The sequence below is a fragment of the Drosophila tropicalis genome, unplaced genomic scaffold (assembly GCF_018151085.1).
Source record: "Drosophila tropicalis isolate 14030-0801.00 unplaced genomic scaffold, ASM1815108v1 contig_206, whole genome shotgun sequence".
Lineage (NCBI taxonomy): Eukaryota > Metazoa > Arthropoda > Insecta > Diptera > Drosophilidae > Drosophila > Drosophila tropicalis.
Window position 1 is genome coordinate 1,265 of NW_027172655.1, and position 72,089 is coordinate 73,353.

Genomic DNA, 72,089 nt, shown 5'->3' on the forward strand with positions numbered 1-72,089 from the left:
TTTACCAATATCCAGTTGCCGAATGTGACAGCTGATTGGGTAAAAGCACCAATCATGAAGAATAGCGCAGATGGAAAGTACTGGCGCTGTTACAATTGCAATGCACGAGGACACATTGCCAAGGATTGCAGTAAGCCGTTGATGCCCAATGTCCAAAGAGAAAAAATGCGCCGAGGAGAGGATGATGACTATGTAAGATATGTTAAGATTTACTTAGAGGGTTATACTAATTTACATATACTCGCAGAATGTCTCCTAGATTTAGGAATTCAATAATTTAAAAATCAAGGGTGCCAGCTGAAATTTGCCTACATCCTGTTTTGAAGTCATATTTTGGAGTAAATAAAAGTCCATTGAAAATACATGGCAAGATTTTCTGTTTCATAATTAAAAATAAAGAAAAATTAATTTTGTGTTAATTGTGGTTGCTGAAGAGTCCATGAGTCAAGATGCAATATTGGGGCGAAATTTGTGAAAGCCTGTGACTTGCGTATAGATCTAAGTGCCTTGGGCGGGATTGTGAAATTGAGCCTGGTAAACAAAGAAATTTCAAACGACAATTGTTATGTTATGTCCTGTTGAAGATAGCGCTAAAGAGCGAAAGTTATGTAAAGAAATTGTTATGAATCAATCGTTAAGTACTGATGAAAAGATTGTTAAAGACCAAAAATTATGTGAAGAAAGTGTTACGAATCAATTGTTATGTACTTATCTTGACGATAAGTTGATAGCTGAGAATCGTAACTTATGTGAGGAGATTATTATGTTAGCTGATAGTAAAGAAAATGTAAAGAAGTCAATTATGTTAGAAATTCACGATGATAACTTTGAGAGTGACATGTTGAATATAGAGTAGAGGTCTGCATGAGTCCACTCACAGCATACGTAAAATTGAATGTATTTGAATGAAGCACACAATGAATTAAATGTGTATGAGTGACACACCACACTGTACACACACACATAACTAACGGCATTCAACGAAATGAGCGGGAATAAATAAGTGCGTAAAACGGAATAAAAACTTTGGCGAAGCTGAAAACATTCGCATGTATTCGAGTTGTGGCATAGATTTTGTGTGTATTCATTTCTTTAGCATCGCCCAAAGAAAACACACGCGAAATGAACATTAACAAAATAATGTTTTTGCACTCAAATATGTAAACTAAATACATGTATAAATATAGGCTTACATATGTAAAATACATTTTCTTTTATTTTTCTTTTTTTCTGTACGCTTTGTGTTCTACACATTAATAAAAAATCTGTCTTGCATTCGAATAAATTCAAAACCAACCCTCCAATTTTTACGCGTTCTCACTCATTCAATTCATTGCTTTTGGTTTGAGTTGAATGAGACATTGTACGACGCTAGCGTACTCAATCACTCGAAAAATTGCGCGTCGCATTCGGATTCACTCAACTCAATTTGCGCATTGTTCATTCGAACGTCGATTTTCTGCCATTCATGCAGATGTCTAATATAGACGTAGGAGGCGTAGAGTACGAAAAGTCGGCTTTTGAAAATATTTAGAGAGAATTATGTTAATGCTAAGAGCCCACAAGTCCCAATGGTTAGAAGCGAATTAAAGATTTGTCTAGAGAAGTCCAAACCGTTCAATTGTTTACCTCGGAGACTGTCATACGAGGAGAAAGAATACCTTCAGAAAATGTTGGACGAATACTTGAAAGAAGGAAGAATTCGAGCTAGTGAGTCAAAATGTGCCTCTCCAATTGTTTTAGTGAAGAAAAAAAACTGGAGATTATGCATCGACTTTAGGAAACTGAATAAAATTACATTGATAATTACCCGTTGCTCTTAATCGATTATTTGCTAGATAAGCTCGTCAATAAAACAGTTTTTACGAAGTTAGATTTGAAATATGGGTATTTTCATGTCGTTATGAACGAGGATTCAGTGAAATATACGTAATTTTTCAGTTCGAATTTTTACGAATGCCGAAAACTGTACCAGCTGTTTTCCAACGATTTGTAAATAAAATTTTTGCAGATTTGATAAAAGAAAATAAGGTTATTGTCTATATGGACGATATTATGATAGCAAGTCTAAATATGGAGGAGCATCTAAAAGTTAAAAAAAAAAAAAAATTTGCAAGATTGGAACAAAATAAGTTACAGTTACAGTTAGACAAGTGTGAATTTTTACAATCGAAAGTCAAATATTTAGGATTCAATATCTCAAGTGAAGGTATTAAAGCTGACGATACACAGTGGGCGAAACGGCTGACTTAGCCCCGATTAATTCAAATTTAAAGTAAAACTTAGCGCCAAAATTGTTTTTGCAATCGATTACTAACTTCAATAGTCCAAAAACATTAATCGATTCGATTTTCTACCAATATTTTAACAGCAGTGAAGCTTTGAAGTCAGCATATGTTAAGTGTAATCTTACGAACACTATCATCCGGATGTGAAATTGATACACAAGCCTTTAAACATTATGCATTTCAAACTGCAATATTATTTGTAGACAAGTACCCAATGTTCTATATGCCTTCATCTGCCCATAAAATTTTGATTCATGGTGCAGAAATTATAGAAAGGGTTCTAGGCCCTTCCGATAGGTATGATGTCAGAAGAAGCTCTTGAGGCCAGAAATACAGACCAGAGAAAGTTTCGATTAAACCACACACGAAAAAATTCTCGCAGTAACACAATGGAAGACTTGGCTCACACACTTTTTATTTCATCGGACCCATTTATTACAATGTTAGCAAAAAAGATCAGTTTTTAGATAAAGACATTATTTGTCTTATTTTAAGTAAAGACGCACAAGAAGCGTTATCAGATTGCACAACATCAGATACCGATTAGGAGTAAAATTTAAAAATTAAAAAAAAATATATATAAAATATTTTTGAAGTTTATTATATTTACTCTATATTGAATGATTAAATAAATGTATGTGTTAAGAAAGAAACATGTTTTTTTTTTAAAGATACAAGCATATATTTTCTCGGTTAAACATAACTCTAGCTGAAAATGAGTACACATGCAAGAGAATATTAAATTTCCGATGAGCTTTTTTAATGATATATGTAGCTGTCCAATTTATTTGAATTTTTTTATATGTGTATATATCCTTTATAAGTAACTTTAAAAAAATAAAATTTAAAAAATGTGTAACGAAATTTCCTAAAATTGAACGAAAACGACCAGATATCGAATAAAACAGGTTTACACTAACTTGGAACAAACAATAAAAACAAATATTTTCACTGAATGAAACAAATTTTGTTCATTAATTTTGATGTGTAATAAATTTATCTACAAAAAAATATCCGTACAAAAATAGCATCATTTTTTCAGAAGTTATTAATTAATCGCCTTTAAATCAGCCGTTTCGCCCACTGTGCGATAGTGGAATAGAAGCAGTTAAGAATTTCCCAACACCAGAAAAAGTGCAGACAGTGCAAAGTTTTCTAGGGTTATGTTCATACTTCCGAAGATTTTTTAAGGATTTTTCGATAATAGCTAAGCCATTGTACGACCTTCTTAGGAAGGATACTCCTTTTAAGTTTGGAAAGGCAGAGCTAGAGTGTTTTTTAACTCTCAAAGAGAAGTTAGTGCAAGCGCCAGTATTAGCAATTTTTGATTATAAGCATGAGACAGGGTTGCATTGTGATGCAAGTGCACTTGGTTTCGGGGCTGCTCTAATCCAAAAAAAAATTGGTATTTTATTTTTCTAAGCGATCAACGGAAACAGAATCAAAATACCACAGTTTCGAATTAGAAACTTTAGCAATTATTTATGCACCTCGCAAATTTAGAATTTATTTGCAAGGCCAACGGTTTAAGATTTTAACAGACTGTAATTCGCTGAGTCTCACATTAAAGAGAGTTGAGCTAAATCCTAGAATTGCTAGATGGGCGTTAGAGTTGCAGAATTACGAATATGAATTAAGTCATAGAGAGGGAAAGAAAATGCAGCATGTGGATGCATTAAGTATATGTATGGGAGTTATGGTTGTAGAATCTAATAGTTTCGAGGAAAACCTAATTATATGTCAAGCCAAAGATTCGGAAATTGAAAAAAAAGAAATCGTTTGGAGAAAACGGAAGATAAAATGTTCAAATTCGAAACGGAGTGGTATTTAGAAAATCAAGAGATGGCATGTTATTGTTTTATGTTCCTGAAGATATGGAGAATCAGGTTTTGCACAAATATTTTAATGAACTTGGGCATATCGGCAGGGATAAGATCATAGATACGAATTAAAAAAGTTATTGGTTCAAAAACATTAAGGTTAAATGCATTAGTCACATCGAAAATCGTTTAAATGTGTAGCTTTTTCCCCCAAATCAGGAAAAATGGAAGGACTATTGCATAGCATACCAAAAGGAGATAAGCCATTCGAGCTAATACATATAGATCATTACGGACCAGTATCAGCAGGGGGAGCAAACAAGCACATATTCGTTGTAGTGGACGGATTCTTTTAAGTTCGTTAGATTGTATACAACAAAGTTTACAAGCACGAAAGAAGTAATGAAAGCGTTAAGAGATTATTTTAGGGCGTATAGCCGACCCTAACTGTTTTGTGTCAGATAGAGGGTGCTGTTTTACGTCTAGTGAGTTTGAACAATTTATGACAGAATGTAACATAAAACACTTGAAGATAGCTACAGGCTCTCCTCAAGGAAACATCCAAATTGAACGATTGAATAGAAGCATAGGTGAAACTTGTAGAACCAGAGAGAAATTTGCATTGGGACTTTGTAATTGAAACAGTTCAATTTTCTTTTAATAACACATTGGATAGAAATAATAAGCAACAGCCAAGTAAAGTGCTTTTTGGAGTAGAACAGAAAGGTGAGGTTATTGCTCAGTTAAGAGAAAAGTTAAAAGAAATCCAATGTCCTGAGAAACCGGAAAGTTTAAAAAAGATTCGTAAAGAAACAATAGAAAAACAGAAAAAAGCGCGGTCGTACAATGCACATTGGGCCAGATTCACTTTTTTTTTGGCATAAACTACATTTCAAATGCTAGAGAGCTAAAATTTGGCACGCACATAAGTCAGATCAAAATAGAATTTTTTTTTTTTTTTTTGAATATTCCACGTTTTTACCGTTATCCGCCCAAAATTGTAAAAACTACCCCATTTGCATACTTTTAGGCTTTATTTTAAAAAAATTTTAAGCCTTTTTTAGTAAACAGCATGTATAAAATAATTAAAGGATGTCTACACAATTTATTTTTTTTCAAGCAACGCTTCAAATCTTCAGACGTAAAGCTGAAAATGCACCAATAAAAAATAACTGCGCATTTTAGAATGGAAAATTTCTTATTATATTTAAGTATAAAAACACAAAATAGTATATAATATACTTAATCCAATTGCAGAAGAGACAATATTCTTTAATACAGAAGCAGTATTGCTCCCTTTGGCTTTTTTAGCTGAGATTAAAGCTGCATGCAAAAGAAGGTTTGTATTATTTCCTTCCTTGTCGACAAGTTCTACCGCCCTTTTTCTTTTCAGCCGTGATCCTGCATCATTAAACGGCAGTCGTGGTCGTCCCATTCGGTTGGATAAGTCTTGCTCTTGGTCGACACTCATAATTTTGGCAAGCCAACTTATTTTTAAAAGTACCAATTGTACGATGACATTTTTTAAAATTTTTCGTTACATATAGAAGAAAACTCCTTATTTACTGTCATACGAGGAGAAAGAATACTTTCAGAAAATGTTGGACGAATACTTGAGAGAAGGAAGAATTCGAGCTAGTGAGTCAAAATGTGCCTCTCCAATTGTTTTAGTGAAGAAAAAAAACTGGAGGTTTGAGATTATGCATCGACTTTAGGAAACTGAATAAAATTACATTGATAATTTTATTCAGCTCAATAAGCTCGTCAATAAAACAGTTTTTACGAAGTTAGATTTGAAATATGGGTATTTTCATGTCTTTATGAACGAGGATTCAGTGAAATATATGTAATTTTTCAGTTCGAATTTTAACGAATGCCGAAAACTGTACCAGCTGTTTTCCAACGATTTGTAAATAAAATTTTTGCAGATTTGATAAAAGAAAATAAGGTTATTGTCTATATGGACGATATTATGAAAAGTTAAAAAAAAAAAAAATTTGCAAGATTGGAACAAAATAAGTTACAGTTACAGTTAGACAAGTGTGAATTTTTACAATCCAAAGTCAAATATTTAGGATTCAATATCTCAAGTGAAGGTATTAAAACTGACGATACACAGTGGGCGAAACGGCTGACTTAGCCCCGATTAATTCAAATTTAAAGTAAAACTTAGCGCCAAAATTGTTTTTGCAATCGATTACTAACTTCAATAGATCAAAAACATTAATCGATTCGATTTTCTACCAATATTTTAACAGCAGTGAAGCTTTGAAGTCAGCATATGTTTAGTGTAATCTTACGAACACTATCATCCGGATGTGAAATTGATACACAAGCCTTTAAACATTATGCATTTCAAACTGCAATATTATTTGTAGACAAGTACCCAATGTTCTATATGCCTTCATCTGCCCATAAAATTTTGATTCATGGTGCAGAAATTATAGAAAGGGTTCTAGGCCCTTCCGATAGGTATGATGTCAGAAGAAGCTCTTGAGGCCAGAAATACAGACCAGAGAAAGTTTCGATTAAACCACACACGAAAAAATTTTCGCAGTAACACAATGGAAGACTTGGCTAACACACTTTTTATTTCATCGGACCCATTTATTACAATGTTAGCAAAAAAGATCAGTTTTTAGATAAATACATTATTAGTCTTATTTTAAGTAAAGACGCACAAGAAGCGTTATCAGATTGCACAACATCAGATACCAATTAGGAGTAAAATTTAAAAATTAGAAAAAAAAATATATAAAATATTTTTGAAGTTTATTATATTTACTCTATATTGAATGATTAAATAAATGTATGTGTTAAGAAAGAAACATGTTTTTTTTTTAAAGATACAGGCATATATTTTCTCGATTAAACATAACTCTAGCTGAAAATGAGTACACATGCAAGAAAATATTAAATTTCCGATGAGCTTTTTTAATGATATATGTAGCTGTCCAATTTATTTGAATTTTTTTATATGTGTATATATCCTTTATAAGTAACTTTAAAAAAATAAAATTTGGAAAATGTGTAACGAAATTTCTTAAAATTAAACGAAATAAAACAGGTTTACACTAACTTAAAACAAACAATAAAAACAAATATTTTCACTGAATGAAACAAATTTTGTTCATTAATTTTGATGTGTAATAAATTTATCTACAAAAAAAAATATCCGTACAAAAATACCATCATTTTTGCAGAAGTTATTAATTAATCGCCTTTAAATCAGCCGTTTCGCCCACTGTGCGATAGTGGAATAGAAGCAGTTAAGAATTTCCCAACACCAGAAAAAGTGCAGACAGTGCAAAGTTTTCTAGGGTTATGTTCATACTTCCGAAGATTTTTTAAGGATTTTTCGATAATAGCTAAGCCATTGTACGACCTTCTTAGGAAGGATACTCCTTTTAAGTTTGGAAAGGCAGAGCTAGAGTGTTTTTTAACTCTCAAAGAGAAGTTAGTGCAAGCGCCAGTATTAGCAATTTTTGATTATAAGCATGAGACAGGGTTGCATTGTGATGCAAGTGCACTTGGTTTCGGGGGCTGCTCTAATCCAAAAAAAAAATTGGTATTTTATTTTTCTAAGCGATCAACGGAAACAGAATCAAAATACCACAGTTTCGAATTAGAAACTTTAGCAATTATTTATGCACCTCGCAAATTTAGAATTTATTTGCAAGGCCAACGGTTTAAGATTTTAACAGACTGTAATTCGCTGAGTCTCACATTAAAGAGAGTTGAGCTAAATCCTAGAATTGCTAGATGGGCGTTAGAGTTGCAGAATTACGAATATGAATTAAGTCATAGAGAGGGAAAGAAAATGCATTATATGTCAAGCCAAAGATTCGGAAATTGAAAAAAAAAGAAATCGTTTGGAGAAAACGGAAGATAAAATGTTCAAATTCGAAACGGAGTGGTATTTAGAAAAATCAAGAGATGTCATGTTATTGTTTTATGTTTTTTTTTTTTTTTTTTTTTGCACAAACTATGTATAATTTAATTGTTTAAGACATCAAAATTTGTTGAATTTATAAATTATTTATAGATGAGAAGGGGATCTTAGGGGGAGAAGGATTATAATATATATATATATGCATTTTGTAAAATTATTTGTTTCAATTTCGAGAGACAACGCCGATATGTTCAGCCAGCAAAATAAGCTCGTTGTTTCTCAGGGGGTCCGTGTCGTCCGCCATTCGTAGCATAAAATCAAAAAGGATACAGAGCAAGAGAAGATGACTCCGATTGGCGACTTTTACCCAAAGTTGCTGGAGTCTAATTGTTTAAGACATCAAAATTTGTTGAATTTATAAATTATTTATAGATGAGAAGGGGATCTTAGGGGGGAGAAGGATTATAATATATATATATATGCATTTTGTAAAATTATTTGTTTCAATTTCGAGAGACAACGCCGATATGTTCAGCCAGCAAAATAAGCTCGTTGTTTCTCAGGGGGTCCGTGTCGTCCGCCATTCGTAGCATAAAATCAAAAAGGATACAGAGCAAGAGAAGATGACTCCGATTGGCGACTTTTACCCAAAGTTGCTGGAGTCTAATTATTTTTTGCAAAATATATATATATATTTATATTTAGGTAGTGCCTTGTACTCTTGTTTTTGCAGACAAGGTGAATAGGGATTCCGGAGGAGAAGAATAACCCAATCTTCATTCGTTGAATTCAAAATATGAACTGATTTTATTAACAAAAAGTATGGAGTTTATATAGGGAATCTTAGGCTCTAGGAGGTAACAATTGTTCTTAAAATATCTTATTCTAATGAGACTCAAACCCAAGATTTCGGGGGTTGAAAATTATTATTATTTTTGGGCACGGCTTCGGCCACTTGACATCCTGCCGTTGTGATATTTTGGGTTAGTTTAGAATTACAAGTGTTTTTCCACAATGTGTGTGGCTGATTGTAATTCTAGTCATATGCTAGATTACTTGTTTGTGACAAAAGTACAGTTGTATTATGTTTTCTTTAGTGCATCTGATTTGGTGAAGCCGCTTCAGATGAACACGATGTTTATTCTTAAACATTCTGCAAAGGGCCGCCAAATGTGACGTTTTGGATTTTATTTTTATTTAGTTGCCCTAAACAAATTATTATTATTAATATTATTTTTAGTAAGATTACTGTTGTTAAAGAAGCATGACGAGCTACATGAGAGAAGTTAACCCTAGCAAATCAATGTTATCCTTCTTATAAACTGACTTCCTATTATTTTGTATGATTTACCGAATTTGTTTACTAATATCGCCCGATGCTTAACAATTTTTGTTTCGGGATATCTACCCACTCCTGATGTGTATTACTGTGCTGACTTCTAGCCTTTTTATACGGTGGAGACTTTGGAGACCAACAACTTCTACCTCTCGGCTTTTGCTCCACCGTTTTGACATTTCGCTGATAGCTGACCTTTGAGCGTTTATTCTGTTTAAATGTTGCCCCTTTTTGAACATTTTGCAATATCTGCCTTTTTTGTACTATAGACTCGGACAATTTGTTACCTGAATTTATTATAACACTATTTTTTAAATGATCATTATTTAATTTACCGTTTGCCATCTGAAGATTTTCATTTTGTACTGGCTCTGGGATATATACTTTTTCTTCCCCACATTTTACTTTACCTCCAAAGTGAGGTCCTGCCGGGGGACATAAACTTATTTCTTTTTACTTTCAAAAATTATTTCTTTTACCTCAGCTTTTATGTTACCTCTAAGGTGAGGTCCTGCCGGGGGAGTCAAGTGCGGATCTTGAGTTTTGTGGTTGAGTTTGTTTTGAAATGTCTTGTATTTATCCTCACTATTACCATTCTTCTTCTTTTCCCAACGCTTTTTTAAACCTGTGACATCTATTGTTGTTGCGACTACAGATTTATTACTTTTTGATTTGTTGCATCCCGAGACGATCCAACCAAATTGAGTATTTTGACCTAGTAGGCCATCAATCTTTGTAACTCCTTCTTTTATGATTTGGGTGTATACGTTTACCCCCATTATTATATCAACCTTACCAGGTTTATTAAAGGTAGGATCAGGCAGTACGTAGGATTGCCATTTTGACATATCCACGCTTACCCTTTTTAATGGAAGAGCTTTTATTAACTTTGGCAATACAATTGCCTCAACCTTAAGAAGTTTATCCCGTGGATTCCGCGTCCTCACGTCTATTTTTACCTTATATTTTGATTTTCTGGATTTTATTGATGACACGCCACTTATTTCTGTATATTGTTTAATTTTATGTAAATTTAGTATTTGAGCCGCCTTTTCAGACAAAATGGTACTCTGTGAACCACTATCAATAAGGGCTCTTAGAGTCTTATATCCTCCATTTACATTTTTTACTTGTATTAGAGCTGTAGCCAACAGTGTTGATTGTGCCGTTACACAAGTATTAACTCTCTCCTGTTTTTCTTCAAAATGGAGTAAGGTATGGTGTCCCTTACTACACAATGAACAGACCATTTCATTTGTGCATACGTTATTGCTTGAATGGTTCAAGCATCTTCTGCAAATCTGTACTTTTTGGCCATTTCATACCTTTCCATAGGTGTCAAACCTTTAAATTTATAGCACTTATACGCCTTATGCCCTGCAACTTTGCAAATCGGACAATTGTCTTGGAACACCGAACCCGACGTTTTCTGTAATGGTTTTTTCTCTTCTTTGCTCATGGCACTTAGCGAACAATATCTTTGCTCCAAGTATTCCATGACATCAGATAGCAATTGTATCTGCATTGTTTTTCTAATTTGACTCTCATATAATTGTAGAGTATCTCTGTCAAATTTCCTAAGTAGTATTTGTGCAAATATTATGTCCACTTCATCGGACAAATTTGTTTTAATTTTAATTAAGTGCACTGACTCATTAACTATGTCAATCACTCCCTTTATACTTTTTGCGGACTCATTGTCGATCATCGGTAAATCAACGATCCGATTTAACTGTTCGGAAAATACCCTCCGATTATTTTCATACCGCTTGGTTAACAGTTCCCAAGCGGCACTATAATTGTCAGCTGAACCTGACAATAGATGAGCTACCATGCTCTTAGCTTCGCCTTTTAACGCGGATTTCAAATAATTAAACTTAAGAGCAAGACTTAAATCTTCTCTTTTTTCAATTAACTCCGTAAATAATTCTACAAACAGGTCCCACTCTCTAGGTTCTCCAGAAAATGTGGGTACCTGAATCTTTGGCAACACCGGTAGTTCGCCTCTCACGGTAACATTCTCAACTTTCAAACTTTTCTGATCGTTTATTTTTTTCTTCTAATGCTACCAAGGTATTCTGAAGATCGAACTCTAATTCTTCTATGACCTCTTTAAACGTATCATTACCTATAAACTCAACTGTATAAGCCTGACACATCTGTACCTTCCTGAACAAGAATTTTATTTTTTTAATATACATTTCGACTGTTCTATTATCTATCGTACGCAAATCTTTGCTCACCATGTCTAAATATTCCTGCAGCTGACGAACCTTTTCTTGCAATTTCTCCTGGCTAACCTTAGCATTCTCATTACTGGAGGTCGCGTTTCCCCGCGACTCTCCGCTGCTGTCTTCAAAATTCTCTAACATCGTTGCATCTGCTTCAATGTTCTCCGAATCAACAGTGCCCTGCCTGATTGCTTCTCCTTTGGCTATTAATCTATTAATCATATTTAAGCCTTCCTCATATTTTCCATCTGTAAAATAGATATGTTCGGTTGCTCCACTCTCTAGCATTTGGTTATTGTAACTAATCCATTGCTTCTGAAGGTCTCTTACTTCATTAAGAATCTTGCTAGTAAACTTACTAGCGTCTATTTCTTCTATCTTCTTCACCCTTTTATGCAACTCGCTAACAATTTTTCAATTTTGGTAGGGAACATTTTTTATATGGTGTCTGTATATGTATGCGACAATATATCTATTTATTTTTGTTAATATGTATTTACTTTAGTATATGGAAAATTTTCACTTTTTTTTTTTTTTTGTATATTTACTTTTTGGTCTTGACTTTTTAACGGGCAACTTTCTTAAAAATGTTGTTATATATATTTTTTTATCACCAATTTTGGGTATTATTTTTTAACTTCCCTACTTTGTCTCTTAGAATATATGAATGTATATTACTTTTTTTTTTTTACATATATCCCTGCCTAGTTTTGCGTGTGGTTTTCAGGCTTAATGCCGCACAATTGTACATAGTTTGTTTTATAATTTATATAAAAAAATATGCATCGCAGTGCATTAAAAAAATTATGCGACGCAGCGCACAGTTTTATTATAAATTTTTGTTGGGCGCTCTTTGTAGCGCTATCGGTTCACTTCAATCTCGGTTGCTGCAACTGCTTTTTTTTTGTTTTTCCCGCATCAGCTGGTCGTCGCCGTTTGGCACGCTGATGCTCCCTCGAAGGCGTAAAAGACGGCCTGCCTTTCACGCTCGTTGTCAACTGCTGATGTCCAGGGCCTATGGGCTCAGGCGGTACCGGTGCCGGTCAGTGCACCAGATTTCCTTGTTCTTCAGTAGCCTCTTCTTTGCAACTATCCTGTTGCCTTGCAAATGCGTCGTTCATCTGCTTCTTGTTGCCGACTTGCAACTGCCTCGTTAATCTGCTTCTTGTTGCCAGTCGACTTGTAACCGCCTATAGTGTATATATAGGCGAGGATGCTTTTTTTCGATATTAGGGCTTCGAATACGCCACACACGAACTTTATATTGTTTTTTTTTTTTTTTTTTTTTTTTTTTTTTTAACGCCGCCGAAATTATTGCAGTTGCTCGACTAGCCAAAACTGCCTTTATATATTCGGTCGCACGCACTTTTTTTTTTATTGTGCTTCGATTACGCCACACACAAAAAAAAAACTCCGCCGTCGAAATTACTACAGTTGCTCCGCTAGCCAAACTGCCTTTAAATTCGAACGCACGCACTTTTAATTTATTAAGCAATAATATTTTGCTTTTATTTTATACTCTGTCTCTTACCACTGGTGGGGGAAAACAAGAGTTTTTTATTTTGCTACCTTTAGCTGGTCTTAGCATTTACACTTGCATAAGATCTCAAACTCTTAAGGAGCTGATTCACTCTCTGAGTCTCTTACCACTGGTGGGGGAAAACTACAGAGTTCCTTTTTTCTCGAAGGACCAAAATGAATAGGGATTCCGGAGGACAAGAATAACCCAATCTTCATTCGTTGAATTCAAAATATGAACTGATTTTATTAACAAAAGTATGGAGTTTATATAGGGAATCTTAGGCTCTAGGAGGTAACAATTGTTCTTAAAATATCTTATTCTAATGAGACTCAAACCCAAGATTTCGGGGGTTGAAAATTATTATTATTTTTGGGCACGGCTTCGGCCACTTGACATCCTGCCGTTGTGATATTTTGGGTTAGTTTAGAATTACAAGTGTTTTTCCACAATGTGTGTGGCTGATTGTAATTCTAGTCATATGCTAGATTACTTGTTTGTGACAAAAGTACAGTTGTATTATGTTTTTCTTTAGTGCATCTGATTTGGTGAAGCCGCTTCAGATGAACACGATGTTTATTCTTAAACACAAGGCATACAAAATAAAACAAAATGAATACAAAGATTTGGCAAGTTAGAAAGAAAAAAATTGAACACGCGACAGAAAAATTATAACACGATAACGAACGAACATAAGATAAACAAAATGAATAAACTAAACTTAAAAGGAGTGACAGACATTGTTGCGTTGACAGTGCGGAGCTATCTACTTTTTTGAGCTACTATAGAGTCCATCAGAGGACCACTCAATTCGGGTCTCTGGGCTATTTTCTGAAATTTGTTCTCTTGATATTTCTGATAAATGGAACGGAGTTTGGCCTGCGGAGCAGAACGTGCCAATTTGGCAATCAGTCGAGCAATTGGCCGCAAATATGCGGCCGTGTAGCGTGAATAATGGACCAATGTGGGGGTCCAGTGTTTGTCATTTAGCCCCACTCTGGAATGATAATTGCCATTCAACAAGTTGAGCGACAAGAACAAAGATCCAGCGGCAATCTCAGAGGGCTTATAGCTATCCAATTCGTAATCGACCATGGACAATTCCACGAAATATTTCGACATGGCATGATGTTCATCTTCTGCCCCAGCGGCCTTCGAGTAACGTCTCAGGAAATGTATGGGCAAAGGACGCGATAAATTGCAATCGATTGCCTTTAGGATTTGCAGCTCCATTACGCGAATTTGCCTGGCAGTATAGGTATCATATGATATACACAAAATCAGCAATGGTCGGTGGGAATAGCTCCTCATATTTGGTGGCTATAAAGAGGGCGGTCACGCCCACCAATTGCAAATAGCTGCGCTTGGTATTCTTAACCACTTGCAAATAGCGGTCAATAATGGCCACAGCCAGTTGGAAAGTCTCTGCGGCCATGTGGAATTGCAAATGCACCTCATTTATCCAATCAATCAGTACTGAACGCATTCTCTGCGATACCTCCAGCTGGCCATCCAAATGGTCTGGATGTATTGGTTGCTCATCCTCCAACTGATACAGATAATCATAGATATCATTGACGTATTCAGAGACCAGTACCAAGTTCTCTTTGTCATTAGCATCAATGTCCTCAACGTTGGCCAAACGCTTGCTGGACAAGGATAGAGCGGTGGAGCTGCTGCTGCTGCTGACTGTGGCCTGAGCTGAGGATAGCTGCGTCTTTGGCAAACGGTTAAGTGTCAATGCTGAGGCAGCAGCGGAAGTTGTTTCCTTCTTAGCCACCTCTTTTTTAACAACCTCCTTTTTAGCCAATGCTGCTGTAGTCGACTCCTTCTTAATAGCTGCCACACCCATGGCAGGCTTACCCAATGCTGCGCGCAATTTGCAATGTTCCTGAAGATATGGAGAATCAGGTTTTGCACAAATATTTTAATGAACTTGGGCATATCGGCAGGGATAAGATCATAGATACGATTTCAAAAAGTTATTGGTTCAAAAACATTAAGGTTAAATGCATTAGTCACATCGAAAATCGTTTAAATGTGTAGCTTTTTCCCCCAAATCAGGAAAAATGGAAGGACTATTGCATAGCATACCAAAAGGAGATAAGCCATTGGAGCTAATACATATAGACCAGTAGCAGCAGGTAGAGCAAACAAGCACATATTCGTTGTAGTGGACGGATTCTTTTAAGTTCGTTAGATTGTATACAACAAAGTCTAAAAGCACGAAAGAAGTAGTGAAAGCGTTAAGAGATTATTTTAGGGCGTATAGCCGACCCTAACTGTTTTGTGTCAGTTAGAGGGTGCTGTTTTACGTCTAGTGAGTTTGAACAATTTATGACAGAATGTAACATAAAACACTTGAAGATAGCTACAGGCTCTCCTCAAGGAAACATCCAAGTTGAACGATTGAATAGAAGCATAGGTCCAATGATAGTGAAACTTGTAGAACCAGAGAGAAATTTGCATTGGGACTCTGTAATTGAAACAGTTCAATTTTCTTTTAATAACACATTGGATAGAAATAATAAGCAATAGCCAAGTAAAGTGCCTTTTGGAGTAGAACAGAAAGGTGAGGTTATTGTTCAGTTAAGAGAAAAGTTAAAAGAAATCCAATGTCCTGAGAAACCGGAAAGTTTAAAAAAGATTCGTAAAGAAACAATAGAAAAACAGAAAAAAGCGCGGTCGTACAATGGACATTGGGCCAGATTCACTTTTTTTTTTGGCATAAACTACATTTCAAATGCTAGAGAGCTAAAATTTGGCACGCACATAAGTCAGATCAAAATAGAATTTTGAATTTTTTTTTTTTTTGAATATACCACGTTTTTACCGTTATCCGCCCAAAATTGTAAAAACTACCCCATTTGCATACTTTTAGGCTTTATTTTAAAAAAATTTTAAGCCTTTTTTAGTAAACAGCATGTATAAAATAATTAAAGGATGTCTACACAATTTATTTTTTTTTCAAGCAACGCTTCAAATCTTCAGACGTAAAGCTGAAAATGCACCAATAAAAAATAACTGCGCATTTTAGAATGGAAAATTTCTTATTATATTTAAGTATAAAAACACAAACTAGTATATAATATACTTAATCCAATTGCAGAAGAGACAATATTCTTTAATACAGAAGCAGTATTGCTCCCTTTGGCTTTTTTAGCTGAGATTAAAGCTGCATGCAAAAGAAGGTTTGTATTATTTCCTTCCTTGTCGGCAGCCGTGATCCTGCATCATTAAACGGCAGTCGTGGTCGTCCCATTCGGTTGGATAAGTCTTGCTCTTGGTCGACACTCATAATTTTGGCAAGCCAACTTATTTTTAAAAATACCAATTGTACGATGACATTTTTTAAAATTTTTCGTTACATATAGGTGAAAACTCCTTATTTTCCTTGATATTTCGGCTTTCATTTCATTTGCTACATTATTTCGTCGTAATTGGGCAATAATCCAGTCAATAACTACTTTTTCATTTCGCTTTTTTTCAATCCATACTTCAAAAAGTGCAGCACGGCTAACCTTAAAATTGGCTTTAAATGCAAAATATCGAGAAAATGGGCAAAATGGGCAAAAACAGTTAATCACACGTTCAAGGTTGAACCTTAGAGTAAACATCTGCATAATTACTTTTTGGCACAAATTGGCAGAAATTATTTTTTTACTCCCAAATAGACGAAGACTTTCACTAGATTTATTCTAAAATAAGACCTTACAAACACAGCTCACAACTACAACATTGATAGCATAATTTAAAAACATTTATAAATAATAATTTTTGCATATAAATAATTATTTTGAAGGGCTGCCAATAATGCAGGGTTGCTTTGTTGTTGATGTACCCAATGTATGCTCTTTTCAAATATCAAGTCAAATTTTTTATTTGGCATTACAAAATTTTCCTACTTTATGAAAAAAAAAGGGAAATCTGGCCCAATGTGCAATGAAACGTACTACAACAAGTCTAAGATAATGCCAACACAATATATAAAGGAGATTTCGTGATGGTAAAGAATTTTGATACTACAGCTGGAGTTGTGAGGAAATTGATACCTAAACATAAAGAACCTTACGTATTTGAAAAGGTATTAACAAATTATAGATTTTTGCTTAAAGACGTCGACGGTTTCCAGGTTTCACGCTATCCCTATCAAGTTGTGTGATGTGCGCAGAGCATGAGACTCTGGGTGGGGAAAAAGAGGCCAAATAGTAAAGAATAAAAACTATTGTATTACACAAAATCTTCTTTAATATATAAAATTCAAATGTATCATATCAATTGTATATATATAGTCTAAGTTTCACAAATTTTATAGTGTAAATAGCAAAAATAGGATCAGGAGATCCAACTGTCAGGATGGCCGAGTTGTAGTAGGATAAGTAGTTTAAACTATAACGAACACCGATAAGTATGCTGCAATTTCCAACACTGTTGTGGCAGAGCAGTATGGATGTTGATTAACAGTGAACAATGAGAAGAGAGACAGGCGAACGGAGAGGGTCATTCGATAGGCTACGATCAAAGAAGACAGACGTAAAAATAAAATAAAGAATAAGCCTGTGATATAAAAGATTAATAAATAAAGATTAAACCTTGTTTCTAAAATATGTTGATGAAAAAGTTTGCTTGATGCAAAAGATACGCTTAAGCTCTATTATTCCTTTTATTGTTAGAACATTAAAATTTTCTGTTTCTGGAAAATTGAAATAATTTTCGTTGATAATATTTATTGAAAAGCCTGTATCTATAACGCATTTTAAAGGGACGTTATAGGGGTTTGATCTGTTTGATCCGAGGCTGATTGATGATAATTTTCGGACCATTCCATTTTACTCTGATCACTGGTACTTTCTCTTTGCCTTTTAGTAGGTCGCTACCACCAGTAATACCTCTTCTCCAGTGATGGGCCAATCTACTGGCAAAGCAGTATGCTGCATCTCTTTCGGGCTTTTTGATGATGTGGCCGGGAACAGACTATCCACAATCATAGCCATGCGCTCTTCAGCTAGAGCCGCCGGCTTAACTGCCGTACTTATGGTTACTTTATAGGCCAAGCTTCAGGGGTCATTTTCTACTGAATCATAAAGCTCGAGAAAACAGGTTTTTGATCGTGACTTAATACGCTCTTTAAGATCCCTTCTTCTGGCTGCAAATTCTGCTTACAGCAACAAGAACTCCGATTTTCAACGCGATCTTTGGTAGAACCTTCTACCACGAAGACACTCTCGCCTCCGCAATGTTCTCATCTTACCAGTAGACGGGGGCCTGCATGCTAGCGTTGAGTGCCTCACTGCATCCATAATGTTAACGGAATTCTGAGGGCCGTGTCCACGCGAAATAATTGGCCTCCTTGATCTGTTCGCGGGTGGTTGGGCATTTGGACTGCGCTGCTACTGATGCAGCATATAATGGCCAGGTTATCGCTACCAGAATGAATCTTCAATAAACTTACGAAGGTTTCCTCCAAAGGAAGTATGGTATAGCCGTAGTCGTAGTAATTCTTCATTCATTTGCACCTTATATTCGCCAATTGTTGTCATGCGCTAGTTTTGATTTCCGCTGTGCTTCTCCAGTGAGCTGCATCTCTATAGTGCAGTACATCAAACTATGTTGGCGGACGTCCTTTGTCGGGGAGTTCATTAATAGTAAGACATGGTTTACCGAATCGAAAGCCTTATTGAAATCAGTATATATAACATCAGTTTACTTTTGTTTCTTAAAACCTTGGATTAAAAAAGATGTAAACTGTAAAAGGGTAGTTGTGGTAGACCTATTCTTGACAAACCCATGCTGGTACGGCGAAAAAAGATTTACATAAATGCTGTATTTGAGACGTTATTAGGTATCGCTGACAATTTAGAAATTCCTCTGATTTATTGCCATATTTAGAAATCGAATTCAGCTGGGCCAACGAAAGCTTAAGCAGACCATCAATAAAATCGTGACACCCAAACACACTTCTGACCAAAATTAATATACCCTTTTTACAAGGGTATAAAAAACACATATATAAAATTCAAAACTGTGGTTCAGGGCAGCGTCAAGTCAATAAATCTTAATCATTTTTAAGATTTAAAATCATAGGCAGCACAAAAAGTTGAGGAGGTTGTCTGTAAAGCTATTTCAAGAACCACCAAGTTCTATCATCAGCAGACTTCACTAAACAATCCACAGTTGTAATGGCCATACCATATCTGCAACGCTAAAACTAGTGTAGCATGTTCTAGGATAACATAGTAATAACGTTATTGGGCCGCTCTGGCCCAATATGCAATATGATACATCCTCACTCTCCCGCTGCGGCAGCATATACACATACATATTCTTATGTAAACATTTATACATTTATACATAAATATATTTATACATAAGCATACCGCTCCTCTGCCAGCATTGCCAGCAACGCAGGTCTTAGCTATAGTTAACAATTGTATCAGAATTAAGAATCACTGAATAAAGTAAACTCAAACTGAACACAACGTTTATTCTACATGGCGACAGTGACAAAAGTGACATATATATATATATGTGCGGTGATATTTAAAAAATAAAAAAAACTGCAACAGCCGCTGTAGGTGTCCTGTTTGCAAGGGTACCCTTTTTGCAAGGGTATAAAAACAACGCCACAAGCTGAAAAAGAAGTACCAAAGATAAAAATAGCCTGCACACAACGACAGCGAGGGACCACTATATTCTCCGTATTACAAGTATACCTGTAGCCATTGCTACGGGATCAAACAATAGAAGCCTGTGCAGCCAGCACCGGCAACTTGAACGCGCCTCAACAGTGAACCAGCAGCGCTACAAGGAGCGCAAAATACAGAGGACAACATATGATCTTCCCAGCCTGTGCGAAGACCGGCACCGGCAACTTGAAAGCGTCTCAAGGTCTGGACTGACAGCTCTACAAAGAGCGCACACCAAAAGAATTAATTAAATAACCATGCGCTGCGTCGCACATTTTTTTTAATGCACTGCGATGCATATTTTTATACCCTTGCAGAGGGTATTATAAAATTGGTCAGATGTTTGTAACGCACAGAAGGAGACGTTTCCGACCCCATAAAGTATATATATTCTTGATCAGCATGAGAAGCTAAGTCGATATAGCCATGTCCGTCTGTCCGTCGGTGCGTACGCGTTTTACTCAGCCATCTTAAGAGCTATCGGGATGAAATTTTTTTTGGGAGCTTTTTTTTACCCGGGTGAGATAAAGTATGAAAATCTTTGGGATCGGACTACTATATCATATAACTCTGGAACAAAAATTTTTGCAAAAATTGGAGTATCCCCATGAAATTTACCAATATAATAGAATTTGATATAAAATCTCAGATCCCAAAATTTGACCCCTGATCGGATAAATAGAACACAAGTTACAGTCTATATAAATCGGTTCAATCGCTGCCGGCAGCTCTGCTTGCTGCCTACTACGTCATCATCAAATCAACAGAGCACATGCATACACACACAGACGCAACGCTACATAAACTGTATGTGTATGCGTGCGTTGCTTTGCTTAGGGAATGAGGGAAGAAGAAGAACAAATTGTACATAGTATGAAGAGTAAAATTGTTTTGTTTGTATATTAATGAATTGAGTTGCAGAAAACAAATTTTGAACATGTGAAATTATTATTGTCAAGGACTGCAAGGGTATAATAACTTCGGCATAGCCGAATTTAACTTCTTTGATATTTTTTTATTATTATAACAAACTATGTACAATTGTGCGGCATTAAAAGCTGCCCAATTAGAGTGTGGCCTGAAAACCACACGCAAAAATAGGCAGGGATATATGTAAAAAAAGGAAAACAAAACACTTATAATACATGAAATAAGGAAAACAAAACTCTAACTTATAATACATGAAAAAAAAATTTTTTAAAAACCAAAATATTCAAAATCAAACAAAAGTAATAAAAAAAACCTTTTTTTAATTTAGAATGTTTGACAATAGAATAAATAAGTTTGATGACATATTTGATGAAGCCAATATGGGGTTAATAGATACCAAGACAGTGGACTCCACTGCTAATGTAATAAACAAAATAGAGTCATCAAATGTCAATTTAAAACCAACAATATTGAGCGCATATGTGTTATCCAAAGCATATAAATTACACAATAAATGTGCAACAAATAGAGCCTTAAGCCAGGCTAATGATCTTGACAAGATCTAAATAACATATGCATCAATTATTGTTACAGTGCATTAAAAAAAAAAATTATCAAAAAAAAAATAAATACCGATTTTCAAAATGAAAAAAATATAAATATATGTATGTACATATATCAATTGATTAAGATGAGTAAAATAGATGATTATTTTAGGAAGATAGTAGATAGTCATCCCAGAATAGTTTCCCACTTAATTGAGGTTTTTAGAAGCGAGCAAAGTAATTCTCCTCAACGCTCGTTATGTGTAATACAGATTAGGTTAGCTTACCTAGATATAACGGGAGAAGAGTTCCCAGTACGAGGTTGCACTAGTGCAACCTGTACCCTAGGGTATGAGATGAGTTTCATCCTCACAGTACCATATGTATGCTGTTATTCAAATGCACCCTTTGCTTCTACCTAATGGATGAAGCCCAACAGCAACAACAATAAAAAAAATTATTTATCCAAGCTGCCAAGTGCACAGTAAGAAATATGAGCAAGATAGAAACGAAACATCTCCAAAAGTACATTCCTTTCCTTAATTTCCTGATACACTCAGGTGAAACATATAACAAATACAAGGAAATTAGGTACTGGATAGCCAATAATTGCAGGATTAATAAATATATTGTATATCTTATGGAACAATCCATTAAAGTAACATATATTTATAAATATATGTTTTTTTCTTTTTGTGTATTTTTCATTTTAGTGTATATATGCATATGTATATGTATATATGTATGTGTATATATGTATTTTCTCTTTTTTTTTCGAGGGTATTTTTGGCAATGATAGACTTATTCAAAAATTTTGCGGATAATATATTAGATTTTTTTTCATTTTATTTTTTTCCTTTTGTTAGTAATATTTAAATTCATATTATTTAATTAATTATTTATAATAGCAGCGCAAAGACCGCCTCTTGCCACAAAGGTGCCCACATGTACTAGCACACTTTTTTTATTTTCTTATTATTTTGTTAATTTATTTTTTTTTTTGTTGTTTCTGCATTTGCTGCTGTCGCCGGTCGCTGCATCTGGCTCTGCTGCTGTTGTTGCCTCGCCTGTTTGGTTCTCTTGTGCACTTTTTCCAGGTCATCTATTTTGTCCCACAGCTTGCATGCTTCCGCCCAGGGTGGTGGCGGATCGTTGTTAATTTGGGCCAGTAGGGTCGCCCGCTTTTTTCGGAAACGGACCTGGTAGCCGCCTCGCCGCTTCGGCCTTAGAATCAGGGGGATGGCCGTCAATGCGCCCTCCTCTCGCCTTCTCCTATTGTGCTCTGCCCTTGCCGCTGGTTGTCTGGCACGGTACTCCTCTATGCTCAACTGCCGGGGACCGTCCAATGGGCAGTCCTTCAATGGCTTCTGGAGTGCTTCGCTTATATCCTTTGGCATTTGTACTTGAGCCTGCTTCCTTTTTTTTTTTTCTTCACTTTGCCTTTTATTTGTATGGCAAGGTTTTTTTTTTATTTATTGCCTTTTTATTTGTTGCCAATGTTAGGCAGGATCGCCATGAAGTAGGCGAAGGCAAGGTTTGACTTGAAGTGATTAATTGGGGCCGCAAGCCACCGGGCTTATATTTATACCGATTTATAGGGGAACATTTACATTGGTCTTATGGCTAGTGTCCTTAACGGTACTTAAAGCTAGACATTATGCTTAAGTTCTAATTACTTATAATCTATCCCTAAAAGTATGTGACCTAATCCTATCCCTAAAAGTATACTACAATGTGCTATCCGCATATTTTGCATGTTTCTAGTCCGATTTAAATAAATTTGGTAGATTTATTTTGGTAGTTTGGTAGAAATAGTTAGGATCAATTAGTCTGACGAAGTATGAACAAATAGTTTCTGCGCGCTAACTAAACCAATATATAAAACCAAATTTGCTGTCTCTAGCTCTTAAGGCCTCAGAGATCTGCTGGTTCATACAGACGGACGGACAAACGGACATACCGACATAACTATATCGTCGGTACCATGTAGACATCCTTTGATAGCTTTATCCCTTAGTCGTTGTTCTTCTAACTATGCAATCCATGAACCTTTTAGGGTCCTCTGCTCTGATTACAACCTTCTATTCCCTGTAATCGGCTCAGAGTTTTCTATTAATATACTTAAAACATCTATCCTATCACATTTAGTTAATAGATAGCTATAGTATTATTTGTTTGTCTGTTTTTCTATTGTGTATTTGTCCACGCGATTCGTGCCGTGCGTTATACGGCTGTTGATCCTGATCAAGAATATATATTTTCATTATAGGATCGGAGAAGCTTCCTTCTGCATGTTACATACATTTTGGCGACTTTAATATACCATTTCACCCTATGGGTGTATGGTATAAAAATAGAAAATAATTCCAACAGAAATAACTTCAACCGAGGTAATTCCACTAATGGAAATGGTAGTGTACGAGTTACTCAAAGTAATTTGGAAAACCAATAAATCCCTACAGATATTCAGAAGAATCTGAATGTATACATATTCAATATTAGCCTTAGTATTTTCATCAAAACCAAAAATATAAATGTAGCGTTGATTTACCGATTGTTACTATATTTATTTGTTTATTAGTATTTGAATTGTTTGATGACAATCGAGTTCAGTATATTGTTAAGATTTAAGCACACTTATAGAAATAACATTGGACTACTTATGAACCTTGACGTGCGACTCAGTTGACAGTCTCTTTGCGAATAATCTACGGCCTCTTTAACAGCTCTCTCTCAATTTATATAATGATCCTATGCCCTGCTCTCTCTACTATTACTAGAATGTTCGGCCACTACGCGTTTGTCTCTTCTCTTCTATCACTTTGGATTGCTCTCTCTCAACGCCATTTCCCACATTCGGCCCTCCTGACGGTACATTCTACTCGAATGTCGGTCCCCACAATTTCATATATTCCGATACAGTTGATGTCCTATTAGGCCCTTCCGCCTGTCCAACTTTCCCTACTTCTTATCTTCCAAGATTTTTGATTGCCGTTACTTTGTAAGTTCCTAAATACTTTCCTTTAAGTTTCAGACCAACGCCATATTGGGTACGCTTAACAGCAACCAAATCATTTATTTTGAATCGTTTTCCCTCTTTTCTCTTCAGATTAGCTGAATTCTTGTTCTCCTCCTGAATTTGTTTTATATTTTCAACTGCCTCCATTCGTATTTTCTTTCTGTGTTCTGCTAGTTCTTCGATTAAAAGATCATCGAGTAGTTCTTTAAGGTTTACATCCTCTGATCTACGCATGTCAATACCGGTTAGGATCTTAAAAGGAGCTATCTTAGTACTTCCGTATCGTTGATGATTTGCTGAACTTTCCCTACGTATTTATACCATGAAGCTGGATTATCTAAACTCATTTTAGCTAGCATTGGAAGAATAATCTTGTGAATACTTTCAACCCGATGGTAATCAATAAATGCACGATATTGTAATCCATAATCAAAAAATAACGCACAGCACGAATCGGGTGGACAAATACACAATAGAAAAAACAGATAAACAAATAATACTATAGCTATCTATTAACTAAATGGGATAGGATAGATGTTTTAAGCATATTAATAGAAAACTCTGAACCGATTACAGGGAATAGAAGGTTGTAATTAGAACAGAGGACCCTAAAAGGTTCATGGTGACCAAATGCAAGATCCATACTCTAAACTAGGACGGACAAGCGAAGTAAAAAGAACTTTAGTTGTATAGGGGTCGTAAAATTCTTTTGACCATCTTTTAATGAATCCCAGGACGTTTAGACGTTCTAAAGGGGTATTGTTTAGAAAATAAGTGACCGGTTGAGGGACTTACGAAAAAAAAGTCTACCTTATGTCCACGCCACCGGGTGAACAGCAGTGAGCGGCGAAGAGCAGTGAGGAGTGAAGAGTGTTTTTTGATCCTCGGCGTCTACGGTCACACCAGGAGGAGGTACTTGATTTTTGCCATGGGCATCGCCATTTAATCCAGTACGAGCATTCAACCCGAACACCCGTTCTTGCTTTGCGTTTCTTTTTCTCGATTGTACTTTTTTCCAACCCGAATCATTTCTCGTGTGTGTCGGGACATCTTGTAATTTAAAGCAAATAAATCATTAAATAAATCATCATTAATTTAAACTGAGTTCTCGCGCGTTTTAATTGCATTACTCACGCACAAGACCCCTGAACAAATTGGCACCCGCCAACCACTTGTGGCTTATATGGATCCTTCTTCTTCACTTTTATATATTGTATGTACATACCTGACCTGTTCCAAGGTTACATGGTAGTTCCCAATACTTAGCGTGTTTGTCCAACGTTTTTGTATTCCATTCCACCACTACACATTTTTATTTATTTTTTTTTTCCTCCCACTTGTCCAATTCCACTTTTTTACATATGTAAAACGCGCTTACATGTTTGCCAAGTCCGCGTAAAAGTTTAAAAGACAAAAAATTATTAAAGTGTTATAGTAAAGAAAAACCAGAGGGCCGGGGCTAACTTCGACCGCGTCAAAGTTTGTATACCCTTGCAACTTTTTTGGTAACTCTTTCCTTATTTATTAGCCATCAATGTGGAAGAACGTTTTATATAAAAAAGGCTTATGTTTGCGAAAGAATGGCCTACAGTCATAGGAAATAACGAAGATATTGATCAAAGTCACTGTATTCCAGCGATCGTTCCTATGGGAGCTATATGATATAGTCATCCGATCTTGATCAAACTTGGCACAGTCATTAACATATATATTAAATTAAGAAATGGTTAATTTAAAAGCAATCGCGTTAAAAGTAACGAAGTTATTTACAAAAGTCACTGTTTTCGACCAATCGTTCCTATGGGAGCTATATGATATAGTCACCCGATCTTGATCAAATTTGGCATCGTCGCTTATAGGCGTAGTAAAATGGTTTTCCAGCCAAATCCAACATCAAACTCATCTGTACTTCCCCCTTCGAGCACATTAACGGATAGTGAGTACTCGGAACTCCAATCGGACGATTGCACGACTGCAGTTATTAAAAACCACATAAAGCCGAAAAAAGCCCCTGGCCATGATCACACCGAAAATGATCCTAGAACTCCCTATCATTGCCATACAATACATCTCCAAACTGTTCAACGCTATAATAAGAATTGACTACTTCCCAAGAACATGGAAAACATGGAACATGGAAAAGGTCCACTATCATCATGATTCCTAAAGTGGGAAAGGACAAAACTCAGCCGTCATCCTATAGGCTAATTAGTTTGCTGCCATGTCTTTCGAAGCTTTTTGAAAAGGTCCTGCAGATCCGAATAAACTCATTTCTGGCATCGGAGAACACAATCCCTTCACATTAGTTCGGCTTCCGCGAAAAAACATGGTACAATTGAACAAGTCAATCGCATAACATCCGAAATACGAACAGCATTCGAACTAAAAGAATACTGTGCGGCTGTCTTTCTCGACGTTGTCCAGGCTTTCGATAGAGTTTGGCTGGAGGGTCTGATGTTCAGAATCCGGCAAAAACTGCCACAGTACACCTACAAACTCATGGAATCTTACCTTTACAATAGGAAATTCGCCCAAATGTTCTTGCCAATTCCCTTATGCGAACTAATAATAGAACTCGTCTTAAAAGAAATGACAGACCAACCCAATAACAAGTGATTAGGGCCGCCTGCAATATCCCCAGTATTTATCTTAAGTACTAGACTAAGAAAAATATCTCAAACTTGTTGTTAGGCTCTAATTTAAGAGTAGATTCAACAAATATATTTTAAACGTTAAAAAAAAAAAAAAAAAATATTAAAGAGGGATCAGTCAGTTCGGTGGCGCGATTCCGTTGTATTAAGTAATGTAACGGAAGAATTAATCTTTATTGAATATAAAAATGCCCTGTTTGAATTTAAGTTTTTTGAAATCGTTAACAATAAAAGAAAATCTATGGATACAGAAGGCAGCCAACGTCCACGTTATACTAAAGCTAGATATTAAACATTTTTAGTATATTTGTTTCTGTCTTGTTTATTTACACATTGAAGATCAATGAATTTTTTCGTTTTTTGGAATACAGTCTGATTTGCAGGGCTCTATAATAAATTTTAGATGTCACGAAAATCGAAAACCTAGGGTTTTATTTTAAGGACCCGATCCGCTGTAAAATCGAAACATCACGGTATTAGTTTAATGATATAGACGCCCTAAAATTATAAGGAAACCTACACAGAAGTCTTCGCTGTCGACTTCAAGAGAAACACGATACCAACTATTCGTTTAAGTGAACTGGGACCGCTTTTAAACAGTTGTACTGGATTGAACCCGACGAGGAGGTGACATTTCCTTTTCACTGTTGACAGATATGCAGAAAATGTCTCAGTAACCGACAATTTTTGCAAGCTATGGGGGGAGTATTGAACCTTTTACTAATGTCGTGTCAGTAGACCTGATCAAAAAAAAAAAAAAAATTAAAAGGGCAATCTAATCTGTACGCTAAACAACGCTCATTGAGGTACTGTTGAAGAATACATTTTATTCATACCTATGTGTCTCTTCTTTGCATAACAGGAGCTCTCAGAACCTACTGTAGGCTTGGAAATGCTGCTTATAATCAATCCACCAGACATTCAGGCCAAACTTATAATGAAAAAGACCAGCATCGTCACGTCACTAGCTAGCACTATGAGTGTAGCCTTAGATAACAAGTTGGAAAAGAGGAGACCCGATTTTTCGGATCACTATGTGTGGGAGACGGATCAAAAACGAGGACAAATGTGAGGGCAGCGGCGTTCTGCCCAGGAATATGCATTCCAAGCAGAAGTCTTCGCTTTAAGAAATCCAGCAGAATTTCTTTGTGGAGAGCCAAGTAGCCGTTAAAGCCATTTGGTAGGCCAACTTTCTTTGCACGAAAAATTAGTCACGGATGTTCCAGGAACGCTTCAGAGCTGTGAAATTTACAAACGAACAATCTACCATTTTTTGGCTTTAGCCACATACATGACAAAAATAAGTCTCCTCTAGGAATTCTATAAATGTAAGAAGAACCTACTTCATTAACAAAAATAAAAAGCAAGTAAAGTAAAAGTAAAAAGCACATAAAAAGGGTTTATCGAAAGAGACATTTCTATCACTTGAACCACTTCTCAAAAGTGGATAATTAGCACTCAAGAAGAACACACGTGTGAATCGATCGAGGACACAACATAAATTCATTATGCAATCGAAACATGACTTATGTAAATATTAAATATCAATGTTGGGTCTGGCCAAACGTACTTACTTTTAAATATTTTACGATTGGTGTTGCGAATTTTTTCCATTTTGGCCTTGACACTTTCCAAAACATTTCTTTCATATTCACGTCTGTCATAAATTTGTTTATAGTGTAAATTCTCAATAATGGCAGCGCCTCTGGAAGTAAATTACATTTTTTCATTCAAATATTTGCAAAGCGAATAAATGTAGTCATGACTCTACAGAATTTGCTGCTTACCTAGATGCTAAAATAGTGTTGGCATGCGTATCCATAATAACGTGGCAGAAATAGTAAGATCGAAATATGCGATGTTGAAAGATTATAAATGTGAAAATTATAGCGTGCCATATTAAATTATTTTTGAATATCAGTGCATCTGGACCATAGTGATAACTATCGAGTCTTTCATCTGTCTCATTTTTAGCCCCTCCCTGGTGCTTGTAAAACCAAATTTGATTCAAGGAAGTGCCGTAGTATGCAAATGACAAGATATTTTGTAAAGTCGGATGATTGGTGGTTAATAATCCCGCCAGAGCAACAATGCTGATTTTGACAATAATATTTAAGACATTGAATGCAATCAGACAATTCCAGCGACAAATAATATAATGAATATTCTGAAGATACACTTCCGATCCCTGAAGCAAGAATATCAAAGCAAATATTAGATAACCCAGTGAGAGCATGTCCATGCTGCACACTCCGCCCATAAACACAATGGCAAGTGTAACCCAGAAAAAACTACAAAATACAGCAGTTTTCAAGATATCCGAGTAATTGCGAACATAGGAACAGAAATCATGTGTGGGATTATCAAAATAGACATGACCCAATTGAGCTATATTGTGTATAACATTCTTGTTATCGCCACCAGCATAGCCAGGTTCATTAAAATGACCCATTTCGGATTTAAAAGCTTTACGTTGCCGTGATATTAGTAAAAGTACGATAAAGTCAAGCATAAGCCTGGATTTTATAAACGACCGAGCTGACTCATCCAATAGGATCCATATATTTTGGTAGGTCTTGAAGTGAGCAGTACTTCGTGTATCTGATGAAAACTGATTAATAAAATATAAATAACTAATGCCTACCTAATACTTACCCACACACAAATTGGGAGGAAAGTTCAATAAATACAAATATTGCAATAGCACAGAAATTACGAAATATAAATGAAATATGTCCCAAATCCGAGCACATTGCATACGTGTAAGGCAGAGTATAATTATTAACCAAACAATGTAGGTCAATCCGAGGACATCACGACGATAGGCAATGCTTGACACCAATCCTATTAACGTAATTTCTAAGCCGAATTTATAATATCCGTAATTTAGTAAATATTTCAAAAGTCCGGATAAATCTCGTTCAGCATGGTGTCTTGTTACCTGTGGAAATAGTACCTTATGCTCCTTATAGTCAAAAGTTGAAAAGCGAATTAAATGGTCTCGCAGTTTTACCACCGCATGTAGGGACGTCACAATCATATAGACTACATAGGGCGATATATAACGTAACAACGCGCCCCATACCTGATGTGTTTTTCTTAATCCCATCCAATCTGCAAAGTTTGCGGTGACATTTTCCTAAAAAAAAAAAAACACTATAATTAATGTTGAAAACAAAAGTATGCAAAGCAAATTGTTTACACATATATAATCGTAATGGGTTTTATCCAGATACTTGATTTGATAAATCATTTTCATTAGTACCAGCACAGACACCCAAAAGGTCACCACACGAAATATAACACGTCTTAGGAAACGATTTACGGAAACACTTAGTAATGATAAGACAAGTATAAAGAAGTTAAAAAAACATATTTCGGATATGGAGCAATAAAATGATGTTATCATGACGGCCTTTATCATATGCATTTCCAGAAATCCCCAGCAAATTATTTTAGCGGGTCTAAACCAACGACGACTACGCGACCGCAATTTTCGGTAACCTGCGTAAAAGTAAACTTTCCATGTTTGCTTCGGAGAATCGAAAGGATTGTGACTGGTGTCAAAGTTGAGTCCAAAAAGAGAACTTTGGCTTTTGCGACTGGTCGGCATTGGGCGACGTACTGATTCCATAAATCGCTTATGAAAATAATGTAATTGAACCACTGTAAAAATTACCGTAAGTGTGGGTATGAGCAGATGTAGGAACAAATCCTTAGTCTGATAGCGCCGAAGACCAATATCATTTTGTCTGAAAGTAATTTTATATACAAAAGCTTCAATTTTCTTGGGTAAGGGTTTACTTACAGCGTGGGATGCACTTTAAGAAATTGTTCCCAGTAGTAGTCAAAATTATCAAATTGATAAGTATAAATGACTGTTAATATGGACATTGCATAAAATATAAGAAACATCCAATAACCATATAAAAATTTAATCCAAAGTTGCAGTGACATTTGAAAAACCATAAGGAATAGCAGAAAGAGTGACATATAACATATTCGAAAACCTGTCATAGCTCGATCAACCATGGCGCATAGAAATATTAGAAATATTAGCAACCACATCCATATTCTTGCAACGAAATTAGAAACACTTTCGAATATGAATTTCACAAAGCGGGGAGCCTGTGGCTTTTCAAATAATGAGCGTTCCGAACGAAAATGTTGAGGACCAAATATTTGTCGAAGTAGATCACTTTGCATCTTATTTTCAGCTCTTTCTTTAAAATATTGGCGACAAGTCATCCAGAATACACACAGGAATCCTGTTTTCACAGCCAAAGGTATGTAAGGCTGACTGCCATTATTTTGTGGATGAACAAACCCAACTTGCTCCAGATTAACACCACAACTCTATGAAAAACCACTAAGTTTTATAAACTAAAGCTCTAATTATTATTACAAACCTTAACTTTCGTGGGCAATTCCGTTTCATAAAAATTCATGCCATAAATATATTGCGTTATTACTAGAAACTCTGCATAAAGAACTACAAAAAAACTGGATCTCATCATTGATCGACGTTGATTGGGGATAATCCAGAGAATATTAGCCCAAATAAGCAAAACAAATGTCAGCCAACTATGATAGACAATCGACCAGATCTGAAAAGCGAATAGTGATAGGTTTCAACTTAGATTAAAAATTATTAATACAATCTTAATTGCTTACCATCATTATGATATTTAAGAGAAGATAGCTATTCTTGTAAATAAACGAAGTTAAATCAAAAACCAAATAAAAAAGTTGCTCCAAAATTGATGGAGATTCAGGATTAATTTCATTCGAAGCACTTTTTTCTGATTCGGTTGGTAAATCCGTCAACTTGGGACCCAAATTCATTCGTATAGTGTTATAAGTCAATTCAGCACGAGCTCGGTGTATCAAACTAAGTGTTGTTACAAAGTATGCTAACATTATGGAAGCCGGACTGAGATATGAGTCCACCTTTAAGTCGTGGTTCAACTCAAGTGTCAACCCATTCGTTTTATTATCATGGAGAGTAAACAAAGCCTCCATTCCCATAATTCTAAGATTTAATTTTTTTAGAAATATATACAGTAGCGGCAGAAAATTTGAGATGCAAATTTTTTAACATTTAATTCTGATTTCATCTGATTTTATCTGATTTTGATAAACAATATTTCACTTATTCACTATCTTTTATTGTTCAAGTGTAGTTGTACTTAACAATGAATTAGTTGCTTAACATAACGGCAAGCAGGAAGACCAAAAGATACATACAAGATTAAGTTTGACTCCAAATTAAATCCTGGAGCCGACTTAAACTTATTCTTAGGGTCCGAAAATGTACGATGAATTTTAAAAAATTTAAAATTTGTTTTCTTTTGCATTTCCGAGTTTTGGGGCTGTATATCCAAATTCATTCAAAACCAGAGGGCCATCAATGTGGAAGAACGTTTTATCTAAAAAGGCTTATGTTTGCGAAAGAATGGCCTACAATCATAGGAAATAACGAAGATCAATATTATGATTATGATCAATTCATAATCACTGTTTTCTACCGATCGTTCCTATTGGAGCTATTTGATGTAGTCACCCGATCTTTATCAAATTCGGCACAGTCTTGAACAGATATATTAAATTAAGAAATGTTTAATTTGAAAGTAATCGCGTTAAAAGTAGTGAAGTTATTTACAAGTCACTGTTTTCGACCGATCTTGATCTTGATCAAATTTGGCACAGTCATTAACAGATATATTAAGCTAACAAATGTTTAATTGGAATGCAACGTTAAAAGTAACGAAGTTATTTACAAAAGTCACTGTTTTCGACCGATCATTCCTATGGGAGCTATATGATATAGTCATCCGATGTTGAACAAATTTGGCACAGTAGTTTATAGGTGTAACAAACTCTCTAATATTAAGTTTCAGAAAATAACGAAGTTATAGAGAAAAGTCACTGTTCGTGACTTTTTGGTTTATATGGGAGCTATATGATATAGTGGTCCGATCCGGCTGAATTCGAGATATACAACCCCTGCAGTATATAACTCTGTAACTCTTACGGTCTAGGAGTTTGCGTTGATCCAGACGGACGGACGGACGGACGGACGGACATGGCTATTTGAACTCGTCTCGTCGTGCTGATCAAGAATATATACACTTTGTATGGCGTTGCACAATTCTGACCAAAATTAATATACCCTTTTTGCAAGGGTATAAATATCAAAGAAGGTAACTTCGGCTTTGCCGAAACTTAGATACAATTTCAGACCTTGGCTATAATATAACATGTTCAAAATTCGTTTTCTGGAACTCAGTTAATCAATACACAAACAAAACATTATTACTATTTTCAATAAAGATTTTTCTTCTTCTTCCCTCATTCCCTACACATACAGTTTACGTAGCATTGCGTCTGTTTGTGTATGCATGTGCTATGTTGATGACGAATGACGTAGTCGGCAGCAGGCAGCATTGCCGGCAGAGCTGGGAGCAGATCCGACTTATATTGACTGTAACTTGTGTTCTATTTATCCGATCAGATTTAAATTTTGGGATCTGCATATTTGTCACATATGTAAATTACAATACTCTAATTTCTTCACCTATGATCCTTCTAGAAGATGATCCAGTTGACAAGACTAGGAATATTTAATCCAAAACTTTTAAACCATCAAGAAATATTTAACATAAATACAGAAAAACTTTTAAACATAAAAACAAGTAGTGCTTAAAATCAGACACAAATGAAATATTAATAATTTTGCATATACCTAGACAAATATCTATAGCATCCCAATTCAAAATTATATCCTATCCAGGTGAAAATAATAACACTTTAGCAGAAAACATTCAAGAAACTTACTATATACAAAATACTAAAATTTATGCAAAATCAACCAAAAAACCAGACGGCCGGGGCTAAGTTCGACCGCGTCAAAGTTTGGTTAAATGTTCACTACTACTACTCGAGATTTCAGTGTTGAAAAGTGGAAAAATCGGATAAACCTAGATTTCAGTGTTGTCAAACGCTATTTTTTATTTGGCGCGCAAAAGTCGAGGAATATGTGCTCTGGCAGCCGAATATTGTATTCTAAACTATATTTGTTCTATAAAATCACGAAATATTGTAAACTCAACAATATTTTCGTTTGTTGAGAATAGTACGAACTAAAGATTCAAAAAAGCCCGCGTATTCGAGTATCCAAAATTCGTCATTTGACAACACCATCTCAAAATTGAACAGCTTTTTGAGCCGGAAAAAGCTACTTTTAGCTATAGTCCCATTAAAAATATTAATTTTATTTTGTTAATTACTCAAAAACTACGAAATAAATCGACAAGGCGCACCTGAGGTCGTGCTCGTGCAATTTTTCTCTTTCGTTTGATACCAAATGTATTATGTAGTTTAAGCGCGTTTTGGGCCCGAGTAGTAGTAGTAAACATTTACTAAAGTTTGTATACCCTTGCAACTTTTTTTGGTAACTCTTTCCTTACCTATTAGCCATCAATGGCAAATGTTTACGAAAGAATGGCCTACAATCATAGGAAATAACGAAGATATTGATCATAGTCACTGTTTTCCACACATCGTTCCTATGGGAGCTATATGATATAGTCACCCGATCTTTATCAAATTTGGTACAGTCATTAACAGATATATTAAACTAACAAATGTTTAATTTGAAAGCAATCGCGTTAAAAGTAACGAAGTTATTTACAAAAGTCACTGTTTTCGACCGATTGTTCCGATGGGAGCTATATGATATAGTCGCCCGATCTTGATCAAATTTGTCACAGTAGTTCATGGGCGTAAAAAACTCTCTAATAACACGATAATAGCACAGAAAATAACGAAGTTGTTGAGAAAAGTCAACGTTCATGACTTTGGGGTTTGTGTGGGAGCTAGTGGTCCGATCCAGCTGAATCCGAGATATACAACCCCTGCAGTACATACAAGCCAACGTGCAAAATTTCAGCTCTATAGCTCTAACGGTTTAGGAGGAGTTTGCGTTGATCCAGATGGTCGGAGATGCTTCGTTCTATGCGTTGCAGTTCTGACCAAAATTAATATACCCTTTGTGCAAGGGTATAACAAGAAATAAATGTGTGTATATGTTGGTTTGTGAAAAGTGTAGAACCACAACGTTTGGTTGCTTAGATGAGAGTGCGCTCAATTTTATTAACATAAGCTTAACCAGGGTTGCCACTTGTACAGGGCTGACAGATACAGCACAGAATTGCCATATCAACACTTCCCCTCAATTTAGGGTTCTAATACCTATTTAGTCCAAGCAACGCCGTACATTTTAAATGATTAACTTTACATAGATTCTTAGTAAGAATATCAGCAATCATTTCGGTTGTTGGACAGTATTCTAGCTTAATCAAATTCTCTTCAAATGAGTTTCTTATATGATGGTACTTTACATCAATATGTTTGCTTCTAGCATGATAAACAGGGTTTTTTACAAGATTTAAAGCACCAACGTTATCGCCATGTAAGGTTATACAATCAAGCTTAAAATACAATTTCATCTCATTTATCAATTTTCTTATATAAATAGCCACTTTTGCAGCATTGGAAAGCGCCATATATTCTGCCTCGGTACTGCTTAGAGCCACAGATTTTTGCTTCCTTGATGTCCATGAGATTACTGAGCCGCCCAACATGAATGCATATCCAGTGTAGGACTTTCTATCAGTTGAGTCACCTGCCCAATCTGCATCTGCATAGCCTGTGATCGCAGCGCCGGTTTTCTTGTACGTTATTGCCATATCTGCCGTCTGGTTCAGATATCTCAGCACTTGTTTCGCTGCTGCGAGATGCTCGCCATGGGGATCTTTATTCCTCTGTGATAATTTGCACACCGAGTGCAAAATGTCTGGTCGTGAGCATAGCGCAATATACATCAAAGAGCCTATTACGGACTGATATTCCGTAGCATCGTTGCGTTTGCACGACTTGTTGGCGCACTTAACCTGGAAATTAGCTTCTAACGGCGTAGATACCGTGTGGCAAATCTCCATGCCCAGTTCCTTCATCAGGCTCCTGATATGCACACTCTGGCTGAGACGTATAGCCCCTTTGTCACCATCACGTTGTATTTCGAGACCCAGAAAGTGTGTAATCGGTCCTTTGTCGACAACCTGAAATTCAGAAGAGATAGCCTGTTTAGTAGCTAACATCTTACCCTTGTCTGAACACGCAAGCAGCAAGTCATCATCATAAACGACGATTACGTCAATCGTCTTATCTGGTGCACATCTTGTGTATAGGCATGGCTCACTTTCACATGCCTCATATCCCAACTTTCTCAGTACAGCATCCAACGTTGTGTTCCAAACTCGGCCAGCTTGTTTTAGACCGTACAGCGACTTTTTTAGCTTCAGCACACCGCCAGATTTGTCATCGTAAAACTCCGGTTGCTGCATATAGACCTCTTCTCCAAGATCTCCATTCAAGTATGCCGTCGATACATCAATTTGATGAACGTATAGTTCATATTCCGCTGCCATTGCAAGGATCATCAGTATTGTAGCGTAGCGCACCACCGGTGAATAAGTCTCTTTATAATCTATTCCATATTTCTGGCTGCACCCTTTCGCCACGAGCCTTTCCTTGTATCGTTCGATTTCTCCAGTTGCATTCTCTTTCAGAGTAAATATCCATTTGCATCCAATGGGTTTCACACCAGCTGGTAATTTAACTTGTTACCATGTATTGTTTCGCAGTAAGGCTTCATATTCATCTTGCATTGCTGTCTTCCATTTCTCTGCTTGTTGACCCGTTAGTGCTTGTTGCACTGTTTCTGGTACTTCTACGTTAGTTGCCAACATTACATTCAGAACATTATATTGTTTGGTTGGTCGTCCTCGTAGACCAGTCTGAATATTCTTGGTCTGCCTGGGCCCCTTTTTGGTTCCTCATAGACCTCCACATCATTATCTGCAGCCTCATCGTCTACACAAATTGTCAGATTACCATTACCTGTATCCTCAGAACTAATGTCTTCTGTTGAAACATGATCTTCCACGACATTGTTGGGTTCATCTATTACTTCATCCAGTACCATTGTAACTTCAGAGTTTTCTCTAATCCTTGTCTGACAGTTCTCAATGAAATATACATCCCTGCTTATTTTGACATCGCCAGTTTTCTTATCGTATAAACGATACGCTTTTGAAGATTCCAAATATCTGACCATGATATACTCTCTTCCCTTTTCCTGGAACTTTTTCCTTGGTCCCTTTTCTAGTGCAACTGCGACGCATCCAAATACTTTTAAGTGCTTAACCACAGGCTTGTGTCCAGTAAACACTTCAAACGGCGTTTTGCCTTCAACTGATTTTGTTGGCGATCTATTTCTTAGATATGCAGCACAAACTATTGCCTCTGCCCAGAAGCTTTCTTTTAAACCTGCACGGGACTGTGAGCTGTCTCTTTATGCCATTGGACTTCAGGAATTCATCTAACTCTTTATTGACATACTCCGTTCCATTATCACTCCTTATGGATTTCACTTTCCGGCCTGTCTGACGCTCCACCATGGTAACGTGTTCTTTAATTATTTTGGCCACCTCTGACTTATACTTCATGGGATAGACATGAATATATCGGCTCAAATCATCGATCATTGTCATAAAATATTTGGCCCCACCATTGGATTCCTTGTTCATAGGCCCACATACATCAGTATGCATTAATTCCAGCAACTTCGTAGCTCTAGTTTGCGATTTTTCAAACGGCTTTACATGACACTTGTTTTTCATGCAATCTATGCAGTCTAGATTTTCTCCAGTAATGCTTGATGTCAAACCTCGAACCATTCCTTTTTGGCCATTAATATATTGATGCTCTTATCGTCATTAACTTTGGCAGTTCCCGAATTGAACAGTACGGTGCATCCATTTGAAACCGCTTTTCCCACCGATATAAAATTGCATTGCAAGCCTGGTACAAATAAAACGTCTCTTAGCGTTATTGTGTACCCAAGTTTGCTGTGTACAATCACTGTTCCTCTGCCTTGAGACGTCATGGAATAATTTCCTGCCAACTCAATAGTTTCATTATTTTGTTCAAGTTGATTAAATAACTCACGGTGCGCACACATGTGTGATGTGGCGCCACTATCGATAACCCAATCATCGATATCCATCCGATTGTTAGTGGCAACGCCGACAAATGATCGTTGCCCCTCTTTATTCTTCCAATAGTCGCATCTTCCGCTGTTTTTCCCGCCTCTCACATTGGCGTTGTTTTCATTCTCTTCTTTCATCGCGCATTTTGCCGCGAAATGCCCTGGTTGGCCACATTTAAAGCATCGGCGCCTGTCTGCCCCTGACTTGTTGTCTCGTCGCTTACCCCTTTCACCGCCGGTAGAGCATGCTGCGAATGCCTGTACAACATCGTTTTGATTGTTCGTCTTTCGTCGTTCATTTTCTTCGGCTAGCTTGCATTTTATGGCACTGAAACTCGGCAACTCATCACGAGCTTCTAAGGCCACGACAAAGTTCTCATAAGACATGGGCAAACTCGCAAGCAACAAAATTACGGTAAACTCTTCTGGCAAACTTACATCGATCACCGACAAATTTTCAATAATGTTTGAAAATTCCAATATGTGTTTTTGCACGCTGTCACCTTCAGCCATTCTTTTGTTTAATAACTTCTTAAACAGAGTCACTTTTCTCACTGGACCTGTTGGTCGATGGAACTTTTCTAGTTCTTTCCATATCTCGCTAGCTCTTTCGCACTTTTTTATGGAGTTCAATTGCGGCGCACTTATTGACAAAAAAACAGCACCGCCATGGCTTTGTCGTTTTGACGTTTCCATGTTTCAAACGCTTCATCAGTTTTGGGTTCCACAAGTTCTTCTGAAACCACTGACCACAAATCTTGATGTACCAACACGCTTCGCACAAGTACGCACCACGTGTCATAGTTGGCGTCGTCCAACTTTTCAATATTGTACATCGAACTCATTTTTCTTGCAATGTCCGTTATGCCGAGAAAAATACACGAATCTTGACCACTCAATATTTTCACACTATTTTTTAGTGAATACACTTAACACTGAGGCCCATAACCTGTTGGTTTGTGAAAAGTGTAGAACCACAACGTTTGGTTGCTTAGATGAGAGTGCGCTCAATTTTATTAACATAAGTTTAATCAGGGTTGCCACTTGTACAGGGCTGACAGATACAGCACAGAATTGCCATATCAACAGTGTAGTTGGCATTATTACACAAAAACCAGCAGAATGCAAATACACATAGATGTTCAAAACAAATTCAATTAGTTAGAGCCCAATATTATCGTAACTTGGAACTTGCCAAAGACAAATTTTAAAAAATTGTAACCAGAATAAAATATTCATAGAAGGAAGCAATATCATAAAAGTGTATGACTGTGCTATGCAGTTAAATGAAATATCAATAGTAAATACATTACAAGATTATATCCAACATATCTATGTAACTAACAATGTAACAAAACTAGAACCAATCTCTTATATCCAAGCTAAACAAACCATTTCCAAAAAACTGCGTATAACAAAATATTTAAGATCATAACTACCACAACATTTATAATTACACTAATAAGCTTAACCCTATATCTGTAGAATTGTATTTATTATACCCTTGCAAAAAGGGTATATTAATTTTGGTCAGAAGTGTGCAACGCATAGAACGAAGCATCTCCGACCATACAAAGTATATATATTCTTGATCAGCACGACGAGACGAGTTCAAATAGCCATGTCCGTCCGTCCGTCTGGATCAACACAAACTCCTCCTAGACCGTAAGAGCTACAGAGCTAAAATTTTGCACGTAGGCTTGTATATACTGCAGGGGTTGTATATCTCGGATTCAGCCGGATCGGACCACTATATCATATAGCTCCCATACAAACCCAAAGTCACGAACAGTGACTTTTCTCAATAACTTCCTTAATTTCTGTGCTATTATCGTGAAATTTAATATTAGAGAGTTTATTACGCCTATAAACTACTGTGTCAAATTTAATCAAGATTGGGTGACTATATCATATAGCTCCCATAGGAACGATCTGTCGAAAACAGTGACTTTTGTAAATAACTTCGTTACTTTTAACGCGATTGTTTTCAAATTAAACATTTGTTAGTTTAATATATCTGTTAATGACTGTACCAAATTCGATCAAGATCGGGTGACTATATCATATAGCTGCCATAGGAACGATAGGTGAAAAACAGTGACTATGATCAATATCTTCGTTATTTCCTATGACTGTAGGCCTTTATTTCGCAAGCATAAGCCTTTTTAGATAAAACGTTCTTCCACAGAGTTACCAAAAAAGTTGCAAGGGTATACAAACTTTGACGCGGTCGAAGTTAGCCCCGGCCCTCTGGTTCTGGTTATTTATTTCGATATTATTTAAGGATGTGTTTTCTTTATTTAGTCTTATTTTATTAACAATGTTTCTTTGTGTTAAGAATACATGTATTTATTATTATAAAGGCCTCGTGCGATGTGATCGAGGCGAGATTACGATTGCGAGTGTTTTTGGATCGACGCTTTTGCTTTATTTTCAATGAGTGAGTCGACCAGATAGGTAAGGCCGCTGCATGTCGTTCTGTCTCGCTCACTATGTACTACACGATTGCCATGATTATGCCCCCTTGACACTTAATTTCCTACAATCGGCTGTCCTGACAAGTTATTTGACCCGAATGATTCCGAAGGCTTCATGAACTCAGCCCGTGTTGAGGTCTTACAAGGTCCTTCACCATCGCCAACTTTCTCAACGTCGTATCGACCGTGCCTATTCCCCTTCTTTACTTTACATGGTCCTAAGTATTTACCTCTCAACTTTAGACCTGTCCCAACACTCAACAACACGGAGTACCTTCTCTTTTAATTTTGGAATATAATACGATTTTTCTACGATATCCTGAGTCTTTCTAGCTCCAAAATGTCCAAAATTTGCGAGGGAACGACAATAAGTTCTCGATTGGGGTCCTTTAACAATATTTCGTTTTCAATGTAAAAATCTTCATATCCTTTCTCTTGAACTAAGCTCCTAATCCATTTAGTCCAATCATCTGACAACTGTGCTTCCCTTAATTTATGGGTTAATAGTGTCAGTTAGCAGAAAAACAAGATTAACGGCATCCACATGCCGCATCTTTTAACCTGAACGATGTTCGATCTGATAATCGAAATCTTGTAGGTATATTGCCCAATGTGCTACACGCAACGGAACCTCTTTCTTTTTCATTGTCATCGTGAACGCATTACAATCTGTGACAATGTATATACGCCACTTTATTAATGCTCCAATAACCGCTAAAACCTCAAGTTCATATGAATCATACTTCTCTTCGCAAGGTTTAGTTTTCCGACTCATATATTGTACCGGATGAAATAAACCATCTTCTGAATCTTTCTGTAAAAGCGCAGCTCCGAAACCATGTTTCGAGGCATCAGTATGAATCTCAGTATCTAGCTTAGGATTGTATAACTTTAAAACAGGACCTTTGATCAATGCTAACTTCAATTGCTCAAACGCTACCATTTGCAATTATTTAAACTCAAACTTGTTGTCTTTTCGCAAAATGTCATTCAAGGGCTTAGCTGTTACTGCGTATCCTTCGATAAATTTACGGAAATACGATGTTAACCCTAAAAATCATTGAGCTGACTTCTTATCATGTGGGATCGGGAATCTTGAAACGGCATCAGTCTTCTCCTTACCTTACTCTGTAGTATCTGACATTTCTACCAGTTTATTCTCAACCCATTTTCCGCAGCTATCTTCAACACCCTTTTAAGTTTAATTAGACCATCATTCACGCTAACACTTGGTATAATTATATCGTCCATATACACCACTGCATCTCCATTCTTCACTGATTCTCTCATTACTGCCATTATAAATCTTGTAATACCTGCTGGAGAGTTGCAAATTCCTAATGGTACATATAGGAATTCATACTGACCATTCTGAGTTACGAATGCTGTGTACTTCTGAGATTTTTCCTTAACAGGAACATGGATAAACCCGTTTGTTAGATCTAGAGTAGTGTAAACCAACGCACTTTGAAGTTTTTCTAATACGGTGTCCATCTGTGGCATAGGAAAATTATCTCGGACCACTTCCTCATTTAGTTTTCTGTAATCGCAGCACAGACGCTTTTTCCCATTCTTCTTTGTTACAAGTACAACAGGCGAAGCATATTCGGAAAAACTTGGCCTTATTATCTTCTCTTCCAAGGATTTTCTGATCGGACTCTGCTAGACGCCTTGGATGCTGATAAACTGGCAACTCATCCGTAAGTACAATCTTCATTTCTATACGAGTGTTTGTATTTCTAATAGGTTTGGAACTTTTAATAAACTTCTTGACTTCACTAGCGATTTCTGCCCAAATATGTGACAAGTCACTCTTGATTTCCACATTGTTCTGTTCTGCACTGTGCATACACATACTTTCAAATTCCTTAAACAACTCAGCACAAGATTTATTCGCGTTGCACAGTGATTCTTTTCTGTTGATGCTCACAAACTTTGAACCTTTCTTGGTAACAACCAAATCGACGTGATCTAATATGGTTCTACCCAAAATTGCCTCATATGCCATGTCTTCATCAGGAACGATATGAAACTCGACTTTCATTTAATGCCATCTATCTTGACAGTTATGCTAAAACTACCAAAGGTCATCACATGACTTCCACAAATGCCTGTAAGGGTCTTCGAATATCCAGTTAATGAATTAATTCCGAGTTTAACAAACACGCTTTTACGTATGAGACTCAAATTTGCTCCTGTATCAATTAGACCGTTGAACTTAATCGATTTATAAGTTACTTCTTTCAACTCCAAACCCGTATCAGTAAATTTATTTCAATGTTAAAATTTCATCTACAAAATTGGTGCTTTCAACTTTGGTGGTATCTTTATCTTTACATTTAAACGAACGATGGCCTGTTTTGCCACATTTAAAACAAGTAAACGTTTTCTTGTTACAGTCTCTCATCATGTGTGAAGGATCACCACACTTAAAACATTTGCGATTACCTTTTGCTATCGATTATCTCTACCTTGCTTGGGAACTGATGACTCGAATGTTGTTTTCTTTGACGACTTTCTACGATCATAGGATTTTAAGCAGGTCTCTATTTGAACTTTCAACGCATCCACTGTTCTCGCCTGATACAATAATGCCTTATTTGCTCTCATGTCTGGTATACATTCTACGAAATACTCGATTAAACTTTCGTCATACAAATCGATTGGCTTTGCGATTTCCATTAACGAATACAAAAACTCATACAAGTTCTCACCTCTCTTTAACTGTCGATTGCCCAGTCTTCTATGAACTTCTGCTGATGGAACCTTTAGTCTAAATTCGTTTGTCAAAGCTACTTCCCAACTACGAATATCTCTCTTACTACGTATAAACGATAATGCAGCTCCCTTTAACAATTGTTTTGCATACACAAAAAGCTGTAACTGACTCTACGGTTAAAGCGCATTCTTCTAGCTCCCTAATCCATTGTACATTATCAATCGAACCTAAACCGCAAAATTCTGAAACGCTTCCCTCTTAGTGTGAACCATGACCTTTGCCCATCTGTTTTCGGGACTTCTCGAATTGTTCTAGCCGAGGCGAAATCTGCCTCCTGCCCGTCATTCTCAATTTCTATTAGATCGTAGTGAGCGAGTAGACGCGTTTGCAGCTCTGCTTTAAGGCCTGTAGTCTCTAGCCCTAACTCTCTCAATTTAGTGCGCAACTCCTCAATACGCAACGTTAGAATCTCACCTCGATCCATTTCACTCAATTACAGTTATATTGCTTAACAAGATTGGGATATTAATATATAGTTAGTATCAATCAATCGAATTTGCTACGACTTAACAAGATTTACACACTATGTTAATGTAGGTCAAATCGTGTTAGGTTATGGTTTAACACGGACGATTATTAGAAATGTGCTCTCTGCAGCTCGCATCAATTTCGTCAATAATTTTGCCACCGGTCTGGTTTCGTAGTTTGGTCTTGTCGGCGTCGTTTGCTTTTTGTAACGGTTTGTGTTGTCCTCTCTCTGTTCTCTTTTGGTTTTCCGTTTCCACAGTGAACACTAGTTATTACAAACTTCGTGCTCTCTGTCTGCTCTCTCCGTCAGTCTGCTTCAACTTCTTGCTCTCTGTCTGCTCTCTCCGTCCATCTGATTCAACTTCGTGACAGCTATCTGCTCTCTCCGTCTGTCTGCTTCCACAGTGAACACTGGTTATCATCAAATTCGGGCCCTCTGTCTGCTCTCACAGTAAACACTGGTTATCATCAACTTCCTGTCTGCTGTCTGCCCTCTCCGTCTGTCTACTTCCACAGTGAACACTGGATATCATACACTTCGTGCCCTCTGTCTGCTCACCACCGTTCTCGAGCTGCTCTCAACCTCAGCCGCCGACTTTTTGCCTAAAATTCTGGGTGACGCTCTTTTTGCGTCGTCCCACCGCTCACCGTCTCACCGTCCACTCGTCGCCTCTCGTACAGTCACACCAACTTCTACTACTTTTTGAACTTGTAGTGGTTGCTTCTTGTGAAATTCGTTCGCCAACAACCTTGATTTTGTATATATATTACAACTTAATGCATGCAATTTTAACAATTTTTTGTTCACTTGCGAACTTCACACAGACACACACGCTTTTCCCCAATTGTCTTGGGCCAGAAATCTCGGTTGAGCCCCCCAGTTTGTAGAATTGGATTTATTCTGGTTATACCCTTGCAAAAAGGGTATATATTAATTTTGGTCAGAAGTGTGCAACGCATAGAACGAAGCATCTCCGACCATACAAAGTATATATATTCTTGATCAGCACGACGAGACGAGTTCAAATAGCCATGTCCGTCCGTCCGTCCGTCCGTCTGGATCAACGCAAACTCCTCTTAGACCGTAAGAGCTACAGAGCTGATACTGCAGGGGTTGTATATCTCGGATTCAGCCGGATCGGACCACTATATCATATAGCTCCCATACAAACCCCAAAGTCACGAACAATGACTTTCCTCAATAACTTCATTAATTTCTGTGATATTATCGTGAATCTTAATATTAGAGAGTTTATTACGCCTATTAACTACTACTGTGCCAAATTTAATCAAGATCGGGTGACTATATCATATAGCTCCCATAGGAACGATCAATCGAAAACAGTGACTTTTGTAAATAACTTCGTTACTTTTAACGCGATTGTTTTCAAATTAAACATTTGTTAGTTTAATATATCTGTTAATGACTGTGCCAAATTCGATCAAGATCGGGTGACTATATCATATAGCTGCCATAGGAACGATCGGTGAAAAACAGTGACTATGATCAATATCTTCGTTATTTCCTATGACTGTAGGCCTTTCTTTCGCAAGCATAAGCCTTTTTAGATAAAACGTTCTTTCACATTGAAGGCTAATAGGTAAGGAGAGAGTTACCAAAAAAATTTCAAGGGTATACAAACTTTGACGCGGTCGAAGTTAGCCCCGGACTTCTGGTTCTGGTTATTTATTTCGATATTATTTAAGAATGAGTTTTCCTTATTTAGTCTAATTTTATTAACAATGTTTGTTTGTGTTAAGAATACATGTATTTATTATTATAATGGCCTTAGCGATATATTTGGGTGTGCAATGTGATCGAGGCGAGAGTACGATTGCGAGTGTTTTTGGATCGACGCTTTTGCTTTATTTTCATTGAGTGAGTCGACCAGATAGGTACGGCCGCTGTGTGTCGTTCTGTCTCGCTCACTAGGTACTACACGATTGCCATGATTATGCCCGCCTGACATTTCATTTCCTACACATCTTATCTAAAAATTTTAGTCAATATCAAAAAAAAATAATTATTACACAAAGTAAGAATGAAACTTCTGTACAATCAAGTGAGTCAGCTTTTGACAATCCCGTTTTACATGAATTGTCCCCATCCCAAGAAATTTCACTTGCAACACAGCAAGAACTTCCAACTCTATACCCTGTATTTCCGCCTGAGCAGAGGCTCTTTTATACGTGTTGGGGGAGTAATATATCCGCCACTCCATCCACTCACACCCCTTAGTTTCTCACTCCATTCACCCACATAACTTGACCCCCTTTTAGTCTAGAAAACAGCGGATGTTTACTGCAACCGAGACTAAACAAAAATCGTATAAACAAATATCCCCAAAAAATTTTCAAAGCGTGATAACGCTTAGTAAGAAAAAATCAATAAGCCAATCAAAATCCAGATCCCTTGTCACCAGATCAAAAGCTCCCAATACTAATATCAAAAGCTTTGTAACCGAACTTTAATCATATCTGTATGAATATCTGTATGAATAAGTTAGTTCTTAAGACGCTTTGTTTCAATAAAGATCGTTTTTGAGTCTCACCAATCCATATTTTTTTAAATTATTATTTCAAGTTTTGATCATGAAGATAAAAAAGTAAGAGAGAAAAATCAATGAAGCTAACATCGGCTATGCCGAAGTTTGGATACCCTTGCAGTCCTTGGTAATAATAATTTTACATGTTCAAATTTTGTTTTCTGCAACTCAATTCATCAATATATGATATAGTGTCTGATCCTTATGGTTTTCATACTTTATTTTTGCCGGGTAATAAAAACCCCCGAAATAAAATTTCAGCCCGATAGCTCTTAAGACGGCTGAGTAAAACGCGTACGCACAGACGGACGGACAGACGGTCAGACGGACATGGCTATATCAACTCAGCTTCTCATGCTGATCAAGAATATATACACTTTACACTTTTCGGAAACGTCTCCTTCTGTGCGTTACAAACATCTGATCAATTTTATAATACCCTCTGCAAGGGTATAAAAAAATTTATCTCAACTGTGTCTTGCACAGCGAGCCAGAGACGTTGAAAAATTATAGAGAATGTGGTTGGCTCAAGTTAAGGCTTGCGCATTTCTGTTGTTTCTTCGATCTTTGGCGAAGTTCAGCTTTTAATTTATCAATACGCTCTATTCAGCGTTGTCGGTTCTCCTCCATTGTTAGGGTGGCCAGTAAGTCTACTTCCAGCCTCTTCTGCTGGAGTAGCCTTCGCACCAGGCCTCCTCGTTTTGTTGATTTCTTTGTTTGTGTTAATTTTTGGTTGCGAGCGCGGTACTCATCTATTGTCCGTCCGTCTGGATCAACGCAAACTCCTCCTAGACCGTAAGAGCTACAGAGCTGATACTGCAGGGGTTGTATATCTCGGATTCAGCCGGATCGGACCACTATATCATATAGCTCCCATACAAACCCCAAAGTCACGAACAATGACTTTTCACAATAACTTCGTTATTTTCTGTGCTATTATCGTGAACCTTAATATTAGAGACATTATTACGCCTATAAACTATTGTGCCAAATTTCAAGATCGGGTGACTATATCATATAGCTCCCATAGGAACGATCGGTCGAAAACAGTGACTTTTGTAAATAATTTCGTTACTTTTAACGCGATTGCTTTCAAATTAAACATTTGTTAGTTTAATATATCTGTTAATGACTGTGCTCCCATAGGAACGATCGGTGAAAAACAGTGACTATGATCAACATCTTCGTTATTTCCTATGATTCTAGGACATTCTTTCGCAAACATAACCCTTTTAAGATAATACGTTCTTCCACATTGATGGCTAATAGGTAAGGAATGAGTTACCAAAAAAGTTGCAAGGGTATACAAACTTTGACGCGGTCGAAGTTAGCCCCGGCCCTCTGGTTTTTTTTGTTGTTTTTTTCCCCTTTTTTTTTGATGCTACCGTATTGTGTTTTATTGTGTTTTATTTTAGTAGCTTGGTTGCGTCGTTATATATTATTACGCGCTGCTTAGGCTTATTTTGGTACTTCCGCCGATTTGAATACGGCTTCGCCAAGATTACGTATGCGATGTAACGACTGTCTTCTGACGTCTTCTCCGAGTAGTGCCTCGAATCCTTCCGAACCCTGAAGTCGAAACTTATCCATATGCAACCCGAAGTTTGAAACAGAGTTACACTGCGATGCTCGTTCAACTGGTTTCGGAGCAGTGCTGCTCCAAAAACAAACCGACGGTAACCCAGTGTTCTACTTCTCTAAGACAACCTCCGCCACCAAAACGAATCGAAACTACAAAGTTTTGAACTAGAGGCGTTAGTGATCGTCTAGGCTTTGAAACGCCATAAAACGTAACTTAAGTTCTTCCCGTTCAAAATCGTTACGGATTGTAATTCCCTGGCGTTGACACTCAGAAACGGTGGACATTCCGCTAATATTGCTCGCTGGCCCTGCTGTTAGAAAATTACAAGTACACCTCTCGGGGTGCCGCATACGTTGACGATTTAAACCTCGACTGCAGCTAACTCAAAACCGTGACCCTGAGGTTGTCAAACTCCGATATGATTTAGAGAAACACAAAATAGCAGATTTCGAACTGCGAAACGGAGTAGCGTAACGCATGTCCCCGACGAATGTACCCCAACTTTAAGCCACTTCCGCAATGATAAATAATGTAATACGAATAGTGCATGTAAAGCTTGGCCATATAGCCACGGATAAGTATTGTACACAAATCAAGAGGTACTACTCAACAATTATATTAAAACAATTATATTAAAAACTGCCTCAAGAGTATTTACTATTCCGCTTCCGCTCAAAACAACCGTGTCACGCTACGCAGTATTCCGAAAATGCCCCCACCGTTTGATAACATTCATATTAACCATCTAAATCGCCCTCCGTCCATACGCTCTAGGAAAAACTATCTTTTTGTTGCCATTGACGCCTTCACTAAATTTGTGAAGCTGTACCTTGCGGTCACTACTAGTTCGCGTGAAGTATGTCAGACGTTAAAATATCAGTATTTTGCGAATTACAGCGACCTAGGTACCGGCTTTACTTCTTCCGAATTTGTAGAATTTCTGGGGGCCAATAATCTAATGCATGTGCAGAATGCCCGGGACTGATAAAAATAGCACTAGGCATAGTTGAGATAAATTTTAAAAAAAAATCAAGGAAGCTAACTTCGGCTATGCCGAAGTTTATATACTCTTGCAGTTTTTGACAATAATAATTTTACATGTTGAAAATTTGTTTTTTGCAACTCAATTCAACTCCACAATTTTTCTTCTTCCCTCATTCCCTAAGCACGCATACATATACAGTTTATGTAGCGTTGATGATGAATGACGTAGTAGACAGCAAGCAGCGCTGCCGGCAGCGTTTGAACCGACTTATATTGACTGTAACTTTTTTCTATTCATCCGATCTGATTCAAATTTCGGGATCTGATGTTTTATATACAAAACTATTATTTATGTTTCTTCTAAAACTGCCAACAAGTTGAGAGCTCGGGACCGATTTCCCCTCCCCACGATATTCGGTTTTTGGTTGTTCCTCTGCAAAAAAGTTCGACGACGATCGCTCGGTCTACCCGAAAAAGGTCGTTTATGAACCGTCATAAAACTCGAGACACACAAATTTTTGTGGGCGTCGAGACCAAAAAATGACCTCTATCTCTGCCCAGCCTCTGCTGCTGATGCTCTGGCTCCCAAGTTAAATTTTCGCGCCCACTCTTACTTTCTAGTGTCTGTGCGTTACAAACATCTGCCCAATTTTATTATTATAAAGGGTATTTCCTCTGCAAGGGTATAAAAACCGATAGAGATGCGCCCACAACATTTACGGTACATCAGCCGATAGTATGACCAACTCAACGCCATAAATTAACACATCAAAACTTTTTACTAACATTACAAAGGTCGAATGAAATCAGAATATAAGGTAGAAAAAAAAGTCTCAAAATTTTTGTAGCCATTGTAGAAAAAAAGAATAAAAGCATACCTTGCCAACATTGTTTTATGGTCAATAAATGTTTGAACGACTTCCAGCTGGTAGCTAATAAGACATATTATATGGAGCGTCAAGGCAAGAACCATAACAGTAAGAGTGTACTTCATAGCACTTGAGAAAAAAGAAAGACCTGGTTAAACTATGAATATAAAGTGTCTGATTAAAAATAAAATTACCAATGGACTTGGCGATATAAGGCCCAATAAGTGCCGACCAAAATAAAGACAAGGAAATATAAACCACCGGGTAAGGATGGTCTCAGTGTTGCAGCAAAAAACAGTATAATTAGAGAAAATATCGGAGCTGTCAATAAAAGAATTAACAAAATAAATAAATAAGTTTTTAAAATATTATATTTACATGTTTTTAGAACAGATCGAATATATACAATGATCAGTAATCGATTAATGTCTGTCAATCTTAGCCCTGCTGGAGCTTCACTCTCCTCGTTTGGAAAAACAATGTTTTCGGATTTCATATATTTTTTATGTCTTTTGGAAGAAATTTGTGAAAAGACAATTAATCCGAAAGCTATTATTAAAACCAAAACATCTGGTAGTGTCCACTGTAATATAAATACAAATCTAAAAAACAAAAATTTGGTTAAGGAATTACAACTATCTAATTTTTCACACACCGTAAACTCTTAAAGTTAACAAAGCCAATTTGCCGCATTATATAATTCATTTTTGTTTTCGATTCCATATCTAAAATTAACATATTTGCCAGATTGAAAGTTATATGACCGCTTAAAAATAGTATACTCCAGAGACAAAGTATTATCAAATATACTAGTAACATGGTTCGTTGCATTTTGCTCTTCGATTGAAGCATCCAAGGAGTTATAAAGAACATACAAAGGTAGATCAAAGATAAACCCACAGGTCGAACTAGGGAAACTATTTATACAACTGAAAACTGTACAAGGAGAAATAAATAGAGGAAACTTACCAAAAATTAATGTAAAGGGTAGTAATAATCGCACCAAAATAAATAATGTTAACTCAGCCATGTTTTTGACAGAATTTTCGTTTTATATTTTTAAACGAAAATTATTTGACAGACTTGTTATAATGAACTATGATTTGTGGTATTCTTTCTTTTCGACAATCATTGAATATATATATAAAAAGAAAAGAATGTTTATTTGAGAGCCTTAACTAAATATATTCAAAAGCTTACAAAATAAAAAAAAATTTTAAAGACCGGCGTGTGTTTTTTTACGCCGCTAGGTGGCGTTCGGCATATCAAAGTACATTAGGTGGCGCAAAAATAATGATAATAAATAATGGTTAAATGATAAGGAGGCGAGCTTTCACCTCACGCCTCTCTTCCCACAATGTCATCCGCTCCTTACACAACGTAGTCCACTCAAAACGGGATGCTAGTGTCCTTATAAATAATTTGGAAGCTCCCTGTGATTAGTAAAAGGATATAATAGTGAAAATAGACAATTTTAGAACATGGACTACTTCTTTGTGAAAATTCAGGAGAAGGGAAAATTCATTTGACAAACTATGAACACATACAATACACGCTCACTAGCCCAAACAACTCCAAGAGTAGAGTCTTTTGAGATTAACCATAAAAACCATTAACGCTTGTTAATTAAATTGGATGGACTTCGAAGCGAGAATACAAAGGTAGAGATGGGGGCCAAAGTCACAGCGATGCACACCCGATGTAGCTACAATTGGTATCTGATCTTACTAAAAAGAATGCGTTTCTTTATAGTAAAAATAGAGAGCTCACCTGTGCATAGTTCGACATAGTGTTAAGTTAGCAAATTACGTCTTTATATCTATAATCGGGTTAGATACTATGTTCTACTATTATTGAAACACATTTATATTAATTCTATAATATGATTGTCTTATTGTTATATTATTTTATATAAGCTAAACACCAATATACTACCTGTTCAACGTTCAAAGTTCACCGCAAAATTGTTCGGGGCTGGGGGCGAGTAGGCATAGGGTTGACGGTTCTCACGTTGGGAGCATCTCCTTATGGCATATACCATCAAGAAAACCAATGGTTTTGTTAGCGCTATTTAGGAGACTATAACTTGTGCAACTTTGTAAATTGTGTTGTTGTTGGCGCTGGTTTCCTTGGGTTAATGCTGAAGTTGCCAAACCGCACATATGACAATTTATTGTGTCTGTCGTAGCTATACGGATAGCAGAATTCCTGGCTGTTCATATAGGGTCTAGTGTAGCATTTTCTGTAATATCAAGTGATCACTGAATTCATTAAAACACATTAATAATGTAATATACAAATTGTTTTAATTTCATTCCGCACTCACCAGACCCAGAAGAAATTGGCACCCGCTAAAGTTGTACACTACAAATCGTTCCGCCCCTCCACGATCATTGGTCTTTAGAGCCGGATGTGCTTCCGCTCCTCCAGCTTACATCAGCGCAATTTCTGATAAGTACAACATTTCTTTATTCACATTTACCCCTACATACTAGTAAAAGTGTGAGGTTTCCCGCTCTTCCATAGCGACCTACACACTTTTATATACTTGTATGTACATACCTGACCTGTTCCAAAGGTATATGGTATTTCCCGATCCTTAGTGTGTTTGTCCAGCGTTTTCTTTCCATTCCACGACCACGCATTTTTTTTCTCACTTGTCCAATTTTTTTTATATTTTCCATCCACTTAAATATTTATGTAACGTGGGTTTTTTTAAGCGTTTGGTTTTTAAAATTGAAATGAAACACAAAAAATTTGAATATTCTTGTTAAATTTTTATTTGAGATGATAAAACAATCTCTGCCAATTACTTTTTAAAAATGACTTCATGTAAATGGTGGCTGCGACTGCGTTTCAAGTGATCAACACGGAAGATCCAATTTTGCACCACTTTTTCCAGCATGTCTAAGGGAATTTCGCCAATAACACGACTGATATTGTCTTCCAATGCACCAATTGGTTTGTCCTGGTAAACCAATGACTTTACATATCCCCAAAAAAATAATCCAGTGGTGTAATGTCACATGACCGCGGTGTAGTAAAATGTGTGCGAAATTTGTCCACAATTGCCTTTATGGCTTGCTCGGTTGGTCGGTTGTGTCACCCATAATATGGACGTAATTTGCGAAACATATTTTTCACAGAACACGAATTTTGATAACAAATTTCAATGATTTGTAAACGTTGTTCGGGCGTAAATCTTTCCATGATGAAATGGCAAAGTAAACTGAGCATTTTTCACTTTCACAGCTGTCATGAACATCATGCGGTATGTCAGTGTTGCCAACGTGAAAAACCAAAAGCGTAAAAAAACACGCGTTACATGTAACCATACATATGTATGTAAACCTTGACACACACACATGAACATATATTTTTCACAGCTATTTGCCAAGTCCGCATACAAGATCAAAAGACAAGAGAGAAGAATATTAAGTGTTATAATACAAAACAATTAAAGTGTTCACCGCGATTTCTTGTGGGTTAAGACCAGTCCCATGGGCCAATTGTCCAATTAATTTCCACACGTGCGTATTCCGACAGACATACATACATACCGGCATATATCGTCATCTTTCATCTAAAGGAGTTGAGACCATTGGCTTTGCCGACGACATCGCCTTAGTTTGTGTGGCGAAACATCTAAATGAAGTGGAAGCTGTTTGCTCGAACGCGATACTCCGAGTTCAGCAGTGGTTGGCCTCAATGGGCCTTCACTTGGCCGAACATAAAACTGAGGCAGTGCTCGTAAGCAGTCGGAAGAAAGTAGAGATTGTAACAATTCAGGCTGGCTCCGCGCAAATAACCAGCAAAAACTCAATAAAGTACCTTGGCATACTTATCGATTCCAGGTTAACGTTCAAAGACCACCTCAAGGAACCAGCAAAGAAAGCGAGGGCTACCGCCGCTGCCTTATCGCGCCTAATGTGCAACACGAAGGGTCCCACACAGAGCCGCAGATTGCTGCTCCACGGAGTCACAAAGGCCATAATGCTTTACGGCGCTCCGGTCTGGGCCGAGGCCATGGCCACAAAATCCTATGCACGGGACATGGAATCCGTCTATAGACTCAGCGCGCTCAGAGTCTGCTCCGGTTTCCGCACGATCTCTGGAATTGCTGCTATGGTGCTAGCAGGCACAATTCCTATCCGACTCCTAGCAGGCGAGACCAAACAACATTTCAGCAAACTAAAAGACCCGAGAATTACCCAAATCGAAAGGGCTACAATCCGCAAGAGGGAGCGGAGCATAAGTATTTCTAGATGGCAGGCGCTGTGGGACGAGTCTGAAAAAGGCAGATGGACTCACCGACTTATCCCAAATCTCGAAACATGGCTTAATAGGAGACACGGCGAAGTCAACTTCAACCTGACACAGCTACTGAGCGGACACGGTTGCTTTCGGAGTTACCTTTACAGATTTCGGCATGCTGTAAGCCCAGCGTGCCCATGGTGCATCAACGGTGAGGAAGAGACTGCTGAACACATTCTGTTCAGTTGTGGCCGCTTCGACACTCACAAAAGAAAACTGCAAGTGGTACTCTGGGTGCAGGCGTCACCAATAAATCTGGTACCGCTAATCATACTGCGGAAGGCCAATTGGGATGCTTTCAACAAATTCGCAGCGGTCACCATGGCCGAACTGCGCAGCGAAGAACAACTGGCAAACAGAACCTGATAAGAGGATGTGCGGTGGAGGCAAGATCGTGTGAAGCAATACCCCCGCTGGCAGTCCCACACGCTTTTCCCTCTCCGCAACTTCATATATTCCTAAATCTTTTGTAAATTCTTCTTTCTATCCTTTCTCAAATAAATGAATTAAAAAAAAAAAAAAATATCGTCATCTGCTGATGTACGCTCATATATACATATGTATGTACACCCACATAATCGGTGTAGCACATATGTATATTAAAAAAAAAAACCAAAGGAAAAGGAGGCGGGAACCCAACAAGGGCATTGAATTTCCTATGCAATCGAGTTAGCTGAATAACAAATTACTTACTTTTTTTAACAACGCGCGTGCTTACATACATACATATATGTATACTTACCTGTGTACTTACGCATGTACATATGTACATAAATAAAGGCATTTGTACATATGTATGCACTGATCGTTTGTTTGTGTTTCTCTTTTTCTTTCGCACACAACACCCACTGTGTGTAAAACGCCGTCCTTTTTTTTTTTTTGCTCTCTGCACAGCCACAAGAGAAAAAAAAATTATTATTATAAAACAATTAATCAGCAAAACAAAAAAAACAAAAAACAATATATAAACAGTAACCGTCAGCTGTTTTCGGAGTAGTGGTGACACGTGAGTCGAGTCGTGATATCGATAGGCGGCTCGAGTGCGGCAATTTCAAATTAAATTATTTCCGCTTCGTTTCCTTTGCCTAAATATATATCCGCCCATATTTATAAATAAATAAAGTAATATATCCGCCACTCCATCCACTCACACCACTCAATTTTCCACTCCAATCACCCACATAACTTGACCCCCCCCTTTAGTCTAGAAAACAGCGGATGTTTACTGCAACCGAGACTAAACAAAAATCCTATAAACAAATGTCCCCAAAAAATCTTCCAAGCGTGAGAACGCTTAGTAAGCAAAAATCAATAAGCCAACAACACAGTCAAAGAAGTCATTATTAAAAGATTACCAGACAAGCTTTATATGACATTAGCGAAGTTTGATATTTCAACAGTGTCTAATTTGAAACAAGTAGCCCAGAGAAAGGGTCAATATGAAAACAGCTCCACAGAGAAACCCAAAAACTAACAATCAAAGTAATTCAGGAAATTCGAAAACCATTCAGGGCAGAACAAAGCAAAACCACCAATACAATAATTCAAATCATACCAATTCCCAAAATAACCAACAGCTTAAAGAAGAATTTCAACAAAATCTTAATCAGGGCAGACAAGAAAATCCCTTAAATATCAAATTCAGAATCAACCTCAGAATCAAAACCCTGTGGTAAATCAACGCACTAAAAGGCAAAGAGAAAGTACCAGTGGTCAGAGTAAAATGGAATGGTCCGAAAATTTACATCAATCAGCCTCGGATCAGATAGCTCAGACAGAACAGTTGGATCAAATAGATCAACCGAATACCTCCAATCAAATCCCTATGTCCAACTAAAAATCAATAACATTCCTTTAAAGTGCGTTATAGATACAGGCTCTTCAATAAATATTATCAACGAAAATTCTTTCAACTTTCCAGAAACATCAGAAAATTTAAATGTTCAAACAATAAAAGGAATAATTGAGCTTAACAAAAGTGTATCTTTTGCACCAAGCAAACTTTGCCCCAACCATCAAAAATTTTATTGCCATAAATTTTCATCAACATTTGACATACTATTAGGTAGAAGAAATCTCAAAGCATGTCAGGCCGTTATTAATTACGAAGAAAATAGTGTAACATTATCAAATAACAAATTCTATTTTGTAAGGGTGCGCTGTTTCAAACATTTAATTATGTAAATCTGCTAGCTAGACGAATATATTTGGCATACACTATTTCTACGGCGAATTGACCTTGAGCTTTTTTTTTTGGAACCGAGCTTACACGATCCACTTCCACAGAAAGCTCATGCCAGAGAAGGGCCGAAAAAGTGAGCTTGAATAGTATGCGGAGAGTCTAGAATGGTCTGAGCTAGAGTGCAGTTGTGCGAATAAGAGGAGGGAGAACGCGAAAAATCCGCAAGTGCAAGCAATGCACGTGGTGTGACGTAACACACCGGTACCCTCGTGGACGTTACATAAATCCACGCCTCTTTTTTTTCGAGTTCCAATTTTAATTAAGGAACGAAAATAAAACGCCACTGACAGCGCTGTCTTGCCTCCGTTAAATGCAAGCGCGTACTTATTTGGTTAGCCACCAGGCCAGAAGACGACCCCATCCATGGTTTCATGTCGGACTTCTGGGGACTACGACCAAATAAATGTCGACCCGGTCCATGAACTGACCATCAGATAATTGTTGGAGAGCGATTTGGCCATAAGTGCGCACACCTATTGCTGTGTGGGGCGTAGCCAGCCAGCCTAATTCCTAGGTGAACCCTCTTTGGAGTGAATGTTGCACCTGAGGACACGGGATAGCCCTCGCAACCAAGACTGTAGATTACTGCTGGGAAGACGTTGCAGCAGATTCAAAAACCCAGCATTGATGACCCCAACCTCACCCCCCAGCCGTAGTGGGCCCTCAAACAGCCGTTTTTCTTTTTCTTTAAGTATCGTACAAACATGTGTTCAAATTTATAAGCATAAAATTAATAATGAAATTTCTATATAGTAGGTTCTAAAAGTCATAACATTGGTAACGAGAAGCATGTTATATTTTGGTACCCTTCTTAATAATTTTAACAGCCTCTAGTGCTCCACCCATCATCAGGCCTGCTGACTGGATTGGACTCTACAAACTGTAAGTACAGCATAGCCGCATAAAATCTATTGGCGAAATATAACCGCTTGCCGCGACCACCAAGTTAGTTGGTTTTTTTACTTTTTCAAATTGAAATAAATGCTTAACGTAAAATTTAGTTAGTTCAGATTTATACTTATAAATCAACCCACATTTTTGTACGATTCCTCTCACCGAATTAGTTAGGAATTATATATATTTGAAATTATTGTTAATGCTTCTATTTTATAAGTGGTATACGAAATCCTATGTTATCTTCTTATCTTAATGGCATATGCCTTTTCTTTCTTGAATTGAATATATGTATGTGGGGTTTTATTTACGATATAATTATAGTCTAGGGGGTTTACATGATAATAAGACTTCATAGAGATTACACTATGCTAAATAACAATCGACGTTTGGCTCGGCTCAACTTTGGCGTCCGTCTATGACGCTTCGACTTTTTACGCCCGACTTTGGCGATCGACTTTTTAGTGTCCGTTGACACTCGACTTATAGTACCCGTCTATGATACTCGACTTGACCTTGCATCCGACTATGACGCAAGACCTCAAAACACGTCCGTCTTGTTCGACGCGCAAAAAACCAACTCTCTCGTCGTCATCTCTCATTCGTTCGTCATCCCTCTTGATCGTCTCTGCTTACACGCTCACGTTCTCTCTTTGATCGTCGTCTCGTCTTCGTGTACAGTGGGATTGATGCACATCGCAAATCCACATCCCACATTCGGCCATTCTGATTACGCATTCGACCCGAATGCTGGGTCATCTTCCTCGTCGTCTCGGTTTAGGCTCCAGGGCTTCATGTACTCTGCACATGTTGACGTCACTTTAGGCCCTTCGCACTTGCCTACTTTTTCGACATCGTATGCGTTGTTGTGCTTCACCTTCTTAATCTGGTAGGGTCCAAAATATTTCGGTTTTAATTTGAGACCACTCCCGAATTGCGTCCTCTTAATTGCAACCAGGTCGCCAACATCATAAGATCGAGCTTGCTTACGATGTAGGTTGTAGTACTTCTTATTTTCGTCTTGGATCTTGGAGATGTGTGCCTTCGCCTTGGCACGGAGCTCGCTTCTTTCGTCTGTAAATATTGCCTTCGTTTCTTGGTTGATAAGATCTCTCAGTTTACGGTCATCGTTGGTCCTCATCTTAACGCCAGTTAGTAAGTCAAATGGAGAAGTGTCAATACTTCTGGTGTACGTCGAATTGATAGCCTGCTGAACTTTGCTAACATGTCGATACCACTTCGTCGGATCATCAATATATTTATGGTCTTTGTGAATCGACTCGAGAGGACCTTCATGCTTGCCAACTTCACGGCTACTGATAATACAGGGAATACAGCTTTTAATAAAAGGATCTTTGTAAATCAGCTCTTTCGTCTGTGTTGCCCAGAAATGACCTTTGTTGTGGGCCTGACCAATAATCTGATCCTTTACTGCGTTGGGGACAACGTCATCCTTCTTTACAAGTACCACCGGACATGTGTACTCGGACGTTGATTCTTTAATTATGCCATCAGCCAACCATTCTTCGACTTTCTCGTTCACGCACTCTGCCACTTCTTCATTGGTCGCCTTAGTTGCTACCAGTTGACAATTAGATATCAAATCGATTACATCTTTTTTAGCACTTGTGCTTGCCGTTTCGTCTTTATCAAGTTCATCTTTATTATTTGCGACATCAATTTTTAAAATGTTTATTTTATCACTTTCATGTTCGAACTTTTCTACTCTTAGACCATTTCGACTAAATATAATGTCAGCTTGCAAACATAACTCCTCGCCTATGATCATATCGACATCTAACAATCTAATCGGAACTACAAGAAAATCTAGCACGAACGATTGGTCGTCAATCAAAACAGAATTCACGAAATGTCCAATTGGCCTTATCTTATTTGATTTACCGCCGCCAAATCCAATTAGGAAACCGTCAAAGCTACTCAACTCTTGCTTTTTCAAACGTTTATACAAATCTTCGCGAATGACACAAAATTTACTTCCCGTGTCGAAAAATGCTTTACACTCAATATTGTCAATTTTGATCACTTTACGGGTTATTTCTGTCTTCGACTTTATACTTCTTATGTTTGGTTTGAATTGACTGTTCATCTCTTCCTTTTTACAATCTTTAGCTATATGACCAAATCCATTACATTTGTAGCACTTTCTACCTTTCTCTTTATCATCACAATTTTTCGGGTAATGTCCTTTATTTCCACAATTGTAACACACGACATCGTTTTTAACATCTTTATTATTTCTTTTCATCATTTTGTCTTTCACTTTTGCACTGTTCTCGTCGTTTTTGTATTTACCATTGTCTTTCTTACTTTCTTTTTCACTCATTGTTTTATACTGCTTTAATTTCTCTTTAAACTCATTTAAATTTTTCGCTCCATATAAAATCGACTTATTCTCACTTTTTTCATCAATGCCGTCAATTAAATATTCTATTAATGAATCGTCTTTTACTTGTCCACGTGAAGCTACATCTTTCATTCTGTAAAAGTACTCAAAAACACACTCATTGTTTTTACGCTTCATTTTCATCAGTTGCTCATGTACGCCTTTACTACTCACGCACGATTTGAATTCACTCAAAAGTGCTTTTTCGAGAGAGTTCCACGAATTTATTCCTCTCTCACTCAAGACAAACAGTTTCGCGATGCCTTTTAACGCCTTCTTCGCGAACAGAAACTTTTGGAAATCGTTCCAACACATCAACGTTGCTTGCTCATTGAATTCGTTAATCCAAACTTCTACTGCAATAGTATTAGTGGCGTCAAAAATACGAATGTTCTCTTCCACGTCGCGAAAACTAATGGCAAAACGCGGCGTCATCATTCTATCTCTCTCTTCGTTTATTCTTCTGTACTCATCGTTGACGTTCTCGCTTGCTCTCTCGTGCGGCCTGTTCCTCCAATTTTTCTCTGTTGCTACGTTCCTCTCTGTAGCTACCGATTCATGATCTGTCTCGTCGTTTATTTCATCATCTACTTCGTCGTCTGATTCGTCTTCGTCTTGTGATGCCAACAAATTGTTCAGCTTCAAATTCATGAAAATATGCAATGCTAGGTCGTCGACACTGTACTTGATTCCCAATACATTGCAAATCGAAACAAGATCACCGTTCGTCAAATTTCGTCGTACATATTCCGCCTTTGCTTCGTACTTTGCGTTCGTTTCATCGTAATCGAAACCAGAAAATTCTCGAATTCTTTTGCGGTTATTTCTATCTCCCTCGCTCTCATAGATAAATTTATGCAATGCTCTGATATTGTCTGCTTTACCCGTTTTCAGAGTATCACTTATTAAATCATTTAAACACGACATAGTTAATTTTTTAATTTCACCACTAGCAAAGCAGGACCGACTTAATAGGACACGATTGTTCGAGAAAAAAAAATCACTTTTTTTTTTTTTTTTTTTTCACTCTTCTCCCGCACGAACGCACAAAAAATGTATGTGAGGTAGTCTCTTGTATCCCGCACTCTTTCTATCACGACAAAATATGTGAGGAAACTCTTTTGTAACCGCTCTAACTTGAATCTATTCCGGATGAGCACCCAAAATATGTGGGGTTTTATTTACGATATAATTATAGTCTAGGGGGTTTACATGATAATACGAGATAGAGATTACACTATGCTAAATAACAATCGACGTTTGGCTCGGCTCAACTTTGGCGTCCGTCTATGACGCTTCGACTTTTTACGCCCGACTTTGGCGATCGACTTTTTAGTGTCCGACTTTGACACACGACTTATAGCACCCGTCTATGGTACTCGACTTTTAGTGTCCGGCCTTGACACTCGACTTATAGTACCCTTCTATGGTACTCGACTTGACCTTGCATCCGACTATGACGCAAGACCTCAAAACACGTCCGCCTTGTTCGACGCGCAAAAACCAACTCTCTCGTCGTCATCTCTCATTCGTTCGTCATCCCTCTTGATCGTCTCTTCTTACACGCTCACGTTCTCTCTTTGATCGTCGTCTCGTCTTCGTGTACAGTGGGATTGATGCACATCGCAAATCCACATCCCACATGTATGAAATTATGAATCTCTGAGTTAGTTGATTTGGGCACCTGACGTAAGAGATTTAACAGCCGCAAGATGGGTAATACCGGGTTTCATTAGGTATTACAAGGTTGGGTGGGTAAATAGAAGGCAATAACATCTATGTCCTTCAAGCAACTTCCATCACCTCTGCATAAAATCCCTATTTAGGTGTAGTCCTTTATTCCTTATCTCTGTCTTCGTTTTATTTATGTAGCGCATGTTTTGGGAGAGCACAAGAACCACCCCATTTTCCCTGAGCTCAGCCGAGCCACTTGTTAGAAAGACAGAGAGTGCACTCCGACACCCGCGTGTTCGTTACATAATAAATGGCGCCCAACGTGGGGCACGAAGAAGCAAGGATATTTTTTTTGCCCTACGTGTCCTTAATCCACTCCTTTACTTCCCACAACACCTTCTACAGTGCAATATGATGGTAAAATATATCACTTTGGAGAGGCCAGCGTATGAGTATCAGATTATAGCTGGATCAAGTGAAATTGTATACCCTTTCAATGTTTTCTTAATTTTGAACAAATCATTTTAAATAGAACAGACAAAGTATGGGAAATTATGTAGCTTAGCAATATGTGTCTGGATATACATAGTTCGGATACCTACCAGGCCATACAATTTCCTAGATCTTAAATAAAGTTGTTGTAGTGAGGTGAAATTAAGAACTGTTCTTGCTGGAATCGTTACTGGCAAGTCCCTTTTTCAACGAATTACACATTCAAATACAGCTTATGCAAATAAAGTGCAGAGTGGTGGGGGGTATTAATGCTGTTGAACTCTTATTGAAGGAGAAGTCCCAAATTTGTAAAGAAATTATTTTGATATTTAAAAATTTGAATCCATAATTCGTGTGTACGAAATAGAATCGTCAAATTATCTTTAGTTGTTTTGTATCTTTCGTGATTACGAAAAATTGATACTTACCTTTAATATTCAAAGTTTTTTGTTTTAGTTTTAGTTTTTTTTAGTATGGCCGTTAGACGAAGCCTAGAAAACTTGGCTTCTGCTATGCCAAGTGAAACAGCACTCGTGTGCGTAATTTGCAATGATACCAGTGGGCAGACAGAGATTGTAGAGACCCCATGTCGGCACACGTTTCATAAACATTGTCTCAAGATTTGGCTCGAGACCAATGAATCATGTCCAAATTGTAGGCAACCTTGTTCAAAAAAGTCTACTAGGTAGCGAGGATAGATTGACTACTCATGGTCAACCTCATGCCAACAAATTGTTCAGCTTCAAATTCATGAAAATATGCAATGCTAGGTCGTCGACACTGTACTTGATTCCCAATACATTGCAAATCGAAACAAGATCACCGTTCGTCAAATTTCGTCGTACATATTCCGCCTTTGCTTCGTACTTTGCGTTCGTTTCATCGTAATCGAAACCAGAAAATTCTCGAATTCTTTTGCGGTTATTTCTATCTCCCTCGCTCTCATAGATAAATTTATGCAATGCTCTGATATTGTCTGCTTTACCCGTTTTCAGAGTATCACTTATTAAATCATTTAAACACGACATAGTTAATTTTTTAATTTCACCACTAGCAAAGCAGGACCGACTTAATAGGACACGATTGTTCGAGAAAAAAAAAATCACTTATTTTTTTTTTTTTTTTTTTTTCACTCTTCTCCCGCACGAACGCACAAAAAATGTATGTGAGGTAGTCTCTTGTATCCCGCACTCTTTCTATCACGACAAAATATGTGAGGAAACTCTTTTGTAACCGCTCTAACTTGAATCTATTTCGGATGAGCACCCAAAATATGTGGGGTTTTATTTACGATATAATTATAGTCTAGGGGGTTTACATGATAATACGACTTCATAGAGATTACACTATGCTAAATAACAATCGACGTTTGGCTCGGCTCAACTTTGGCGTCCGTCTATGACGCTTCGACTTTTTACGCCCGACTTTGGCGATCGACTTTTTAGTGTCCGACTTTGACACACGACTTATAGCACCCGTCTATGGTACTCGACTTTTAGTGTCCGGCCTTGACACTCGACTTATAGTACCCTTCTATGGTACTCGACTTGACCTTGCATCCGACTATGACGCAAGACCTCAAAACACGTCCGCCTTGTTCGACGCGCAAAAACCAACTCTCTCTCGTCGTCATCTCTCATTCGTTCGTCATCCCTCTTGATCGTCTCTTCTTACACGCTCACGTTCTCTCTTTGATCGTCGTCTCGTCTTCGTGTACAGTGGGATTGATGCACATCGCAAATCCACATCCCACATGTATGAAATTATGAATCGCTGAGTTAGTTGATTTGGGCACCTGACGTAAGAGATTTAACAGCCGCAAGATGGGTAATACCGGGTTTCATTAGGTATTACAAGGTTGGGTGGGTAAATAGAAGGCAATAACATCTATGTCCTTCAAGCAACTTCCATCACCTCTGCATAAAATCCCTATTTAGGTGTAGTCCTTTATTCCTTATCTCTGTCTTCGTTTTATTTATGTAGCGCATGTTTTGGGAGAGCACAAGAACCACCCCATTTTCCCTGAGCTCAGCCGAGCCACTTGTTAGAAAGACAGAGAGTGCACTCCGACACCCGCGTGTTCGTTACATAATAAATGGCGCCCAACGTGGGGCACGAAGAAGCAAGGATATTTTTTTGCCCTACGTGTCCTTAATCCACTCCTTTACTTCCCACAACACCTTCTACAGTGCAATATGATGGTAAAATATATCACTTTGGATAGGCCAGCGTATGAGTATCAGATTATAGCTGGACCAAGTGAAATTGTATACCCTTTCAATTCTTTCTTAATTTTGAACAAATCATTTTAAATAAATAGAACAGACAAATATGGGAAATTATGTAGCTTAGCAATATGTGTCTGGATATACATAGTTCGGATACCTACCAGGCCATACAATTTCCTAGATCTTAAATAAAGTTGTTGTAGTGAGGTGAAATTAAGAACTGTTCTTGCTGGAATCGTTACTGGCAAGTCCCTTTTTCAACGAATTACACATTCAAATACAGTTTATGCAAATAAAGTGCAGAGTGGTGGGGGTATTAATGCTGTTGAACTCTTATTGAAGGAGAAGTCCCAAATTTGTAAAGAAATTATTTTGATATTTAAAAATTTGAATCCATAATTCGTGTGTACGAAATAGAATCGTCAAATTATCTTTAGTTGTTTTGTATTTTTCGTGATTACGAAAAATTGATACTTACCTTTAATATTCAAAGTTTTTTGTTTTAGTTTTAGTTTTTTTTTAGTATGGCCGTTAGACGAAGCCTAGAAAACTTGGCTTCTGCTATGCCAAGTGAAACAGCACTCGTGTGCGTAATTTGCAATGATACCAGTGGGTATTGCAATTGACCAAGAGATAGTAACAGAACGACCCGATCGAGTATCTAGTATAATTTTTAACTGGTATATACGGTTCACAGGGTCCTCCAAAGATATAACTGTAGAAGATTTCATTTATCGAGTAAATTGCTTAACAACCCAAAGTTTGAATGGAGACTTTAACTTGCTTTATAAATTCGCTAATCTGCTCTTCTCGAGACCAGCCCTAACATTTTTCTGGCGATGTCATCGAACCTCGAACGAAATGAACTGGTTCGATCTATGCATTCGTTTAAGAGATAAGTATAAAGACCAAAGATCAGACAGAGACATTTTGGATGCCCTTCGCAGACGCAAGCAGGCCTCCAACGAAAATTTTGATGAATTTCTCGATTCTATGCTGGCTATTACAGATGCTTTGCGAGAACCTTTAAACGATTCAGAATTCATAGCTGAAGTGCGAAACAATTTAAGACCCGACTTATTTCATGAAATTTTGCATGTAGAGACCCCAAACCTAGCCGCCTTGCGTAGGGAATGTCATAAGCATGAAGAATTTTTCCGCAGCTTTCGGTCAAGACAGCTAACGCGTCAAATAGGCAGTAAACGTATGGTGAATGCGTTGATGCATGATGAACCAGTAGTTGAACAGCTAGATGACGAAACAGATGACCCTATTGAGGTATGCGCATTGCGTGCATCAGAGAAAATAAAATGCTGGAATTGTGACGAAGTAGGACATGGTTATCAGAACTGTTTGCAACAACGTCGCATATTTTGTTATGGGTGTGGGCTAGTAGATGTGTATAAACCAAATTGTTTAAAATGTAATCCGCGTACGGGAAACCAGTCGCAGGATATCCGCCGATTAGTGAAGGGGGATGTGCGCCCGTAGTCTTGGATAAACCAAAGAATTTAATAATCAACTCAGACGTGACCTTACTTAATAACTCTGACTTACCTAATACTAAACAGTTCAAACCATATCATGTGCGGTTGCAAGAGTATACCAAGCGAAGATCTGAATTATTTGACAACGCGATGCCGCACTCGCGATCTAGGCGACGATTGCGAACGTTCTGGACTAATAGACACAAGCTAAAGAAACTTACTATATCAACCATAATCCACCTGGATAACGACATACGACCCTTTATTGATTTATCAATAGATGGACAAATTTACACTGCTTTACTAGACAGCGGAGCTAACAAAAGTCTAGTAGGTGGAGAATTAGCAACAAAACTTATGACCACCAAGCAATATTGCCCCAAAACGCGCGGTAACGTTAGGACAGCCGATGGGCAATCGCAACAGGTAGTTGGTACGATTACAAGCAATCTCACTTATAACTCGAAAAGCGCCAACTTAGAATTTCTCATAGTACCGACTATTACTCAAAAGGTAATTTGTGGCATGGACTTCTGGAGAACATTTGGTCTTTCAATTTCTCACATCCACTCAGACCCTAAAATTTCTGAAGTTTGTTTTGAAGAGGATAAATTTCCATTAACAGCTAGTCAGCATAGTCAATTACAAACTGTAATAACTGGATTTCCAACTTTTGAAAGAGATGGCTTAGGTTTTACGAGCCTTATAGAACATATTATTGACACCGAAAACGCCAAGCGCGATTAAACAAAAATTTTACCCAATATCACCAGCGAAGGAAAACTTATTATGTATGGAGATAGACAAAATGTTAAAGCTAGTAGTGATAGAAGAAGCGCCCGCGTCCTCTTGGTCTTCCCCTTGCGTTTTGTTAGTCAAACCAGGTAAGGTAAGATTTTGCCTTGACTCTCGAAAATTAAATGCGGTTACGGTAAAAGACGCATATCCAATACCTAATCTAGAAGGCCTATTAAGTAGACTTCCCCCTGTACATTGTATTTCCAAGATTGACCTTAAAGATGCCTTTTGGAAGAATCATCGAAAGGAAAAACAGCATTTACAGTTCCCAATCGCCCACTGTATCAATTTAGGAGAATGCCTTTCGGACTGTGTAATGCCCCCCAAACGATGTGTCGTTTAATGGACCAAGTTATTCCGTATCAGCTCAAAACTCAAGTATCAGTTTATCTTGACGACCTATTGATATTATCTAAGCATTTCGATGAACATCTTGCTCATCTTAGTGAGGTATCTGCTCGTCTGAAGCAGGCAGGGCTAACCATTAACATACAGAAGAGTGAATTTTGTCTACGAAAAGTAGAGTACCTAGGATATATAGTCGGAGAGGGCAAGTTAAGAGTTAACCCAGACAAGGTTACAAGCAATCTCACTTATAACTCGAAAAGCGCCAACTTAGAATTTCTCATAGTACCGACTATTACTCAAAAGGTAATTTGTGGCATGGACTTCTGGAGAACATTTGGTCTTTCAATTTCTCACATCCACTCAGACCCTAAAATTTATGAAGTTTGTTTTGAAGAGGATAAATTTCCATTAACAGCTAGTCAGCATAGTCAATTACAAACTGTAATAACTGGATTTCCAACTTTTGAAAGAGATGGCTTAGGTTTTACGAGCCTTATAGAACATATTATTGACACCGAAAACGCCAAGCGCGATTATACAAAAATTTTACCCAATATCACCAGCGAAGGAAAACTTATTATGTATGGAGATAGACAAAATGTTAAAGCTAGTAGTGATAGAAGAAGCGCCCGCGTCCTCTTGGTCTTCCCCTTGCGTTTTGTTAGTCAAACCAGGTAAGGTAAGATTTTGCCTTGACTCTCGAAAATTAAATGCGGTTACGGTAAAAGACGCATATCCAATACCTAATCTAGAAGGCCTATTAAGTAGACTTCCCCCTGTACATTGTATTTCCAAGATTGACCTTAAAGATGCCTTTTGGAAGAATCATCGAAAGGAAAAACAGCATTTACAGTTCCCAATCGCCCACTGTATCAATTTAGGAGAATGCCTTTCGGACTGTGTAATGCCCCCCAAACGATGTGTCGTTTAATGGACCAAGTTATTCCGTATCAGCTCAAAACTCAAGTATCAGTTTATCTTGACGACCTATTGATATTATCTAAGCATTTCGATGAACATCTTGCTCATCTTAGTGAGGTATCTGCTCGTCTGAAGCAGGCAGGGCTAACCATTAACATACAGAAGAGTCAATTTTGTCTACGAAAAGTAGAGTACCTAGGATATATAGTCGGAGAGGGCAAGTTAAGAGTTAACCCAGACAAGGTTACAAGCAATCTCACTTATAACTCGAAAAGCGCCAACTTAGAATTTCTCATAGTACCGACTATTACTCAAAAGGTAATTTGTGGCATGGACTTCTGGAGAACATTTGGTCTTTCAATTTCTCACATCCACTCAGACCCTAAAATTTATGAAGTTTGTTTTGAAGAGGATAAATTTCCATTAACAGCTAGTCAGCATAGTCAATTACAAACTGTAATAACTGGATTTCCAACTTTTGAAAGAGATGGCTTAGGTTTTACGAGCCTTATAGAACATATTATTGACACCGAAAACGCCAAGCGCGATTATACAAAAATTTTACCCAATATCACCAGCGAAGGAAAACTTATTATGTATGGAGATAGACAAAATGTTAAAGCTAGTAGTGATAGAAGAAGCGCCCGCGTCCTCTTGGTCTTCCCCTTGCGTTTTGTTAGTCAAACCAGGTAAGGTAAGATTTTGCCTTGACTCTCGAAAATTAAAAGCCATATCCGAGTTCCCAGTGCCGAAAACCAAGCGACAGCTTCAGAGATTTTTAGGAATGTAGTGCCCAGTTTCTGCCGTTAGTTTTATTTTTAAAAATTAAGGCGTTAATTTGAATTTCAGTAAGGGTTGGGTAAGTGCGTCGATAATAATGATCAGCTGAGCTTAAAAGTTCGATAGTTCTACTAGTGCAACCCTAGCGAATAGGTATCATGCGCGATCGCATGCATTGGTCACACTCTTTTCTGACGAACTTCCGGCCCTGCTAGACGCTTTAACCACGCCGCTCCTCGAGAAAAAATATATAAATTGAAATCTGAAATTTTCTGGGCCATCAAGCCTAATGATTAACTTTATACTAATTTGGAGCATCAAGGACAACTAATATTATAGAGTTTTGTGAATCTTATTATCGTAAGTTATATTTTTTGTGGATATTTGAATCATTGTAAATTTCTACAATACGGATGTGTAAGTCCTAAGTTCTAAACCATAAATCATGATCGATCTGGTATTTCCCGGTTTTTTTATGCAAAAAGAAAGAGAGTTCATTGTCAATTAATCTGCAAATAAGAAAAACCATCTCGAGTACAGTAAAGTTAAAAAAGTATTGGAAGTATTGAAAATAAAAGGAAATTGTCAATCCATGTGTTAAACTTAAATCGCTATCGATAATCGCCTTTGACTGTGTGAGCAGAGTCGCCATTTATATTTGAAATCATAATTTAAATTGAATATTTACAAATTTCAATTGTCATTTTTATTTTGAATATCTATAATTTTATATACATATATCCACCTTACAATTAAGATTCAACAAAACAAAACATATTATTCCCAATTTGGCTTTTGGGTGCCTGAAATGATCCAAATATTTAATTTGAGTATCGTTTATTATAATAATCATCATTTTAGTTTAGTTAACTCGGATTATGTTTCCGACTTATCGAAGTATTTTAGTATTCCGTAACCCTCGTGAATAAATATCGTTTATAATGTTTGAGTAAAGAGTGTGTAATCTTCCTTGTGGCGAAATGTGAGCGGTGAGCTGATTATTTTGGGATTTTCCAGAATCTTGCGATAGGAAAATCATTGGTTGGGTGGGTTAAGACGCGAAGCTATAATAACATCTTAGTAGCTTCCCTATTCGTGCGATACTAATATCCCTTTCTTTTTTCTATCTCTCAGTTCATTTCTTTCAATTGAGTAATTGTGTAATATTAGTGCAACAGGGACTTTGTTTTATTTTATGTAATTCGGGTGTGTTGAGAACATGTTGGTCCAAAGAACCCCCCCAAAGACTGTTTGCTAGCCGACAGCCAGAAGTCCCAACCGGATCCAAACTTCTCAATACATTAAGCCCGTATGTGTTGGCTTCGGCCTGATTTGTGGTGCTCTTGCCCATCGTAACATCTGATGTACAGGGACTGCAAGAGAGAGGCCACCTATTTAGGACGAACCCGACCTCCTCTTTGACCAAGAAAGATTTTTTTTTTTGACTAAGAGGGGATGTACATGATCTGGAATTATTTCCGGTTGTGTACATTACATAATTTCGGCGCCCAACGTGTGGCCTGTTAGACTTGTTACAGTATTTCGGTTCAACCGTGTTTCTCTATAGGATTCAGGCTGAGCTGAGTTGTTCAAGAATTTCAGGTTCCTTTTTTTTTCCTTCTACTTCTTATTCTATCTCTTAATGAAATCCCTAGTCTTTTATCTATTCCTTTGCTATCAAATTTTTTATTTTCTTTTCATTTCGCTTTCTTTCTGTATTCATGGATAGTTGTTTGAGTAACTTATTTATTAGGAATGCAGATATTTGGAGAATCCGAGTTCTGACCATTGATGAGGAGCTTGAACATGAATTGGTGAATATATTTAGAAACATATTCAAACTCTTTAATATAATGACAGACGTATATTATAGGCTGTGTTTTTTATTGGAATTTGTCAATTTGATTGTCTCGAATTTACGACCAGTAAGGCATATTAAGCTTGTGATGTCGGCGTTGGCATTGTAGTTTATTGATTTTGTCCATTTCTTTTAATAACAATAGAACAAATATTTCAGCATATACTATTGAATTGACTGCTTAATCATCTGGAACTGCAGATATTTGGCGAGGTCCGAATTCTGACCGATGAAACAAAGCTAGTTCAGTTTAGGAGTTTGTTGAGATCAGTCTTTTCGTTTTGGATTTGATATAGATGATTAGGTCTAGGACGACAAGATTTTTCTATCCCTTCACAAAAATTTCTTGAGATTGAACTATCGATTAGTTCATTTCTCCCTCGATATTAGTACATCACCTATAATTTTGCTCACCCTCACTTTCAAAACAAGGAAGATAATAATTATATGTTTAAATATATTAAAACAAATTAAATAAACTATCTAAAGTAATTTTTTTTTGTGGAAAAATAATCAAAATGCCAGTAATTCGAAGTAATGAAGAATTGAGTGTGCTACCAGAAGCAGAATGCACAATTTGTTCGAAAGTAATTTTTGAAACAGAAGAGCTTAGGATTACTAAATGTAATCATATTTTTCACCAAGAGTGTATAGAAAGTTATATACAAGAACATCAGGAATGTCATTGCTGTAAGAAAGTATGCCACCAGAAAGATTTAGTCCAGTTCATAATGTCTGAGCAAGCGGAGGGTCACATAGATAATAGAAACGAGAAGACCCATAATACTAGAGCTCACTCACAGTCAAATAATGTAGCATCTCCGGCTTTTCCATTAAAATCAGGAGCTAGGGAAGAAAACCAAAAGTTTCAACGGCACGTAAACAGGGAGAACGCGAATCAACACAACCAGCGTTCAGCTCGGTCGCAGCAACAATCAACTTCAGGCAGAGCAGCTGAGGTAAATGTGAATGCAATTTTTGAGAGAATGGAATATTTAATTGATCAGAGACTAGGAAATTTGAATTTAAATAATTCAGTTGGACAATCTAGTAACCACGATCAGCATCGCGCTCTGACGCCAAGATCGAATTCAACATCTCACCATTACATTAATACTGGAAAAGATGCCCAACTAGTACAAAGTTGGGGTATTAAATTTGATGCGTCTCCTAAAGGTACTACAGTTTCAGAATTTCTTTACAGAATAAAAGCGTTAACTGTAGATAACTTTCAGAGTGATTTTACACCGGTGTGCAGAAATTTGCACCTATTATTAACCGGAAGAACCAAGGAATGGTATTGGCGCTATCGAAAAGACCATGACGAAGTTATTTGGGAAGAATTCTGTCTGGATTTGAAACAGGAATATGACGATTTTAAGGATGATGATTTGATTCTTGAAGAAATCCGCAACCGAAAACAGAGGATTGGTGAAGCATTTGATGTTTACTACGAAGACGTAATGATTTTGGTATCGAGATTGACAATACCTATGGAGGAAAAACGACTCGTTCATCAGCTACAAAGAAACCTTATTTCTGAAGTACGAGAAGCGTTATTATACGTTCCCATAGAATCGGTATCTAAACTTCGCCAATTGGTGCACCGCCGAGAGCAATTTCTCCGTGAAGAATCAGGAAAACGCATCACAAAATATACAAATGTTAGAAAGAATATCGCTTTACTTGAAGCGACAGATGAAGAGCCCGAGGAGGAAGATATTCAACCTGAGCTAAATGCAATTCACGTCAAGGAAAAGAAATACATTTGTTGGAATTGTGAAATCGAAGGACACAGATGGGACATGTGCTTAGAAGAGCGTCGCATTTTCTGCTACGGATGTGGAAAGAAAAATGTTTATAAACCACAATGCGATGTATGTCTAGCTCGTTCGAAAAACTCCAATCAGGGCC

At 37.2% G+C, this 72,089-nt stretch overlaps 2 protein-coding genes across 2 annotated transcripts; both read right to left on the reverse strand.

Moving 5' to 3' along the window:
- Positions 1–13,719: 13,719 nt before the first annotated feature.
- Positions 13,720–18,592, reverse strand: LOC137572115 (G2/mitotic-specific cyclin-B-like). The gene is given in 3 exon segments (XM_068283898.1): positions 13,720–14,350; positions 14,352–14,977; positions 18,539–18,592. Coding segments are annotated over 3 exon segments (1,182 nt in total). The 3' UTR covers positions 13,720–13,848.
- Positions 18,593–28,700: 10,108 nt separating this feature from the next.
- On the reverse strand, positions 28,701–36,408 carry LOC137572117 (piezo-type mechanosensitive ion channel component-like). Its single transcript, XM_068283899.1, has 6 exons — positions 36,133–36,408; positions 35,604–36,039; positions 30,726–30,795; positions 30,207–30,669; positions 29,577–30,056; positions 28,701–29,492 (listed from the first exon to the last, which is right to left on the reverse strand). The coding sequence occupies exons 1-6, from the start codon at positions 36,406–36,408 to the stop codon at positions 28,701–28,703; spliced, it is 2,517 nt and encodes an 838-aa protein (XP_068140000.1).
- Positions 36,409–72,089: the final 35,681 nt, after the last annotated feature.

Excerpts from the sequence above, each read along its gene's own strand:
- LOC137572117 (XM_068283899.1), bottom strand. The coding sequence starts at position 36,408 with ATGGCAGCGGAATATGAACTATACGTTCATCAAATTGATGTATCGACG. Across the intron at positions 30,670-30,725 it reads CTTAAAGTGCATCCCACGCT|ACAAAATGATATTGGTCTTC; the intron begins GTAAGTAAACCC and ends AATTACTTTCAG. Across the intron at positions 30,057-30,206 it reads GACGTGTTATATTTCGTGTG|GAAAATGTCACCGCAAACTT; the intron begins GTGACCTTTTGG and ends TTTTTTTTTTAG.